Source organism: Gossypium arboreum, chromosome 7 (genome assembly GCF_025698485.1).
Source record: "Gossypium arboreum isolate Shixiya-1 chromosome 7, ASM2569848v2, whole genome shotgun sequence".
Taxonomy (NCBI): domain Eukaryota; kingdom Viridiplantae; phylum Streptophyta; class Magnoliopsida; order Malvales; family Malvaceae; genus Gossypium; species Gossypium arboreum.
In genome coordinates, this window is record NC_069076.1 from 17,606,480 (window position 1) to 17,678,568 (window position 72,089).

Below are 72,089 nucleotides of genomic sequence, written 5' to 3' on the forward strand. Positions count from 1 at the left end.
AAGCATTTACTCCTCATTATTTCTCAAGTTTGAACTATGCCAAACACCTTTCTATTTCCATTTTTTTTCTAATTTTGACAAGATGGGCTAATTTCTCCAAAATCTGAAATTGATCTCTGTTCCACCGTTCTTCTCATCAATTTTGCGTAATGCCATCAAATCTCGTCCTAACATTGCTAAGAATTGGTAACAAAATTTCAATTCTGATGTTTAAATCTCAAAATACTTGTAGAATTTTTGTTAATGTTAATTGCAAGATCGATTAAATGATCTTGTAGAATCTTGTTGATATCTCTCGAGATATTGACTATTCTTGAAACCCATTATAAATTCTTGCGTAGTTTTCAGTTGAAAGACTCGATGTAAGTATCCTGGATTAGATTTGGAGGTGAGCATCATCGCTTGAGACCCTACTGACAGGTGTGTGTTCTTTTACGAGTAAATCGAAGCAAATACAAGCCTAGAATAGGGCCACACGGGTGTGTGGACCACCCGTGTAGACCACACGAGCCCCTCACATGACCATGTCCACTGGAAACCCTAGGAATTTGAATCATACACAGCTTATCACACGTTCGTGTCTCCCCTGTAGGTTGATTTTACGAATACCACATGATTACAATCTATTACACGGCCTAGCCATATGGTCATGTACCCTATCTACACAGTCCAGGGCTTCTCACATGGTCTGTTCACACAACCGTGTGTCCTGTCCTCTATAACTCAGAATTTATAGTTTTGACCTAGATTTTTAAGATTTGTTTATATTAATCCCTGATTGAAACCCAAACTATTTTAATGTTTAATTTTGTGTAATTAAGTCCCTAAAAATATGAAACCTATTAGCATACATACCTTACTAGATAAAATTGATATCATATTTATATATCACTACATGAATTATAAATAACATACATGACTATTGTATCTATACATTTTCTAGCGTATGAACGACATGCCCTATATTACTCTTAATCCAAATACATGAGAAGCATGATTTTTGCTATTGATTTTCCACGTGTTAGTAATTAAATGCTATCATATGTGATCTATATTAAATATGCCTTATTGCATTGCATGGGTTGAGACAATGTGATTAGAGAAAGTCTGGCAGTTTATTTGCGTTTATTTATTTTGTTGTGTACCCACAACCAAAGAAAGATTCCATCTGCAAGTACTGTTGTGTATCCACAACCAAAGGAAGATTCCAACTACGGGTTATGATGTAAAATCTACAGTCAAAAGCATGTTTCATCTGTAGGACTTTTTGCTGTGAATCCACAGCCAAAGGCAGATTCCATCCGCAGGAACTTGTTGTGTGTTCATAGCCAAATAGTAGTTATTATCTATGAACTAGTAGTGAATTATCCATATCTCGGTGTGTTGGAGAAGGGAGTTCAGGGGAATTCCCATTATGGTATGTAATAGTGAGGTAGGATCTAATTTTCTAAAAACTGAGACTGTATGGTATCTTATAAACCATGCGTAAAGAAATCTAAAAATTTTGTTATGATATATATATGTGTTTATATATATATTGTGGACAAATCTGAAAATTGGTTATTCTGAAAACCATTATTGATAGTTTCTATTTATTTATGATAGTTGCATTGAAAAACTATTATATCGAGTTGTTTTCAGATTATGATTGTTTTATGGAACATTATTTAATGTATCTTACCAACTGTTTGCACTGGTTTCCTGGTAAATGGGCTCAAATTGAGTGTCATAGCTCACTCCCCCTTAAATTTTCATCCTTATAGATAACTCACCAGGTGAGGACATGGACATGGCATTCAGAGGGTCTCGGCTCAATCTATTTTACTTTTGATTTATTAAGGCTTATTATTTTATTTTTTTCTATTCGAGAACTATAATACTTTATTTTGAATCATGGCACGAGAATTAGGTTTTAGGTTTGCTTTGTTTTACATGACATTTAATTTAAGTTTTCAAATTATGATTATTAATTAATTATGCATGAATCCCAATTCTTATTAAAAACAAATTGTTATCACTTTTTCATTGCTAAAATGTAATTAAGATTTAAAGCAATAAACTATTTGAAAATTAACTAAGTTTTCTACTAAATCAAACAAATATTTTAAAGACAACTGTTTTCAAAAACTTTGGTAACCTTGCTAGGCTGTCTCAGTGGCTGATGTAATCTCCTGAATTCAGGTCTAATGTACAGGCCTGTTTGGAAAGGTTAAATTTGGTCGTATCAGAGCCTAAGTTTTCAAAACTTGGATCGTAGAAATTTGAATAAACGTCTATACATGCATCAAAGGGGTATTTTGGGAAAAAATAATGCCATAAATTTTTGGAAAATTGATTTTCTTCAGGAAATTAAAATCCGAGACTCCAGTGTGAGTCTTATTTTAACTATTGTTAAAACTTTAGATATACAATAAACTTTATGTTATGAATAAATTGAACTCTTGTGTGAAATTGTAGATATACCTTAGAACTTAAATTTCCGAAAACACTATAAACACTCAAGGTAGACATGGCAGAGGTAGGCCGCATAGGGTTGCACTTGTAAAGCCGCCCACCTTTCAAGGCGAAAACCCGATTTTTTAGGATGAAAATGTTGATAACTCTACCACTAATGGTGGAAAAGGATATGAGAACGATGACGAAGCTGTGATGCAGGAAATCTTGAGAGTGTTATAAAGGGTTACTAGAGCCCAAATTGGATTAGGGGGTAGCAAATATATTGCAGAGAGACTCCAATCGAATGGGACAAAAACATTCAAAGGTATTACTTGTATATAGCTGAGTATTAGATAGAGTCGACGGAGAGGATTCTAGAGGACTTAGACTGTACTTCGAAGCATAAGCTAAAGGGCACTGTGTCCTTACTTAGGGAGGAGGCCTATTATTGGCAGCAGTCTATGGTAAGGGGTACATAGGTTGAGCGGATCACCTGGGAGTGTATCCAAAAGGCTTTCCAAAAGAAGCATATGGGCATGAGGTATGTAGAAGCTCGTAGGCTCAACTTCATCGAGCTAAAACAAGGAGACAAATATGTGGCAAAATATGAGGCTAAATTCTTAAGGCTTAACCGATATGCTCAGGATATGGTTGCCACGGAATAAGACAAATGTGTATGATTTGAAAACGGGTTGTGATTTGACCTTAAGATACAAGTTGCTCCACATCAAGAATGGGTTTTTGAGACCCTAGTCGAGAAAGATAAAATCGTTGAAGAAATCAAACAAGTAAATCATGAGCAACGTGAGAAAAGTAGGGTCCTATCCAAAAGAGATTTTGGTTTCACTGATTTGAACTCTTCCACTGTAAAATGAACTAGAGAGGGTAGATCGCAGCAAAAGGTTACAGTGAATAACATTAGGGATTAGCCCAACTCTTGTAAGCATTGTGAGAAGTGACACTCGGGTGAATTTTAGAAGAAACTGGGTGCTTACTTTAAATGTGAGTTTAAATATGGGTTGATGAAGCATATGGAAAAGGAATTTCCTTGATGAATCTAGTAGACACAAGCTCCAGCCCAAAATCAGGCCCAAATTTAGGGAACGGGCCAATTACCTCCGAGGGTTGGTGGGCAGAACCAAGTCGCAAACATTGTAGCTACTAGTGTAAACTGAACTAAGGCTAGACCACCTGCCTTTGTTTATGTTGATAGGGGACATGAGGAGAAACATGTGTCCAATGTTATTGCAGGTATCTTTACCATTAATTTTTTCTCATACTTTGCCCTAATTGATATAGGATCCACCCACTCTTATGTTTCTTGTAAAATGTCTAAAAAATTGGGTGGTGGGGTATAGGGAACCATTACTTATGTAACTGTAGTAAGCCCTTTAGGAAAATCCATTATTGTAAATAAAATCTATAAAAGATGTTCGTTGGAGGTTCAAGGGGTAGTATTTCTCGTAGATCTTATGGAGTTACCTTTTGGGGAGTTCGATTTGATTCTGGGTATGGATTGGTTAGTAGAACACCAAGTTAGCCTAGATTGTGTCTCTAAAAGGGTAACCTTGAAAACAACCGAAAGGAGAGAAATTTTTATGGTTGGGGATCATTAGAACTATCTATCTAATGTAATTTCTACTATGATCACTAAGAAGTTAGTTTGCAAAGGGTGTGAAACATATCTAGCTTATGTGATATATGAGAATGACGATAGTACCACCTTAGATAGTATCCAAACCGTTAGGGAATTCCCGGATATGTTTCCCGAGGAGTTGTCAGGTTTACCTCCAAATCGTGAGGTGGAATTAGAGATTGAATTATTGCCAGAAACTGTTCCTATGTCCATTGCTCCCTACTATATTGCACTAAATAAGTTACAAGAGTTCAAAATCAAACTTCAAGAACTTTTTGATCGTGGGTTTATTAGACCCAACGTTTCCCCGTGGGGAGCTTCAGTCCTATTCAAAAAAAAAAGATGGTTCCCTAAGGCTTTGCATAGATTATAGGCAGCTAAACAAGTTGACTGTCAAAAATAAATATCCTTTACCTAAGATTGACAATCTATTCGACCAATTTAGAAGTGCAACTATGTTTTCCAAAATAGATCTAAGGTCGGGGTATTATCAACTTAAGGTGAAGGAGACATATGTACCCAAAATTACTTTTAGAACCCAAATGGCCACTATGAAATCCTTGTAATGCCATTTGGTTTAACCAATGCTCTTGTCGTCTTCATTGACTTAATGAACCGAGTGTTTCCACCCTTCTTTGATTAGTTTGTTTTGGTGTTCATTGATGATATCTTAGTTTACTCTAAAATCAAACTCAAACATGATGAACACCTTAGGAAGGTTCTACAAATCCTCAAAGAGAATAAGTTGTACACGAATTTAAGTAAATATGAATTTTGGCTTAAGGAGGTTATCATTTTGGATAATATGGTATTCACAGAGGGTATCTAAGTAGATCCAAAGAAGATAAAAGCAATTCTTGAATGGAAACAACCTAAAAATGTTTCTGAAATCCATAGTTTTCTAGGTTTGGCTAGGAATTACCGTAGATTTGTTAAAGGATTTTCCTTAATAGTCATACCCCTAACCAAGTTATTGAGAAAGGATGTTCCATTTAAGTTGACGAATGAGCAACAATCTAGCTTTGAAAAGCTTAAATCGATGTTAACCCAAGCTCCCGTGTTGATTCAGCTTGAATCAGTGAAAGACTATGTGGTGTACAATGATGCATCTTATACCAACCTTGGTTGTGTGTTGATGTAAGATAGTCAAGTACTTGCTTATGTGTCAAGGCAATTGAAGCAGTATGAGTGCAACTACCTAACTCATGACTTAGAATTGGTTGTAGTAGTTTTTGCACTGAAAATTTGGAGACACTACTTGTACGGAGAGAAGTGTAACATTTATACTGATCATAAGAGCCTTATTCTCACCAAAAAATAATTGAACCTTAGGCAACGGAGGTGGTTAAAACTGTTAAAAGATTATGACTGTGTAATTGAATACCATCCCCAAAAATCCAATGTAGTAGCAGACGCCCTAAGCAGAAAATAGATGACTAATTTGAGGGTGATGTTTGCTAGGTTGAATTTAGTAAATGATAGGAGCTTGTTAGCTAAACTACAAGTGACAAAACCTTTAAGCATCCTTGTTACCTTGAATTAGACAAGTGGATGAGGAAAAAAATAAAGATTTTAGGTTTAGCGTTAATGCCATCTTGTGCTTTCGATGGAGGTTTTGTATGCCAAATGACAATGAATTAAGATAAACTATACTTCAGGAAACAAATTCTAGCCCTTATGCCATGTATCCTAGAGGAAACAAGATATATCGGGATGTGAATGAGCTATATTGGTGGCCTGGGTTAAAACGAGATGTAATTGAATTTGTGACCAAATGCTTAACATGTCAGCAAGTGAAAGCTGAACACCAATTCCCTTATGGATTACTTCAACCCATCAAAATACCGTAGTGGAAATGCGAAAGAATAACGATGGACTTTGTTAGTGGGTTACCCTTAACACCCACTAAGAAAGATTCAATTTGGGTAATAGTAGACTGATTAAAAAAGTCAACACACTTCTTCCTTATCCACAAGGATTATTCATTACAGAAGCTAGCTAAGTTATATATTTCGGAGATTGTGAAGTTGCATAGGGTGCCCATATCGATTATTTCAGATCAAGATCCTTGATTTACATCTTGATTCTAGAAGAAGTTGTAAGAGTCATTAGGTACTCATTTGGATTTTAGCACTACCTTCCATGAACAATTTGACAGGTAGTCTGAATGAGTTATCCAACTATTGGAAGACATGTTAAGAAGTTGTATTATCAAATTTTGAGACAGTTGGGAAGAACATTTATCCTTAGCTGAATTTGCCTACAACAATAACTTCCAATCAAGCATCCAAATGGCACCTTGTGAGGCCCTATATGGATGTAAATATCAAACACCTTTGTGTTGGACCAAACTAGGTGAAAGAAAAGTTATGTCCTGAGTTGGTACAAGAATTTGAGGGGAAAATAAAGTTGATTCAGGATATAATGAAAGCGGCTTTAGGCAGAAAAAAGTTGTATGCACACTTGAGGAGGTAGGGCATTGAATACAGTGTCGATGGTCAAGCCTTCCTGAAAGTGTCGTCATGGCAAAAGGTGTTAAAGTTCAGTCGAAAGGGTAAGTTAACTCTGAGATTCATAGGACCCTACCGAATCCTTAGGAGAGTCAGCCCAGTTTCTTATCAATTAGAATTACCTCCCAAACTGGATTAAATCCATGACATTTTTCATGCCTACATGTTGAAATAGTACCGATCTGTTCCTTCCTATATTGTTGCAATTGAGGAGATCAATGTTAGACCGGATTTTTCGTATGCAGGCCCGTTCAAATTCTAGATCGTAATGTAAAGGTTCTGAGAAGGAAACAGATCTTTCTTGTGAAAGTATTGTGGCAGAACCATAGCACGGAGAAGGCTATATGGGAACCAGAAGACATATGACATCAATAGTATCCTCATTTATTCGAACTAGGTAAATTTCGAGGATGAAATTTATATAAGGAGGGGAGAACTGTAACACCCCAAAATATATAGTGTTAGAAGTAATAATCAACCAAGAAATGAGTCTTAATCTTAATGGTTAAAATCTTAGCACACTCCCTAGAGATCCTAGTTTAATCCACTCATTTCCTATTTCTTTGTTTTAATTTTTCAGTAAACTAGAATGAAAACCCCCTAGAATATATTTATATGGAGTAAAAACATGTCAAGAGTGGGTAGCAGCTTAAATGGTTAAGCATTTACTCCTCCTTATTTCCCAAGTTCAAGCCACTCCAAACACTTCTTTATTTCCATTTATCTTTTCTAGTTTCGGCAAGATGGGCTAATTACCCAAGCAGCCCCTCAAATTTAAAAAAAAAACTAGGTATTTAACCTCTTCTCCAAATCAAAATAGAACTCTAGTCTTTTTTCTAATTGAACTAAAATGTTACTTTTTTTCCTATTTCTCCCCTTTTCTTTTTCATCTTCTCATTTGAAAATATTTTCCTTTCATTGTTGAAAATTTTATTTTGATCCGCAATCCGAAAACAATCTTTGTTCAACCATTCTTCTTATCGGTTTAGCGTAACGCCATCAAATTTCGTCTCTAATGTTGTCAAGAATCAATAGAACATTCCAATTCTGATTAAAACCTGAGTTTTTAAGATTTTTTTAGATTAGCCCACTGATTAAAATCTAAACTATTTTAATGTTTAATTTTGTGCAATTAACTCCCTAAAAATATAAAACCTATTAGTATATATGCCTTATTGGATAAAATTGATATCATATTTATATATCACTGCATGAATTATGAATAACATACATGACTATTGTATCTATATATTTACTATCGTATGAATGACATGCCCTATGTTACTATTAATCCGAATACATGAAAAACATGATTTTTGCTACTGATTTTCCATGTGTTAGTACATTAAATGCTATCATATGTGATTTGTATTAAATATGTCGCATTGCATTGCATAAGTTGGAACGATGTAATCGGAGGAAGTTTGGCAATTTATCTGTTTTGTTGTATACCCACAGCCAAAGGCAGATTCCATTTGCGGGTATTGTTGTATATCCACAGCCAAAGGCAAATTCCAACTGTGGGTTATGTTGTAAAATCTATAGCCAAAAGCAAGTTTCATCTGTAAAACTTTTGGCTGTAAATCCATAGCTAAATGTAGATTTCATCCGCGGGGACTTTTTTTGTATTCACAGCCAAATAATAGTTATTATCTACAAACCAGTAGTGGTTTATCCACATCTCGGTGTGTTGGAGAAGGGAGTTCAAGGGAACTCTCATTGTGATGTGTAGCGATGGGGTAGGATATAATCTGCTAAAAATCGAGACTGTATGGCATCTTATAACCATGTGCAAAGAAATTTAGAAATTTTGTTATGATATATATATGTATATATATATTTATATTGTGGGAAAATCTGAAAATTGGTTATTCTGAAAACTATTATTGATAGTTTCTATTTATTTATGATGGTTGCATTGAAAAACCAATATATCGAATTGTTTTCGAATTACGATTATTTTATGGTACATTACTTAATGTGTCTTACCAACTGTTTGTATTGATTTCCTAGTAAATGGACTCACACTGAGTGACATAGATCACTTCTTCTTAAATTTTCATCCTTATAGATAACCCACCAGGTTAGGACATGAACGTCGCATCCGGAAGGTCTTGGCTCAACCTATTTTATTTTCAATTTATTAAGGCTTATTATATTAATTTATTTTACTGTTCAAGGACTATAATACTTTATTTTGAACTGTGGCATGTGAATTACGTTTTAAGTTTGCTTTATTTTACATGACATTTAATTTAAGTTTTTGAATTATGCTTATTAATTAATTATGCATGAACCCCAGTTTTTATTAAAAACAAATAGTAATCACTTTTCCGCTGTTAAAATGTAATTAAGATTTCAAGTAATAAATTACTTGGAAATTAACTAAGTTTTTCATTAAATCAAACAAATGTTTTAAAGATGACCATTTTCAAAAACTCTAATAACCCTGTTAGCCATCTCGGTGGCTAATGTAATCTCCCGAATTCGAGTCTAACGTCTAGGCTAGGTTGGGGAGGTTACAATTTACCCAAATTTGGAACAAAAGGGCAGCAATTAAAGCTAGGATTAAGGGCTTGTTGAAAAATTAGAAATAATGAAAGGGAAGGGATTCAAACCTTAGACCTCTAGGAAAAGGCACTAACATTTAACCATTGAGCATATAGCTTATTTCTTACTTGTTTTAGGCACTTAATCATATATATATATTGGGGCGTTTTTCCCAAAAATTTATGAATTAAAAAGAAAATGAGGGATCAAACTTGGATCTTGTGGGAAGGTTACAATTTACCCAAATTTGGAACAAAAGGGTGGCAATTAAGGGCTTGTTAAAAAATTAGAAATAATGAAAGGGGAGGGATTCAAACCTTAGACCTCTAGGAAAAGGCACTAACGTTTAACCATTGAGCGTATAGCTTATTTCTTGCTTATTTCAGGCACTTAATCGTATATATATTGGGGCGTTTTTGCCAAAAATTTATGAATTAAAAAGAAAATGAGGGATCAAACTTGGGTCTTGTGGGAAGGTTAAATTTTACCCAAATTTGGAACAAAAGGGTGGCAATTAAGGGTTTTCCAAAAAATTAGAAATAATGAAAAGAGAGAGATTTGAACCATGTACCTTTAAGAAGAAGGCACTAACATTTAACCATTGAGCCTATAGCTCATTTATTATTTATTTTTGGCACTTAATCGTGTATATATATATATATATATATTGGGGCATTTTTGCCAAAAATTTACAAAATTAAAAAAAAAAAAGAAGGGCTAAAACTTGGGTCTTGTGGGAAGGGCTCTAACGCTTTAACCATTAAGCCTATTGCTCATTTCTTATTTAATTCCGACACCTATCCACATATAAATTTCTAGGAGGCAATTCCAACATTTAAACAAGCCTTTGTCAAAAAAAAAATGAGAGGAAGTGACTTTACTGTATATATTATTTCTTTTAAGGAGGATACGGCCAACCATTCAGTTTATGTATTATTTCTTGCTTATTTTATTTTTTAATCGTATATATTTATTTTGAAGTGTGACTTTACTCTAGTTTGTCAAAAATAATAAAATGAGAGAAAGTAAGCTCAAACTTAGGATCTCTAGAGATAGCTATATTACTTAACCACTAGGCCAAATACTCAATTTTATTTAAATTCTTATAACATTTCTTCTTAAAATAAAGCGTGACCCTTGCTAGGGTTTAGACCAAAATTGCACAAAATAAAATTGATGCAATGGAAGAAATTTGAACTTAGATTTCAATGATAAATTTACTAACACTTAACCATTAGATCAATAACTTTCTTATTTAACAAATGCACAATGATAACCTTATAAATCGGGACGTGACCCCTCTCGATTTTATAAACTCTAATTCTACTAACCTTTCTTTTTGGGATGTAACCATTTTATTATTTTAAAATTTGTTACCATATTTTTAAAATTGTTTATAAATTCTATTTTTATTTTTTCATTTTTAATAGTATTTAAATTGATTTTAAAATATTTAAATCCATTTTCAAAAATATTAGATTTTAATATTTTAAATAAATAAAGAATTTTAATATATATATTGAATTTAACATCTATCATTTCGTTTAAGTAATTACATTTTTGTGATCGTGATTAATACTTCTTCGAAAAAGTTAATAATTTGTTAATTTGCGTATAATATTTTAATTACAAAAATATTTAATTTTTAACATAAATTTAGAATATTTTTAAAGTGATTTGAAAGAAAATAAAATTCAAAAAGTAGATAAAAATATTATAATTAAAATAAATTACTTTTAATTTTAAAAATAAGTTACCATTTTTCATACGGCTAAAGCATTAATTTAACAATCCTTCGATAATTAATTTTAAAGTCATCAAAAAATGTTTTAAAATAAAATTGTAAAGTCCATCTTATCTACTAATAAAAATAAGAAATTAAAAGAAAAAAAAATGAGAGAGATTGCCACTTAAAGCAAAAATAATCTACATACATTGTTATATTATATATATAAAATACGATATGATATATGATGTAATTTTTTGGACCAATTTGACATTTAACCTTTAATTTTGAATTAAATTGCTGTTTTTTTAAAAAATAAATCATTAATTTTTTAATAGACTTATATGGTAGACGGTGTGGTATTTTTCCTTATTTTATTATTGATATAGTATTATTTTATTTTATATGTCATGGTAGTAAATAATTTAATAATTAAAATTAAAATTAAAAGGAAATACATAAAATTTTAAAAAATTAAATACTTGCATAATAAAAACAAAATTAATAGAAGTCTAGATTTTGTTTGATCTAAATTTTTTTTATTTTCATTTTAAAAATAATAATTTTCATTTTAAAATTTTGATGAAAATTGAACAATAAATAAAAATATGTTTTCAATAATGAAAACTTGAAAAACATGTAAACATATTTGATATACATTTAATTATAGTACGAATATTGAGTATCTTGATAGTGTATTTTTATTTCACAAGTAACCTTTAAAAATTAGAATATTTTTTTACTATACCTCTATAGGACACTTGTCAACCTCTTAATCGTGCTCGTGGAGTTTAAAAACTCTAATAGCAATGTACTAAATAATTTCCTTAATTATAATAGAAACATGAAGAAAAAAATTACTTTTTATGAACTTGAACTAGGGTAATAGATTTGAAATTTTAAAATTGTTAAAAAAAAAATCTATGTATGAATGGTTGAATCAGGGTTTTAACTTTATCAATATTTTTAACGAAACACGTTTTATCAATATTTAATATTTTCTATTTTCAAGAAAATGAAGAACTAAAAGAAAAATTATTTTCTAAAACTATAAAGACCCTAATTTCTTTTTTAAGAGATTTTTAAAAATTATTATGAATGCAATACAATCAAAATACAAATATAAATACATGTCTAATTAATCACAAGTATTAAATGATTATAACACAAACGAATTATTTAAATAATCAAAAAGTAAAATCAAAGTATTAAAATACAAATAAACTAAATTAAAACACATATATAACAACTATACATAACATACTCAAAAATTTATGCATATAATTACACATAATTTAAGAAATAATTCTTAATTTCTCAATCTTAATATCTGAACTAAAGCTTAGCATAATATCATTCAACTTATCAACTCATAATATCATATTATATATCAATGTCAAGCAATAATGTTATCTGTATCAAATCTATTAAACCGAAAATTGATACAATTAAATTAAAAGCTTGATTGAATTAATTTTAATATATTTAATTACTGAATGATTTTTTTCATAAATTCCTATAATTGTGAGGGTGAGAATGTCGAGCGATGATAAGATAAAAATGAGGAACACATATTGGATTTTTATCCCGCCCACATAAAAAATCCAACAAGATAATGACAACCTTCATTTAATAACTACTCGAACTTTCTTTGCACCCGTGATCTTCAAATACGTTACTTGAATTGTCTTTATTATATGTCTATTATGAAGTATATAGTAATATGTTATATTTCACTTATTAAAACTAAAATAATTATACCCACCAACATATTGATTCTTTTGGATGGTAAAATGTCATATCACCCTACCATTAATTTATAATTTCTCTATTTATATAAATTTTTCTGAATTATTTTTTTATTTCAGTATTTTATTAAGATTTTTCACTTTTTAGTGTAATTTTTTAAGAAAAGTGTGACAATCGATTTTATAACTTTAGTCCATTTATAAAATTATGAAAATTTATAGACAAAAGTTAACTTGAATGATATTAAAACTTAAAGGAAAGTCTTTACTTGTTACTATAATTTATATGTAATATGGAGATAGAGAGATAAGAGATATTTTAATGCATCTTTTTTGACTGAAAATATTATGTTGGTGCATACTAAAAAGATTGTATAAGCTCGTTTAAGAAAAAATTAATTAATAAAACTGACCCTATTAAAGCTTCATTGTATATCCTCATTAGTTAATTTATTTATAAAGCTTAAAGTTTAATTATTACAATATTTTTTATTCTTTTGTAAGAGATTAATTGCATCATTCATCTAAAAGATTTAACCGCTTTGTCGGCCAGTTCCAAGAACTTAGTTTCGTACGTAAATGAATTAATGATTATCTCATCGAAAATTGAACTCAAAGTAATGTTTTTTCCTTCTCCTCCTCAGAGGATGTCTCTGATTGCACCGCAAAGTTGTGAACTTATTCGATAACTTTAGATATAATTTATGACATGGAAATAATACACGATTTACCGAGATAGATTATGAAAGTAAGAGCTACACGGCCTACAACAGCATAGCATGTTGGCGGTTCTGTTGGAATTTGAAGAGCAAAATCACAATATCCTTTTCAAGTTGACAGAAATGGCATTTGGGGAGAGACACATGGACTTATATTGTGGCTACTCTAAGAGGTCTCGTGAACCAAAAGGGGGACCAAATTACAAAAAAGTTGAAAAAAAGTTTTACTACTACCACTGCAACAACGTAACAAAATCAACTGTGTTAAAAGGAATGTTACTTTTGTTTTGGTTCTAGGAGAGCTTTCAATTCACACATCTGCAAATTACCCTTTTGAGCTGTTTGATTGTGGGAAATAAACCTATATTCACGGCTTCAATTTAATGCAGTTGGCTGGTTTTTGCATGAACCACATAAAGGTTAAACAACAACAGTATATAAAGTTATAAACAACATATCCTTATTGAGAGCTGTTCCAGTAAGGATAACAGAGTTTGAAATAATGTCTGGGTTTTTCTTTACATTGCTGCTTTGTTTCATCATTTTTAATTGTTACTCAGAGGGTAGCCATGGATATCAGCAACAGCAATCTGCTGTTGTTGTTGGAACTGTGTACTGTGATACATGTTTCCAGTCTGACATCTCAAGGCCAACCCATTTCATTTCAGGTTTTAAATTGAATCCCAAACTCCATCTTCTCTTTTCTCAGTTGATGCAAGTTTTCCTTTTTTTTCTGCAGGTGCAACTGTTGCAGTGGAATGCAAAGATGGGAAGAGCTCAAGGGCAAGCTTTAGGCAACAAGTGAAAACCAACAGGCATGGGGAATTCAAGGTTCATTTGCCTTTTTCAGTGAGCAAACATGTGAAGAAAATCGAGGGATGTGAAGTTAAACTGATTAAAAGCAGTGAGCCATATTGTGCAGTGGCCTCATCTGCTACTTCCTCTTCACTCCATCTCAAGTCAATGAAGCAAGGAACCCATGTTTTCTCAGCTGGGTTTTTCACCTTCAAGCCATTCAAACAACCAACCTTATGCAGCCAAAAACCAAGTGTTCATCCCAACCAGCTTCTTCCGCCGCCCATTCTTCCTCCAAACCCACTTCTGCCGCCGCCCATTCTTCCTCCAAACCCGCTTCTGCCACCCCCAGCGCTCCCTCCAAACCCATTTCAGCCGCCACCAGCTCCACTAGTTCCAAACCCATTGCAGCCTCCACCAGCTCCACTAGTTCCAGACCCATTGCAGCCTCCTCCAGCACCTGCAGCACCATCCTTGCCGCCTGTTCCAGGACTAACTCCCCCACCATCGTCCCCGTCTCCACCACCAGACTTCCCATTTCCTCTTCCACCATTCCCTTTCCTTCCTGTACCCCCCTTCCCAGGTGTGCCCCCATCGAAATCTTCTCCTTGATTAAATACATATAGTAGCATTCCTCCATGTATAATTCTCCAATAATATAGTAATGTAATTTGTTTTTAGCGCCAATTCCCAATAACAATCCCTGTGACACAATGATTGTAGTATAATAAATTCAATCCTGGAGTATTCGATTCCAGGATTTACGTTACAATTTTGGACGTGCTTTTATATATAATCTTTTTTTCATCCTAAGAAACAATATTTTTGTTTACAGCTTAGCTCATAGTATCTTAAACCATTGTTATATGGGGATTTGACAATTATATAGCCATTAAAGGATCTGTAATGGTGATACTCAGATTGCAGACTTTGTTGTAATAGAAAGAACATCAACTGTTTGAGCATTAAGAAGGTGAAAAGGTGTAGTTTCAGCGTTTGATGTGTCAAACGGTTTAGCCAATGTATCTTTGTAGTAAAGTGCATTTGCAAGAACCAAACCTGTGCCTTGAGTTGCAGAATCCAATGCCTGAGGTTGAAATTTAATGTAATTCTAATTTTAAATAAAAAGTTAAATTCCATCGTTCCGAATCTAGTTATGCAGGGATGAAGTTTAGGAGTGCAGCTAGGTGTTGTACCCAAAAATGTATTTATAATTTGGATGTCTCCAAAATTTATGACTTCAGTTTTTTCTACAATACTATATATATATATATATATATATATATATATATATATTACTTCGCCTAAGTGAAATTGATTGCAACCAAAATTATGTTCTTTAAAAAAATCCATAGCCTAAGAATGAAGCTACTTTGTCAGGGTCGGGTTTCTCTATTTCTTTTTACTTTTTCCGTTTGTTTCAATGCCAACCCTAAAATATTTTCAGCATTTTCAGACATTTGTTTCATATAAAATAAAATTGTCAACATAGAAGATTTTCCGGTTAAGATAAAATTACCCTCATACTCAATCTGAACATCAAGTTAAAGTATTAGGATATTACATTCTTTATTACATTCTTCACTTATCAAATATTTTCTTATAAATTTTTATAACTTTTAATTTAATCCTTTTTTGTCATAAATGTTCATTGTTCATTAATTAATCAAATTAGATCAATTTTTTTCTTGTTACACTTTAATCACATACTTTATCTTAATATCTTGTTTCACATATCAAATTTCTCTCTTCTATTATTTCATCCACATATTTCTCAAGTTTAACAATTTAGTCCTTGTCATCATAAAATTTTCATTTTTTTTCACAAATTCACTTTTACAATACTTTATGCATATTTCATCATCTCATAACACATTCATCAAACTTTAATCATAATTTTCTTATTCAAATATTAAATTGTTTCACACTTAAGCTTTTTCCATTTTTCAATTTAGTCCCTATTACCGTGTAATTTATTTTTCACCATATAAGAACTTTAATCAAATAACTCAGTATAATATCTTATTTCACATGACAAATTTTCGTGTATATCACTTGTTTTTATTATAAAATTCACAGTTTACAATTTAACCCTTAAAATCATGAAGATTTATTATTTACTATAATTTCACCTTAACATCATATTGTAATCAATTCACTACTTCTTTTAAACTCTTTATCATAAATCTCAAATGTATGTTTGTTTCATTGAAAACAACTTTTATGAAATATTTTCCAGAAATCTGTCAAACAACAGAAAATATTTTACCCAGATTCATCCAAACACCAGAAAATATTAGCTTTTACAGAAAAGTAAGTCATTTTACAGAAATCATTTTTCAAAATTCATTTTTAGTAAAACAAACTGATCCTTAATTTTTTTTGTCACAGTTGATACCTAAATTACTTGTTTTTCCCCAAAATTGGTACATCCGTTAGTTAAACCGTTAAAACTACTTTAAAAAGGCTTAACCTATAATTTGGTATCTAAACTATGCATTTCTTTTTTCATTTTAGCACCTAATAATTTTTCTGTCACATGTGCTACCTCAACCAAGGACAAAGTCAGAAAATTACTTTAGAGGACCAAAAATGAATAATAAATTTTTTGAGGAACAAAGTATAATTTTATCATTATACTAACTTATGATTTGGCAAAATTTAAAGGGTCTTTATAGCAAATTTACCATTTTAGTGGGGCCATGACCACTGCTTGCCCCCTGTCTTCTCCTCTAACCTAAAGTGTTTTTCTATTACTCAATTTACACAAAAATGTTATATTCATCCTAAAAAAAATTCTAACCAGAAATGATCTATCACTTCCTATAAACTTTTAAATATATACTTTTAATTATTTTATTTTCCTTTTTTATTTTATATTATGTCTCTCTCTTTATTTTTTCTATTTACTCTTTTTTCTTCTTCTTTTATAGTGTATGGCAATCCAGTAATAATCGAAATTCATCCTCCTGAGGTCAAGATGCTAGTAACTAATTCTATTTTTGAACTTCACCACTTGTTTGCTCGACCTGATGAGATCACATAAGTTATTTCACCAATCAAAATCGATGTTTTCATAACCGGACTGGTTGAATAGGGAACCAATCGGGTTACTAGCCTAGAGATAGGGATTGAATTGATTGACCCGCAAACTAATATAAAATTTTATCCAATTTTCTCTTTTCTCTTTTTTTTTTTATTTTTTTATTTTTATTAATTTTAATAAATTATTTGAGAGAACTAATCAAATCGAGAACTAGTAGGCTGACTGGTTAGGCTATCAGTCCAATTCTAAAGAAAGAATATATATAAGAGAAAATAATATTTTTTTATCTTTTTCGCCACATGTCTATTTTTAATTGGCTTTTTAAAAAATAGACTTACTGACTTAATTAACAATTGAACTAACAAAGGTACCAACTTGGGAAAAATAAGTAGTTTAGGTACCACTTGTAACTAAAAAAAATGATTAGGCACCAAAATGGGAAAAAATGCATAGTTTTGGCACCAATTTATGGGTTAAGTTTGTTTTTTTCTTAATAGACTTAATGGTTTGACTAACCAAAGTATCAACTTGGGGAAAAGGTAGTTTAGGTACCACTTGTGACAAAAAAAAAATTAGGTATCAATTTGTGAGTTAAGCCTTTTTAATTTTATTGATGGCGAAAATATTTTATATTATAAAATTTATTTATAAAATTATTTCATCAAATGATTATTGATTGAGTAATAAGAGATTTCTATATGAATTTGCTAGTCTTGTGTTTGATTCCCAAATAAATTTTTAGTTGTTTTATTTAAAAACTATATAAAATATGAAAAGATAAAAGTATTCTTATAATAATATTAATTACCATTTAAAATAAAGTCATTGTTATATAATATTGATAAGATTTTATAAATATATTTAATTTAATTTTATAAAAATTAACATAAAATAAAATGTTTTGTACAATTTTATATTGGGATAGGTGAAATGGAAGAAATCATTTTGAAGTCGAGCGTAAACATATTAAATAAAGTTTAAGAAGATTATTAGGTAGACCCTTCCTATCATATAATACCGTCAATATTATTTTTACATGTCATTGTTGATTAAAAATTAAAAAAATTGCTTTCTCCTCTCTTCAACCATTCTACGCCAAGAACCATTTAGATTTTATAAATATATTTTAAAAATTATTAGGAGAAATAATTTTTTTCTTTATTTTCTTCTATAGATTAGATTTTAAATTTTGAGTATTTTTAGTTTTTTTTTTCCTTTACTTCATTCATGTAAGATTTCTGGATTAAGAATTTGGTTCTTGAAAAACTCATTCTGATGAATTTGTGCTTTCACTTATTCCATAGACTTTCTCTCATGAATTAGATTAGATCCAACCCCTATTCTAATACATTAACCCCTTGTTGTTGACTTTTGAAAATCTATTAATTCTTATTAAATATTTTCCTAGATTTAAAGAATGAAGCAAAAGATGCTGACAATGTCCACACCGTGTTAAGTATTTTGTTTGGTATGTTATTGTTGGTTCTTGATTTTTAGGAAGTCAATTAGTCAAAAATAGTTTATTCAATCTTTTGTAGGATTATTCTGTTTTTCAATATGGTCAGTTAGTGGGTTTTATGTCCACATTTTCCCTTTTATATAGGAATGTATAAAGGCTCAGGTGCTGAAGTTATTTTTTGAATGAATTCCTCAAGTTTATCTCCATCTTCTTTGTGTTAAGAATTCTCTTCTAGCTAACAGTGGTATAAGAGCTAGGTTGAGAAGGCATCTTGTGCAGTTTGTTTTGGATTCAATGTCACAACATCAGAATGATTCTGATAGATTCGTCTAGCCATCTATTCCTCGCTTTGATTGTCATTATGATCATTGAAGCATGCTAATGGAAAATTTCTTAGGGTCAAAAGAATATTGGCCAATTGTTGAGGGTGGAATTCAGGAGCCAGAAGTTGGAACCTATTTGTCGGATGCATAACAGGCGGAGATGGAAACACAGAAGCTGAAAAGCTTAAAGGTTAAGAGCTATTTATTCCAAGCAATTAATCGTTTAATCTTTGAGATGATTCTTTACAAGGATATGAAAAAGCATATTTGGGATTCCATGAAGAAGAAGTATCAAGGAAATGCAAGGGAAAAGCGTGCACTGCTTCAGACACTACAAGGTGGTTTTAAGACCTTGCGTATGAAGCCAAAAGAGACCGTCTAATATTATTTCTCCAGGATGATGGTAATCGTAAATAGGATGCGAACTCATATGGACAAGCTTAAAGCTATTGCTATCATTGAGAAGATTTTGCGATCCTTGTTGCCGAAATATAATTTTGTTTTATGCTTAATTGAAGAAGCAAGAGACCTAGATACAGTTTCCTTTGATGAGCTAGAGAACTCGTTGATGATTCATGAGTCAAAATTTGCTATGCAGGAGGAGGACCAAGCTTTGCAGGCAATATCGACTCCAAAAGATTTTGGGTGTGGTAACAACAAGTGGAAAGGAATAAACTCAAATGGGGTTGAAGAGAAAAATGTAAGAAAGAATGGTTGGGATCATTACGTATCTGATGGGAAGCCGAAAGCTATAGACAAATCCTAGATTGAATCTTTCAATGCCATAGGTATGTTCATTATCGTAGTGAATGTTATACCAATATGAATAGAGGTCGTGGTAGAGAAAGGATAAATTTTACAGAAGCAACTGAGGAAGAAGAGGAAGTTACTCTCTTGATAGTATGTGACCCGAAGGAGGAAATCCAGAAAAATGTATGGTATCAAGATACGGGCTGTAGCAATCATATGTGTGGAAACTGATCAACATTCTCTAAGCTAGAGAAGACATTCTGAACAACAGTAAAGTTTGGTGACAACCTCTTGTTTCTGTCTAGAGACGAGGGAAGGTTAAGATCCAAGCAAAGTTCACATTTGTCCAAAGTATTTTTGATGTTTTCTATGTTCTAGATCTGAAGTCAAATTTACTTAGTGTGGGTCAATTCCAAGATAAGGGTTATAAGGTGATTATTAAGGAGGAAGTGTGCAAGATCCAAGAATGCAATCTTTGGTTGATCGCTAAATTTGCCATGAAAACTAATAAGCTCTTTCCACTACATATTTAGCATAGTGAACATTGTCACTCTTGTTTTTCAACACAAAAGACTAGTTCAACATGGCTTTAACATTACAGGTATAGGCACCTGAGTTTTGTAAGATTTCAAACATTACAACAAAAGAATATGGTTTCTGATCTCCCTACATTTGATACACTTTCATAAGTATATGAAGATTGTGTTGTTGGAAAGATGTCCCGGGATAGTTTTCTAAAAGGACAAGCTTGGAAAGCCTCGCAATAGCTTGAATTAGTTCACTCTGACATTTGTGGACCACTAAATCCAACTTCAAATGAAGGTAAACATTATTTTACAATGTTTACAAATGAATTTAGACGAAAAAGTTGGATTTATTTTCTGTACAAAAAATCTAAAGCCTTTGCAGCTTTTAAGAGCTTTAAGGCGCTGGTTGAAAAAAAAGGATGGGACATTAATTAAAGCTCTTCGTAGTGATTAAGGAGGAGAATATCTTTCTTAAGAATTTATAAGCTTTGTGAATCTAATGGGATATAAAGGTAGCTTACTGTAACCTATTATCCTCAAAAAAATTGGGGTGAGGGAGAGGAAGAATCAGACAATCTTAAATATTGTTCGAAGTCTCTTACGAAGAAGCAATGTTTCAAAAATATTTTGGCCAGAGGCGGTGAGCTGGAGTGTTCATGTTTTTAATAGAAGCCTTACACATGTTGTTCGACATATGAAACCAGAAGAAACTTGGTGTTGTCAGCAAACGGATGTGCGTCACTTTAGGGTATTCAAGTGTGTTGCTTATTCTCATGTGTCAGACCAAAAGAGGAAAAAGCTCGATGACAAGGCTGAGAAGTGTGTTTTTCTTGGTATTACTAATGAGTCAAAAACTTACAAGCTATATAATATTGTTTCCAAGAAGGTTGTTATCAACCGAGACGTAGTTTTGACTAGAAAACATTATGGCCGTGGGAAGAAAAAAGGAACAACTAGTAGATGAAGCAAATTCCATCAGATTTTAGTGATGAGATCGAGGAAACAGCATGAGAACAACCTACAATTGAAGCAGATCAATAGAATAGGTATGGTAAAAGAATCAAAAGAATACCGACATGGATGGAAGATTATGTGGTCAGTGGGGATCAATTTGAAGATGAAGATCCTTAGACATATTTTGCTTTATTTGTGGATTGTGACCTTGTAAGCTTCGAAAATGCTGGCAAAGATTTGAAGTGGCAAAAAGCAATGGTTGATGAGATTGTTGTTTTTGTGGTATTATTTTATTTTTCATTGGTTAGTCGATGGGTCTTATGTCCATGTTTTCCCTTCTATGTAAGCCTCTATAAAGGCTCAAGTGTTGAATTTATTTTTTGAATAAATTCCTCAAGTTTATCTCCATCTTCTTTATGTTAAGAATTCTTTTCTAGCTTCTATCAAAAGAACTCGCTTTCTTCATAGTTCTCCAAATGCAGAATGGTTAAAGGAGAAAACATAATATTTTTTTTTTAAATCCACAAATCTAGCATGAATAATGCAATGAAAAAAATAAAAACTAAAAGTTTTAAAATTTAAAATCAAATCTGTAGATGAATAATGAAAAGAAGGATGAAATAAAATAAAATAAAAACATTGTGATGGTTAAAGGAAGGAGAAAATAATTTTTTAATTTCTTAATCAGCAATAATATGTAAAAATAATCTTCATTATAGTATTGGATGAAACCATGATTTATGTGGTAGAAAGAGTTTACCTAATAATTTCTTAGGATCAAGACAAATAAATGTAGGTATTTATAAGTAAAGGTTGATAGATACTAGAATGGGCAAAAAATTACCTCTTGAACAAAAATCTCATGCTCCCCACCAATGTGCCTTTAACAAAATTATGCAATTTTTTAAATTGCAATTCATTTTCCTTTTATAAAATAAATAAAATTTTCCTTTATTAAAAAGGTTGTAACTTTTTTAATTATATATTAAATGCAAAAGATTAAAAATCATGCCACATTTTTTTCAGTTGCAACTTTTTTTTATATAAAATATTTTTTATATCTTAGTTTGAATTGTGACTATTTTTTAAATGGTATATTAACAATTATTTTTAATATATAGAATAGAAGAAATGCATATAGTAAGAGATTAAATATTGAATTTAATCAATAAATAAATGAGATTCTTAAGTTAGATTTTCTTTCAGTGGAAATAACAAACAATTTAGGGGCCATGTTTCACTAGAGTTTAAATGAAAATTAAAAAAAATAAGAAAAATGAAAAATTAGAGACCTACCAACGAAAATCACACCAAAAGCACAGACAAGAAAGAAAATAATTGCACCAACAATGGTAGCAATGGTAAAGTGCTAAAGACTGAAGAAACTATAAAACTAAAGAAAGAAATTATGAGAAAAACTACAAACCCTTATCCCTATTTATAAGTTAAAACAAAACCGATCAACTCCTTCGAAACTTAATAAGTTATCATGCGCTCGCATGCGCACTATTTCCTATATACAAAATGTAATGACCTGATTTTTAGTGATATAAAAAATGCATTTTCGGAACCCCATATCTATAATTGAGTCCAAGATTGGTCTAGTAATTTTTTTGAATTAATAGTTAATTAAGGCTCAGGGACTAAATTGTAAAGTTCAACCGTTATAGGGTTGTGATTAACCAAAGGTTTAAGGATCTAAAGAGCAATTAGCCAAAAGTCCAAAATGGTTATTAAACCATTTGTAATTGAATATTAGGGGATGATGATGTAAGAAACCATTAGCATTAATTAACATTAAGATTAGTGGAATTAAACTTGATTAAGTTTAATTAAACCAAATTAATTAAATTTTAATCAAGTATGTAAGTTAAATAAGTGGAGAGAATAGTGTCATCTTCTCCATTTCATGTGTGTATCGTCCAAAGTGAAAGAAAAATAAAAGAAAAGCTTCCAAAACGTTGAAACATCCGACCATTGAAAAGCTTCCAAAACGTTGAAACATCCGACCATTAATTGGAAGGTAAATCTAAATCATTTTCTTATAATTTTTATAGATTTGAAGTTATGAGAGCTTGATTTAGCTAGTCCATGTACCAATTTGTAAAACTGTTAAAGTTTTCAAAAGTTTCCATTGTTGATTTCTTGAAAAATTAAGGTTGTAATTGATAGATTTTAAGCTTAGAATATGAAAGGACTAGATTGTAAAGTTAATTTAGCTTATTATTGACTTTGTGGCATTAGGGACCAAATTAAATAAATGTAAAACTTGTCATGAAAATATGTTAGAGATATAAATTAAGGTCCCTAATGAGAATATATGAAATTGGATTTTAATCTAAAGCTAGGAATAAAAAGCTATGCTTATCTCGAGTTTAAAGACTAAATTGAATAAAATAAAAATTTTGAGGGAAATCAAAAAGTAAATTGTTATTGATTGGTTTTATAAAATAATTGTTTAGGTCAAGAAATGGATCGAAGTGGATTTAATCGAAGAAAAACTAAAATCTTTGATTAGTCCCTAAAGAATCAACTTGTTTTCATGTTTCTAATAGGTAAGTTCATATGGAACTTAATAGCTTATTTTATGATGTGTGTGATTTTGTGTTTCAAATCGTGTGTGTGTGTGTGTGATAGTACAGGGTACAAATGTGAAAGTTGATTGATTACAAGATATGTAAATGAATTATGTGATCATGTACAGGGATTGGTAATGACATATATATGGAAATGATTCCCATGTGAAAATGGTAAAATGTTAGGATATGTTTGGCATTCCAATAGGGTTATACACGAGCTTGATTGGGGACATTTCATGTTTTAACAATGTCTAGCATTTGTTGTAGATTCTCGAGGTATATGTAATTTAGGTTTAGCCCGGACGGGTAACCTAATATAAGTTAGCTTGTCTGAGCAACCTTGATACGATTTCAGCTTGTGTGAGTAACCCTTATATAATGTCAGCTTGTGTGAGCAACTTACTCACTAGAGTATTCGAGTCTATTTTACTAAAGTTCCATCAGGCGATATTCAATTTAATTGAAATGGAAAACTTGAAAGTGAATTATGTTGGAAAAAATATGATTCGAAAATGGTTTTCTTACATAGCCAAAAATTTAAAATTTGAAAACTGAGCCGATTTATGATATTTATATACCAATAAACCCTTTACCAAAATCGCACCTGTGTTTTTGGCTAGACGGATCCTTGCTGTTTCTAACTTTCAATCGAACGACCTTCTTCGCTATTCTCATACCACGGCTGCTTCGAATGTGAGCTTGAACGAATTCAAATCAAACACAAAACCAAAAATTGTTTACTTTACTTTAAATGAGAAAGTAAATTCTCTCTTTAATAGAAACCGATATAATTGTTATTCCAAAAAATAGAATTTATACTTAGAAAATAAATTCTAATGTTGTGTGTGCTTAGCCCTACCGATTCTATCTATTTATAGAGAGAAGAAGTGAAATCCTTGTTGAATTAGTGGAAATCTATTTCAATAAAAAAAATCCTAGTCCAATAGGATAGAAAGGGGCGACAACCCTAGTTAAATATATTAGGGTTTGTCATCGCATGTAATAGCATCAGAGTCTTTTGGGCCTCTCCCGTATTGGGTCCAATAAGTACTTCTTAGACTTTTAACCCAATATTTTATAATTCAACCCAACTCAATACATGTTTTTCTATTCTCCAAAATAATCATTATAAATTGATTTTAATTAATTAATTAATTTTCCAATTAAATAATTTTCTTAACCCAATTCTAATTGTATTAAAATAATGATGACTTTAGTAAAAAATTTATGATAAAATATATTTAATCTTTCTACATTTAATAGTTTCATTATAACCAATTAATTTAATTCCATTTTCAAACTTCAATTAATTAATTAATTAATCAATAATTGAAAAATCATAAATTAATTTTTCAGGTTATTTCCATTTATAGAAGAAACCACATTCATTTCCAAATGTTTCTCATTTCTCAAACTTTATCACTTCTATCCATTTTTATTCATTTAATTCAACCTGCAATTCATTTTTGGAACCAATGAGCTAGAGGAGGGACCGATTGGACATATGTGATTAGGGCTCAAATGATTTATAATTTAAATTCCAACTTTTTGCCTATTAATTATATATTCATTTAGTCACGAAGCCATAACACTATAGTATCGTGACTAAGCTCTCCCTAATGACATACTATTACAAAAGTAATTTGATTAGTCCTCATCCAATAAATTTTTCATAAATGTGTTACACTCATAGGATATCCTTAATCTCTTTGGGATAAATCCGCTCTCTCAATATGATCATATTTTATCTCATGGTAACTATTACATCTTCCTTCTTGAAAAGTCAATTACTATCAAATAGTAATCAAGTCATTTATCACAAAGACAAACGACCCATGACAAAGTTTTCTTTTCACCCTTCATGTAATGCCAATGAGGGGATATCATTTACTCGTGTCTTAAGCTATGAATTCCACTATTGTGAATGATGCTACACATTGTAGAAGTCGTATACTCAACGCAGCAGCTTTCGGTTCCTTATCTATTTGAATTCAGGCTTTTACTTATCAATGATTAGTTTAACATAAACATAAAAAAGGGAGTTAACATTCATTTTCTCCACTTTCATTCATTGATTCACTCATTATTATGACGAAACAAGCATGTTTCTATCTCACACTAAACCGATAAATTAACAAAAAGTAAGTTGGGAATTTTTGGAAGAGGCAACAAGAAGTTATCAAAAATTATACGTGTGTTTTTCTAAAAATTAGGTTCAGTGGACAAAGAAAATCCTTTCATCACATGTTTCAATAAAATAGATTGGATCTATGTCAAATTCCTAAGATACATGTATTAATCAAATAAATGAATTTTGTCCCGTTCTGATAAGCCAATTATGATTGGCCTTGAAATAATTCATTGCATTGATATATATCAAACCCAATATCAATAAAACCATTTTACCCTCTACATATAAAGGAATTAGAATTCTCATTCCTAAGAGCTACTAGCCACTATGAGTCTACTGCATATACTTTTATATATAAATAGATCTTATCCATCTACTAATTCATTCAGTAATTGAATCGAACGACCCTTTTAACTCAGTGCTAGAGTAACGCCATGTTAAGGCATAAGTCATCGGTTCAAATCCAATAATGGGATTTTGACTTTTTTTTTTTCATGAAACTCCTGTAAAATGGTAGTATTCATATTGAAACAAAGAAGAATAGGGATGTTAAATCCGAAACCCAAAATCTCATACTACAATCCCTAAAATGATAAAAAATTAAAAATAAGAAAAAATTTCAATAAAAATTATATATTTGGTTACATTTAACAAATAGTATTAGATACATAATTTAGTATTAGTTGTATTATCTCCTTTCTTAACTGTATTTATTATTTTTGTAAGTATGTCTGCGTAGCTATATTTGGTTACATGTAACAAATAGCGATAAATATTCAGCAAGTTTTTTACTTAAACTTTGAAAAAGTTCTATTTACACCCATTAAACTCCCAATCTATTGTGAGGTATTTTTGGAATCTTATCCTCAATTTAAACCAAAATAAGCAAGTGATAATAAATAGAAAGTTTTGAGATCTAATTGATATTTTTTTAGGCATAAGGAATCTAAACGAAAAAATTATAAAAATTAAAGGATCTAATTGATATTAACCCAATAAAAATATCATGTTCAATCACACATGAACCCCAACATCTCTTTTTGGAGTTCTGACACAAACCGTTCATCAAGCTTTCACACTTTCTAGCACCACAACTTACCAAAACTAGCAGTTTATAAGAGTGGCATCTTAAACCTCCAAAATTACTACATAATTTAAGTCCAACAAGTATAAACCAATCATGCATAACAGAACAAATGAAAGACCATTCAAGCTATAAACAAAGTTTTCTTTAGGCCAGATACATGGAAACACAAAAATATATAGACTTTTTCATGCATTTTTTAACTCAAATTCATGCAGTTTCGGTGTAATTCTTGTCGAAAAATATAATATAATTATAACATAATTAAATTGTACTTAAATTATTAACATATTTAATTTTAATTAATTTTATAATAAATTTTCATAAATTTTTATTTATTTTTGATGATTTGCACAAAATGTGAAAATTGGCTCGACAGACACTACTAGAAGCTCAAATTGGGAAGCGATTTCTGAAGTATCAAGGTGAATTAATTTTTCAGCCTAAAATGGTCCAAATGATGAATATTAATATATAATATAATTAATTTTAATTATATCCAATTTATTTTGGGTTAAAAAATTATTATTAATTATATTATGAAAGGAGGCCCAATTGTGCTAAACTGAAAGACTAATCTAACCAAGCAAATGGGCTACCCAAAACCGTCCAACATGCTAACTCAATCAGCTCAAATTAGCTGATTATTTGACTTGCAAATCATCCCTTGAATTCTCCTTGAAATTTCATTCAAACCCCTCCACTTATCGTGCTTTTGTAGACTTGCCCCTAGTTAAATTTAGCAAGTTGAAATCTTCAACTTGTGCACATGTAGTGGTCGGCCATCGGGGGAGTTAATGGCTGCTAGTTTTTTTATATTTTTAGCAGTCACTTACACCTATAAATTCCCCCTTCACCTATTCATTTCAACACACCTTTCATTTTACACATCTCTCCCCCTTTCACTCACTTTCTCTCTTCCAAACCTCCCTTTGTTTCCCATTTTTCCCTTCTACTTCCATTGCCGATTTCCCTCTTGAAAAAGAGCCCTTCAACAACCTTGGGTAGCAGCATTCAAGTGCTTATATAAGTCTTGGTTCAACAAGAATAAGGGGAGAAGGAAGAGCGAAGCAAACTAGTCAAGCTTCGAAGAAACACCAGATTTGATTCTAGTTTCCTATCATTTAACTTTTATTGTTGCTTTTATGAACATGTCTATGAATATTTGTTATTTTTTTATTCTAAATTTAATTAACATGGATTAATTTAATTCGTATTAGGTTGATTGCATTTCGTGTACTTAAGTTATTAAAATTATGTTTGTGTTGTTATAGGTCTTGGTAAATTGTTTGATTAAGTAAAATCATGATTATGTTATACTTGCATTATAATTCTAAGGTAACTAATGAATTAATTAGTAATCGTGTTGAAATTGTAATTAATTGACACAATACTTAATCAGTGCATGTTTAATCTTCTAAGGTAGCTAAGGGTTAAATTAACGACGGTATTAAACGGTACATTAGCCTTGCATAACTTGCAAGATTATTGTGATTAAATTGTTTTAATGTACAAATATATTGTTACCTCACTTAACCTTTTACTTGATTATTTAAATTGATTAATTGCTTGAATTGACATAGTGATATGTTCAAGAGATTAGTTAATTTAGTAAATCTGTACATGCTATAGTTAACAAATTACCAAGTTGTTGTGAATTTATTCGTAACAACATGAACATTGTTTTGGTAATATTAAGTTAAGAAATGTAATTAATCTAACACAATTATGTCATCTTGATTAAAACCATCTTTTGAAATCGTGCATTAGAACTTTTATTTTTATTTTTTTATTTTACTTAGTTAAATTTTAGTTTCTAATCACTTCCTCAAAATCAAAATATTTTTAATAACCAAAGTGTTTGAATTTCATTTCACAAATATTTTTCTTTCACAGCCCTTGTGGGTACAATAACTCAACATTTACTTGTCACTTTATTACTTGTTGCTATTGTGTACACTTGCACATTTCCATCATTCCAATACAATAGTAATTCATTAAGACAAACAGAAGTCTAGACCAAGGGCATATTCAGGGAATTTTTATGGCAATAGGATAATACAAGCACACTACATTTCTTCTTTTTGCTTTTCACCAGTAATAAGTCAAATTAGCCAAGTATTTTACTTTGCAGGCTACAAAATCCTTAGGAAAAACTTAACAAAAGAACAGACCAAAATCTACCACTATAAACCTCATCTTGAATAAGTTTCACTAACTAGTTCATTTCATTACAACAACATTCCTTGAACTCCCTCAAATAAATTGAAGATTATCTAGCATATATATGAGACTAAAACTTTGGAACAAAAACACACTATGATAGCTTGTTTGCTGAGAGTAACAACATAAAGTGTAGTTACTATGATTACATCATCAATAAGGGTAGGCTTACGTTAATATGAATTTACATGCATGAGCTATATATAATCTTGAAAAATGTGAAATCAGAGGAATCCAAACAATTGGAACGGGTTGTAGATATAAAAAAACAGTATTTTTGTCTTTTTTATTTGAGTATTTTTCTATTTTTTTGTGTATTTTGAATCATCCCTTTTTTAGATGACCTTTTGTATGTGTTGGATGCAACAAATACTGATGTTTTTATATCTGCAACTCATTCCAATTGTTTGGATTCCCCTGATTTCACATTTAATCCACCAAGCCAAACTCTTCGAAACATCCCATGAGTGAAGACAACCCAAGAACCTTGCCATATTCTGGGGTTATTTCCACTTCTTCTACTTCGGTGAAGAAGTACCATGTGAAACATCTTTTTCAGAACATTTCTTGAAATGTATGGCGATGGTTGTTCTTGGATGAGAGTTGTTTTTGAATAATGATTATTTTCACTTGTTCCAAATGTGAGTTATTCTCGACATACTTGTTTTCAATGTAGAAATTCTTTCAAATAAGAGTTGTTTCGTAGTGATGTTTTTCTAGATAAAGGTTGTTTTAAATTATGGCTCTTCTAGAAAAACACTTTTTTTTAATACTTGTTCCAAGCAACCATTATTCCAAACATAGTTATTTTTAAAACACCATTATTCTAAACAAGAGTTGTTTCTAATTTTAGTTGTTCTCAATAGGAGTTGTTCTTAAATAACAACTACAGTGAATGATAGTTGTTCTAACTAAAGACCTATTTTGAACATAACTATTCTGATCATAGTTATTCTCAAAAAATATTTTTTCTGAACAACAATATTCTAAACAATAGTTGTTACTCCGGAAGAGATACGCTTGGTAGCACAATTTTCTGAAATATAATATTATTTATTTCAAGAAAGAGATAAACTGTTAGTAGAAAAAATTAATTTTTAGAATAGGAGTTACAAAGTTGGAAATTAATATGAACAATGTAATTAATTTTCAATTACAATTACATTAATGATTAAAAAAGGACAATGAAAGGTTTTGTTAGTGATAATGAATAGTGAAGAAGAATTCACTCTGTTTTTGAAAAGAGGGAATAGCACTCAGCGTTATAGGAAAAGATTAAGAGGAGAACTCTTAACTACCTCCATATTTGATCCACCAAGCCAAGCTCTCTGGAACATCCCAAGAGTGAAGACAACTCAGGAACCCTGCCATATTCTGGGGTTATTTTCACTTCTTCTACTTTGGTGAAGTGGTACCATGTGAAACATTTTTCGTAGAACATCTTCTGAAATGTAAGACGATGGTTGTTCTTGGACGAGAGTTGTTCTCGAATAATGATTATTTTGACTTGTTCTAACATGAGTTATTTTCGACATAGTTGTTCTTAATGTAAAGATAGTTCCAAATAAGAGTTTTTCCATGGTGATGCTTTTCTTGGTAAAGCTTGTTTTGAATAATGGTTCTTCCTAAAAAACACAATTTTTCAAAGTTCAAGTTGTTCCCAACTATTATTTTAAACATAGTTATTCCTAAAATGTCATTATTCTAAATAAGAGTTGTTCCAAACTTTAGCTATTCTTAATAGGAGTTCTCAAATAACAATTACACTGAATGACTGTTGTTCTAACTAAAGCCCTATTTTGCATATAGCTATTTTGGACATAATTATTCTCGAACAACAGTTGTTTTGAACATAAACTATTCCAAACAAGATTTGTTGCTTCGGAAGAGATACACTTGGTAGCACAATTTCCTGAAATATAATATTCTTTATTTCAAGGAAGAGATAAAATGTTAGTAGCCAAAATTGAGTGTCTACATTTACTTTGTTATGAACAATTTAAGATAAAATTGATTACATTTGTATATCATTTCAAAGGTTTGTTTTTTTCTAAATTATGCCTTGGCAAATATGGGAGAACATTCGATTTTTCGATTGGTTTGGTTAGTTTTTTTATTAAACCATCTTAACCAGCCATAATCTACAAAAATCAATCTGGCCGAATTAAAGTCCAGGAACCGACATAATCGAAAGTTAGTTGGTTAACCGACATAAGTTATTGGGCTTGAACAATATATTTATTTTATAAATTATAAATAAAAAATATATATTAAATTAAGTTAGTTTTTTCTATCAGATCAATTTGAAAATATAATAATTGATAATCAGTCAAAATAATTGCCCAAATTGAACCCATAATTGAAAATGTAACAGCCCAAAGTATAGGGGGTTAATTGTAAAAAATAACCAAGAAGTGACTTAGTCTTGATGGATAAATAGTTAATGCACTTCCTAGAGATCCTAGGTTCTATCTACTCCATTCTCATTTCTTTTCTTTTTTATTTCAACAAACTAGGTTGTAAAACACTCCTAAAATATATTAAATGGGTTAAAGACATAACAAGAATGGGCAACAACTTAAATAGTTTAGTAGATACTCCTTATTTACATCCTAGGTTTAAGTCACACCAAACTCCCCCATTTTTCCTTTTAATTTCGACAACAAGGTTAAATTATCCTACAACCCCTTAAAAGTTCAAAAACCTAGCTATTTAGTCCCCTTTTCTTAATTACATTAAGTTTTTGTTTTATTTTCCATTCCAAATTAGAATTCCTCCCTTCTCTATATCCTCATCTTTTCTCTAAGATTAAGCACGCCTCAATCCTGATGTTTAAATCTCGAATCTTTAAAGAATTCCTATCTAGCGATAATCTTGCGATCGAATAAAGATCTCTCTCGATTTTTCATCGAAGCTTTCAACCATCTTGTTTTATCTTGAAACCAACCATTAATCCTTGTGTAATTGTTGGTTGAAGAACCCATGCCTAGGATAAGGCCACATGGACGTGTGGACCACACGGGTGGACCACACAGTCGTGTCCCTCTACAAACCCTTGGATAGTTCGCTTCTCACACGGACACGATCCTTCCACACGGTCTGCCACACGGGTATGTGGACCATATGGCCTACCACACGCCATGAATATTGGAAACCCTAGAGTAGTTCGTAAACCACACGACCTTAGTCTGTTACACGGCCTAGCCAAACGGTTGTGTAACCCTTCCACACAACCTGAGGCATCTCACATAGCCTGGCCACATGGCTACGTGCCCCTATTTTTTAAACTTTATAGTTTTGCCTAAAATTTTATGATTTATTCAATTTAGTCCCTAATTAATTCTCGAACTATTTTTAGTATTTTATTTTGTTCAATTAAGTCCCTAATATAATGATTTAGGCTAGAATTCATTATTAATATTATGTAAAAGTATGATATGTTCAGTTTACTCCTTGACATTCCTTGAATTATTTTTAGAGTTTATCCTTACTCAATTAAGTCCCTGATATTGGGTGAATTCTGAAATTTGTGTTTAATGCCTTAACTACCCTTATTACATAGCATGATACGCTATGTGTTTTCTGATAAAGTAAAACTGTTAAATTAAAAGTGATAATATTGTTACCGCCATGCGAAGAACATGATCAACATGTTAAGTGTTAACAATGAATTGAGTACATGTTACATGTCTAATACTAATGTTGATTTGTTACATAGCATGACATAATGCATTGCATGGGGCAAGACATTGTATGGAGAAAGAGTGATAGTTTATTAAATCTGTAAACAAGTGGTGACTCATCCACAAAACCCAATGGCAGTTTGTTTAATCTGTGAATATGTTGTGCACTCACAACAAGTAGCAATAATTGAAAATATGTGGCTCGTCCACAAACCTAATGGCAGTTTTTCTAATCTGCAACCATGTTGTGCACTCACAACAAGTGGCAGTAACTGAAAATGTTTTTATCAGTGGTTTACCCACGTGTTTCTTTACAAAATGGCAGTTTATCTACAAATTAGTGGTGGCTCGTCCACAATTCGAAGTGATATGGTAGATAAGTTCTAGGGAACTCATAAGTGAGGTGTATAGTGAAGTTGGTTAGGACTTTTCTGTTAATTTGAAACTGCATTGCATTCATTAGCATGTGTATATAAAACTGTGATTTCTGAAATAGTGCAGTGAAGTGATGACATGAAAAACCATTAATCTGATGTACTTTATGATTGTGACTATTCTTAGAATTGTTAACTTATGTGCTTAGTCTACTATTTTGTTCCATTTTTTTGTGACCGAACTCACACTAAGCTTCATTGCTCACTCCCTTTTAAATTTTCATCCTTTCAGATAACTCGTCAGATTAGGACGCAGACACAACATTCAGTGAGACTCGGCTCAACTTTGTTATTAAAATATTCTCATATTTATTATTTGAAATTTTCTTTTATTCAGATATTGTAATATTTTATCTAAACTGTGGCATGAGACTTAAGTTTAAGTGTTAGGTTAATATAGCATGCATGACATCTAAATTATTTTTTCTAGAAGTTGAAATATGGATTTTAGTTTCTTATGCATTAAATCTGTTTTTCATTAAATTATTATTAAGTTGAATATCACTTTTTCGCTATCAAGTTATAATTAAATATTGACTAATAAGTAAACTAAAATTAACTAAGTTTTCAATGGTAATCACCTTTTACAAGAAAAATATTAAATTAATCATATTTTTTTCAACTCATGAGTTTTTCTAAAAATAGACTTAAGTTTTCTTCCAAAATAAATAAACGTTTAAAATTAATTGTTTATAAACCCCGATTGCTACTAGGCCATCTCAGTGACCGATGTAATCTCCCAAATTTAGGTCTCATATCTAGGTCGGGTTGGGGAGGTTATAGAAAAAACTGCACAAACTGCACAAACTACCCAAACCGAATTTAGCTAAATCAATTGAGTCAGTTTAGTTGATTTTCTTGATTTTAACTGAGGATTGCTCTCCCCTACTAACAAACAAAATGTAACTTCTCATTATTTATATTTTTATTAATTTTTGGGTTAAAATATTAAAAGACTTCTCAACTTTATCATATTATTTAGACTTTGCTTACACTTGAATAAAATTATATAATTTGATTTGTACTTAAATAAATGGACTTACTTAGGTATAAATTAAAATTGTGGATATTATGGTATAAATGAAAATTTTGAATATTTATATTGTATTGAATTAAATTCATGAAGCTTTGTCACTATTTCCAGAACCGGACTAGATAGGCTAATAAGACTCATTGGATCGGAAGCTGATCGAAGTACTAGTCCTGAATAAGGGGTCAGACCAGTTAACCCGTGAACTAGTTGAATTGACCATATCAGTCCGTTGAACCGACGATCGAACTAGTTGAACTGGTTTTCTTTATTTTTAATCTTTTTATTTTTTAATAATTTATTCAATCGACCTGAGAACTGATGGTCTGATCGATTCATCCACCGATTCGATTTTGAAAATCTTGAGCTTGATGATATTTTAGAAGTAAAGTTGATTATTTATCATTTGGGTTTTTGAAGTGGACGTGAAATGAGAGAGAAAAAAAAGTTCTCATATTTTTTTAATCAATTTTAGATTTTAAAAATTTTAAGATTTAATTTTAACTCTTATGAAATAAGATTTGGAGTTGCCCAAATTTAGATCCAATTTTTTTATTTGTTCTTCAAAGGAATTGAATTTTCAAATCCAAACCCAAATTTTTTTTTTGCCCAAATCGTAGTTTCGAAACAGGCCATCAAGAAATTTGAGAAGTTAGTTACTCAATTTTAATTTACCAAAATTTGATTCCCTGGTTGAAGTGAGTAACTTTGTTATACCTTATCGTTATATGGTTGGTTTGAAATTCAACGGTTAACAGTATCAAAGCTAGGGGCAGGGGCCTTGGTCGCCTTGACTAATGAGAAAATTTCCTTTTAGCCCTTCCCAAATCATGAATAATTTAATTTAAACCTCTTAGCTCTTAGATAAATTAAAATAATGCATTTTTTATCCTCCAAAAAAATAATAATTTTTAAAACTAAAATTTTAACTTTAACTACATCAAAATTTTATAATTTTATTTCGCACCTCTTAAATAACATTTGTGGCTTTTCCCTAGTAGTTTTGCAATTTATATGCAAGGAATTAACAAAAATAAACCATTCAACAATTTCTATGTAACAAATTGGCAAAATCAACTATTTAAGTTCATTTGTTTATCAACAATTGGACATTTTATAAAATATAAAGACTAAATTCTAACAAATTAAAGTAAATGGCCTAACTTAATTTTCATAAAGTAGAGAGATGATATTCATAATTAAACCTAATATTAATTAGTCAAAGCTAAAAGTTCTAACTTCTTAATTTCCAGAACTGAATTCTAACAAATTAAAATAGATATATATTAACTTTTCAATTTTCATAAAATAAATAGAATATTTTCATAATTAAACCTAACATATTAATTTGTAAAAGTTAAGGCTTAATTTTATTTCAGTAAACAAAAGCCATTTTTGTTTCATTTTCTTGAAAAATGGAAAACATTAAAGAAAATTAACGTTGAAATGTTTAAATTTTTAAAAATAAAATTATGTGAAAATTAGAAACCAATAAGAATTTGTTTTCATTATTTTCACTAAAATACTTACCAAATATGTTTTAATATTCTATTATTAAAATTTTATTTTATTTTATTTACCAAAGGGTTTTTAATTTTAAAATAAAAATAAAAATATTTTAAAAACCAAACAAAACCTAAATTTCTAAATTTCTTAAAACTGATTTTAGAATTAGATTGAGTCATTTTAATAGGAATTGGCTTACATAATAAAAAATGATATTTTTGGAAACTAAATTACTTATAAAGAAAGAAAATCAAAGAAGAAAACATGGTCTGTTTTGTTTTCGAAAAAGAAAACACAGCCTTATCTTGTTTCTTGGAGCCAAAGAAAACAATCTAAAAAGAAGTCAAAGTGTTGACAAACTAGGACTAAATCTGTTTTCTTTTTTTAATCTTCCTTTCATTTAAAAATATTTAAAACTCATTTTTTTAAAAACAATAAATAAATATTTTAAAATACTTTTAATTTTAAAGTTTTTATATAATACATTTAAATAAAATAGCTTAAACCACCCTTTATAACATATATATATATATATATATATATATATATATACTTCATTTAAAACTATGAACTCAAACAAAGCTACCATTACTTTCTTCTAAAATAATCTAAAATCTTTAAGAAGAAACTATAATAATTCCCATTTCCCACAATAGATATTGATAAAGTCTGCAATATAGCAAAAACATTTATTTAAACCCGAGGAGTACTCATAAGTTCATCACAGCATAAGAGTTTATGAACATCTAACCATGTTCTATACTGTAAAACTAAAACACAAAAAGTTCTTCAACACTCCATTAATTAAAACCAAAATAAGAGTACTCCTTATAAGATAGCCTGCATGCAGCTTAGTTTGCCGGTGCCATAGGCTCACCGCCATCCCTATCTGGGTTCCATGGATCTTCACCTTTCGCCACTTGCTGTGCGCAACCCTCCTGCTGCTTGCGGCTGTGAAGTCGATATTTCTGCAACCAAACACAACCCCCATTAAAAACTACTGATATAAAAATATAATTTTTAAATGTATGGTGTATTAAAGAGTCAAATATAATAGTGAATAGCAAGAATAAAAACACACATATTATATATATATATATATATTCAACATCCATCCAAATCCTGAATACCAAAAAATGATTTATCAATTTTAAGGAACCTTAGTGTATATATAAAATAGGTTTGGAAATCAACCTGAAGGTGGCTCTTCACTTGATCATTAGTGAGGCCATCAACGTTCATCATCTCTCTGATTTGCTTAGGAGTCGCCTCTGCCCAAAAACATTATCAGTGTTACAAAATTAATCAATAATAACATGTTTTTTTTTTTTTCCAAATACATATTTAAAGGGGTTTTAAGCAGATATATATATACCTAGTTTAAAATTTATATCCATGAACCAAAGATTAATAACCCACTTTAAAGATCAATTTGGTGATAAAATACTCGATAAAAGTTGGAAAAAGGTAATGATTTAGAGGGTTGTACGTACCATACATGCCTCCAAGGATATGCAAGGTCTCCACAAACCTTGCATGAAGCTGGGGCGACCAAGATCGCCTGTTGTTCTTCCAAATTGGTTGAGTCAGTGGCTTGTGCTTATAATTTAGAAGGGTTCGATTATCAGCCCTCAGGTTCAACCCACCTCCACCATTGCTGCTCGGATTCTGATTTGAGGCCTGTATACGATTTAAACGATATATATCTTTTTAATATAAGATCTCCATAAATATATATGAGATTTATCTCAGTTGGTTCATGCGGATGCGGCGATCTTTAGAAGGTGACATCTAAGATTAACAATATAAGTTGAATATGTTAGGGGTTGACTCAACCCTAGAACTGCTTTTTGGTTTTTTTTTTTTATTTATTGAAAGTTTGATGAATGGTTTACATACAACTTAGCAAGCGCTTCTGCTTTATGTTCGCGAGAAAATGCATACCAAAATTTCGTATTATATCAATACGAAATTTTGATATGTACATATTGTTTTGGAGTGCAGTGTATAAAATTTTTTCAATTTCGTCAACTTAAATTAGCACATCGGTTTTTCTTTTTCTTTTATTATTGAAAATGGCGGTTACATTATTCTCTTAGAAGTGTTCGGATTTGGTTTTAAATAAAATTTCACTATTTTGAGTTAAAATTAGTTTTAAAGTAACGCTTCTAATATATTTTAGTTTTACCTCGATTTTATCACCTGGTTGAGTTAATGGATTTTTGGAAATGAAGGTTTAGAAGTCAAATGATTTGGGGTCGGTGGTGCAGGCGAAGTCAGAAAATATTTTTTTAGGAGGCGAAAATGAAATTTTAAAGGGTCAAAATGTAATTTTATATTTACTAATTTAAAATTTTAAAAATTTTTAAAAGGTCTAAGTAATAATTTTTCATTTTAAGGAGGGACTCGAAGCCCCTATCAGCACCCTAGATTCGCCTCCAGTTAGTGGAAATTTTTCATTTTGGGGTCTTGTACGAGTTTGAGTTCGGATTCGAATTCAGATACTTAGTAGCGAAAATAAATCTAGATTTAAGGTTTTTTTTTTCTAAATAGATATAGGGTTAAGGTTAAAAACAAGTCCTCCGTCCATCGCGATTCCTACTGACATCACAGGAATCCGAGACTAAAAAAACTTAAAATCCGTAATATCTTTAAAAAAAAAATCCAAAAAAGAGAAGTAAAAAAAATTAAAGTGGTCGTGGTATGGTATGGTATGGTATGGTATGGTATGGTATGGTATGGTAAGAGGTAAATTACCTGAACAAAGTCTCTGAATGTTTTGGGGTGCTTATGGTGGGATGGGTGATGAGGAGGAGATGAGTTCATCATCACACCCTTGCCTTTGAAATCACACTTTGAGTTTGGAACTCGTTCAGCTTCTAGCATTTTTTCACAACGTTTCCTCTTCATTCCAGAATTCTCCTTCAAAACCATATCAGTATCACCTTCTTTACTAGCTACCATCCCATTTTTTATCTTCAGAAACTCCTGTCTCAGGGTTACCAGTGCTTCAACCAAATCAAAAAAGAGTTGTCAATCAATCATAACATTCTCATAAAAAAAAAATGAAAACAAAACTTAAAAAAGAAGAAAAAAGGGTGTTAAGCAGTCTCACCCTCCATTAACAGCAGCATGCATTGAGGAAGATGACCTCTCAAAGCAGCAATGCTGTTGAGTTCTTCTTCATGTTGACTGATATAATCGCTCAACACTGCTAACTTATCAGTTTCATTCTCGATATTTGGGAGATCTTTCATGAGATCAGTGATGGTTTTGGGCACATAAGTTGGTTTAAGACTCAGTTTCAGCCCAAGAGAATTGCTTGATGAAGCCATTTTTTTCTTTTCTTTTCCTCTCTCACTTTTTCTTTTCTTTTCTTTTCTTTTGTGTTGTATTTTTTTTTGTTGCTCAAACTCTGAAATTTATAGAAGAAATTATGAAACCCAGAATCCAGTCTTATCCTAAAAGACAAAGTTGATTACATAACATGCATTAACTCTTTTTCACCTTGAAATGGAAAAAATGAGTGAATTCTACTAAAACTTCAATGACCTAATACCAGATTCTCATAAATTTTAACTTTTGGGTCCATTTGTTGAGCACCACTATCCATGTTTGACAACTCAACTATCTACATTACATCTTATATTAGAATCTGTCTCTTAAATGGTTGATAGTTTTTTTTAGTATTTTTTATTTATTTTTGGATTGTCAATCTTAAGTATGTGAGAAAAATATGTAAATAAAATATTATAAAAAGCGAATAAGAAAATTGAGAAATTAAGGGTAGATTTGAATGGGAGATTAGGTGCAGTGCGGTGCGTATAATTTATTTTTTGTCTCAGATTATAATATCATATTATTATAGTATTTAATCTCACCACTACCATTATTTTTACTTAACCGTAAATAAACACATCGCCTATCTAAACCCACCCTAAGAAAATAGATATATATTCATGGTATTTACACCATTTTGGATTTCACGCCCATAAGTTGTTTGTGTGTATTGATATTATAATATTTTTAAAATTTTGGTTTTTAATTAATTAATAATTTGAAAATTGTAATGAAATTTGAAAAACAAGTAAATTTACTTTAATCAATATTATTAAAATGAGTCTTTATTTAAAATTATATTATATAATTATATATGTTTAATCTTGTATTCATATAAAAATTATTAGTTAGTTTTATGGAGAAGGGATTATGGGTAGATTTAAATATTGTATAAAAATTATTAATTTTATTCAACAGAAGTTTATCGTATAAAATATATTGCAAATAAAATAAGTCTAAATGCATCGATATTATAAAAATAAATATAATATTTTTAAAATTAATTAATAAATTAAATATAGCAACAGGTATGTTTTTAAAGTAAGCAACATGTATTGTTTATATTGTGTTATCTTGTATTATTATAATTATTAAAAATTATATAGTTTTTAATTTGTTTTATTATTATTATACAATGAGGATGATGGAGATATTAACAAAATATATGAATTTTTTAATTCCAAATTTGTCGTTATATTCTTATAAAAATTACCTTGAATTAATTTTTTAAAATATATTCAATAGTTACACGTGACACGTAATCATATTTATTAATAATACATAAAATTCTATACTACCAATACATCAAATATTAACATATATTCATCTTTTTTTATAAAAATTAAAAGTGAAAAAGAAAAATTTTTTACCCATTAATTGTAGAATTGAAAATAATTAAGGGGTTTCCAAAAAAATAAAAATAATTAAGAGGAAATTTATTATTTTAACCTATTTGTTGATAATAAAATTTATTATTTTACTCTTATACCATTTATAAGTTAAAATAATAAATGATATCTTAAAGATAATAAATAATCTTCCAAAATGTATTTTTGAGTCACATTTTCTCATTTTTCCTATCATATTATTGTTTTTGAAATGATTCTTTTACTAGTTTATATAATACTAGTTTTCTTTATCCATGCAATGCATGATTAATTGTATGTATTAATTAAATTATATTTAATTATTTCTTAATAATTTTATAAATTTTATAACATTTTGTAAATAATATTCTTTCCAAATTAAAATATAATTTGTAAAAATAGTGATAAACTTCAAAATGATTTTTTAAAATGATTTTAAAATATGCAATGGCTTATTATGTAAAATTGTAAGTTGAATTATTTTAAAACAATTTTTAAAAAATTATTTTTAATATTATTGATAAAGTTATATTTCAATTTTATTTTTAAAATTATTTGCTAAAATTTTAGATTTAAAAAGTATCATCTGTTTGCAAACATTATTTTTTTAATTAAAAGTAAACATCCTATAAATTTATTTTAAAAAACTTCAAATTTTTGAAAATTTATTTACATATTTTTCGAAAAATATTTTTAAAATTTATTGGAAAATTATGATTAAAAAACATATTTATTTTTCATCAGTTTTATGTTATTTTAAAAGTTCTAGTTTTGATACTTTTCTAATATAATTTAGTTTAGATTATAAAATAGTAAAAGCATTTTTAATTAGTAATATCAAAAATACTAGGAAAGTTAAATTACCTTATTAAATGGTTTTAGAAGTATAATTTTTTAACTCGTGTATCATGTTAATTAACTTTTAAACAAAAATATAGTTTAATTTTTAAAGGTTGTAAAAAATTATAAAGCAATTTTAATTTTTACAAATTTTAAATTTTAAATTTTAAACTGAAGTATTTTTTTATTTTTGGTTATAAAATTTAAATATATTTTAAATTTCAAATTTTATTCAATAATCAATTTTATATCAAATATAGTCTAATACCTTTTTTTTATACAATAAGGATGATGGAGATATTAACAAAAGTATATGAAAAGAAACTTGTTCCAAATATGTTACTATATTTTCATAAGGAATTACCTTGAATTGATTTTTAAATATATTCAACAGATACACATGGTAGATTATTATCGTAATAAATGACAATTTATAAGATATGTAACATAAGAATTCTTTCTTTTTTATAACCTATTGTTATAATATATATATATATATATATATATATATATATATATGATTTGATGCACTGATAATGTATCATTTTAAAATCATTAATACATAAGATAATCATACATCATTAAAAAAATTTAAAACTAACTTTACTTGAACTTCATTTTTAATGATGTATTGTCATCATATTCACTGACAATAAATAAAATTATATACTATCATTATATTAAATATTAATATATATTCATCTCTTTTGATAAAAAAAAGTTAAAAGCAAAAAGGAAAAATAAAATTACCCATGAATTGTAGAATAGAAAATAATTAAGAGAGTTTCAAAAAGGAAAAGAAAAATAATTAAGAGGAGACAGAATAGAAATTTATTATTGTAAGCTAATTTTTATAATGGAATTTATTATTTTATACCTTTTATAAGTTAAAATAATAAATGATATCTTAAATATAATAAATAATTTTCCAAATATGTATTTTTAGTCACATTTTCTCATTTTTCTATCATATTATTGTTTTTTGAAATGATTTACTTTTACTGGTTTATATAATACTAGTTTTCTTTATTCGTGCGATGCTACTAGACCATTGCTTCAGAAGTCTAGCTCTAACAATGTTTTCTGTAAAAACTATTGTCAAAATGGTCATTAATTCTCCTCCTGTCCTAAGGTGGAATGTCATTACTATTATAAACACGACCACCTTATTCGAGATTGTTGACTCATCCCCTTTGGATTGGTGAAACTACTCAGGCTGGTGGATCTCCTAACTCCAAAGGAGTTTTTTCTCTTCTTAGTTCATCAGTTGCTACTGCTTCCTCCACAGATTCTGCTTCCCTCTCATTGAGTGACATTGTACCTCTCCTGAAACAGGTTATATCTTTCAATTCCTCTTCTTATTTTGTTTTTATCCGTTACTCCGGGTAATTCTACTTAGCTTTTTTTTATTATGCTTGTTATAATCATATAACACCTAATTTACAAAAGTTCTCCATACATGTCTTTATCTCCTTTCTTCCACCTGTTTATAAAACTAATGATGCACAAATGCCTATCACACATGTAGGTCATGCATCCACCTCCAACCTTAGTCGTCCAGAAAACTATTCTGCTCCTACCTTAGCTTTTAATCTTATTTCTATTGGACAACTTTGTAATCTTAGTCTTAAAATTATTTTTTCTTCCTCTGGTTGATAGGTGCAGGATCCAACTACGAGGATGATTTTGGAATAGGCTGGAAAGTGGGAAGATATTTAAGCTCGTTGTACTACATCTACCTGAGAAAACTATCTCTATTGTCACTTTGCAACTTCTTTACTTCAGTGGCATCTTCGACTTAGTCATGCCTCTGAAAGTAAAGTTCATCAATTAGTGTCTCATGGATTATTAGGATCCATCAAATTTGAGTCATTTAAATGTCTTGAGTGTCAACTTGCTAAACAACCAGCTTTGTCTTTTACTAGTAGCACTTCTATTACTACATCTCATTTCAAACTTATCCACTCTGTCATTTGGGGTCCTTCCTATAACACCCTTAACCTGTATCCGTTACCGGATTATGGTTATGAGGCATGACTGTATAAAACACAATTCAGCACAATCATTCCTCACCTTTCATACACCAAAGATTTAATAAACATTTAAAACTTATCAAATTCAAATATCCACAATTCACTTAATAATATAAATTTGAATACATGAGTCATAATTCCAATTCAGAAATAATCATACCTTACTGAACATGTATCGCAAATAAGCACATTTCAAATATATCTCAAAACCCAACTAATCATGTTCCATAATTACTAAATTCAAACCAAACTTGTATATATCAAAACATATTTACATATTTAATACTTCCAATATTCAATTCACTATGTCCATCATATTAATGCCATTTTCATAATTCAATCATATTCCAATATAAATCATTACACTTCATATTGCGAATATATGCCAATTTCTATCTCATTAATCATATATCAAACATATAATTTGATAACTTCTGCACAAGCTCATAATAAAACCAATTGAATCAGTATTACATAAATTATTATGCAATCACATATGAAACTTAAATACATTATAACATGGCCGAACATACTAATGATGTATATATACAAGTGCACAATTCATCCTAAAAATAATAGCCCTACTTAACACTTGAACACAAATAACACTCCAGTGTGCATCTAATTCATATCTATATTAATATACCTAAACTTCATATTTTATCCTATTAACTAATCTTTATTTCGATCTCACCATTATCAATATCATAAGCATACCAAATTAAATTAAATATCATATTCGGATTTAGAACCTATATTGATATTAGCAACAACTTGACATATTTAACTATCCATTAAAATTAACCCAAAACATACTTAATCATTAACATTATTTACCATTTGAACCCATACCAAAGCAACCAACCAAAACAATCATAAAACATATTCATTACTTACCACTTAGCAACCGAACCTGTTAAGTTAATATACCACATTTCATATTTCCAAAATGAGCTAACTATTAAAATGACTACCAAAACCAAACTCATTAAACATTTTAATTAAGAACATGTAAAACCAAACTTAAGCATAATAAGCAAGCCATTTTTGCATGGCTTTAAATACATACTCATTCAAAATAATTAACTCCAAGACTAATCTATACATGCCACATAACCGAGTCTTAAAACACTATTTACTGAAATGATAACCGGATAGTGTGATGTCGTATCTATCGACTTCCAACCTGAGCAGATCTCTGAAAATCTATAAACATAGGAAAAACACACAAAATAAGCTTTGAGAGCTTAGTAAGTTATAAGCAAATAAATAACTCAATGACAATAACGATTCAATTTCCAAACCAATTTATACTATCATAATCACGTTTAATTTCAAACTTATAATTTCTTATAATGCATATACTTTCATTTTACCAAATATCCATAAATTTAAGATTAATATATCATTCAAATTTCCAAAGCCACAATATCAATAGCTAACCGAATATACATAAACTCATATACATATATTCATAGATCATTTCATAACTATTCTTACTTTATATCATTAAGGCCGTACATACTCATTTATATAAGTTTGCACACAGGTCACAATATGATATCAGTATACTTAACCTTTGGATGAATGTATTGTATCTATTATCAAGGTGACATTCAATTTCAAAACCATAGTACCATTATAAGATCGAATATATTCACTCCCATAAGCATATATTCTTGAATCAAACTTTAATATCTCATACTTATACTTATCATGTAGTCGAATATACATATGTCTACACCAAAGTATCATACACTATTAAAATCATATTATCAATGCATAAAGCCCAATCTTTAAACATTTGTTTACATATACTCATGTATTAAACCTTAATACCACATAATTACACTTAACTTATGGCCGAATATACTTCACAATTACTCACAAATTCAAACTAACATCATACATATGTTTGTATCACATATCAAATAATTAGCTTACCTTATTTTCAAGGAAACAATAAGCTAACTCATACCTGATCATTTAGCTCGTTTAATGTATTCGATTACCACATCAGCATAAAGTCTTTTAGGCATAAACTTATAATAATTCACCAGCATAAAGCCTATAGGCCTAAGCCTGAATTTCATACCGGCACAAGGCCTTCTAGACTCAAAGTCTGATTTTATACACCAGTAATAAGTCTGCTAGGCATAAGCCTGATTTAATTCACTAGCACAAGGCTTGCTAGGCTCAAAGCCCGAATATCACTATTATAAAATGTTAGGATTTCGACCCGATTAAGCAGCGAACAAGTAAAATAGCGGAATAAATTGAGAAATTGAACACACAAATTTAACGTGGAAAAACCCCTCCAAAGAGGATAAAAAACCACGGGAAAAGATAATTTTACTATAATGGCAAAAGAACGAAGAGTACAAAAGATGGAGATAAAAACTAAACCCCGAAAACCCGAAAACAAAGAACCCACAAAACGTAAACACAAAATTATCTAAATGTGTTATGAGTTCTAATCTCTAATGGGAGTGTTTTTCTAATGTTGTAAAAGAGCCTATTTATAGGCTAAATTCATAGGCCAAATAATAATAAAATAATCTAAACTAATCAGTGTTTGATTGAAACAAGTAAACAGAGTTTAACTAAAAGATTATTTCAAAAATTTGACTGAAAATAGGAGTCATATTTAACAAATCTCCACCTTGACTCATATTTTCACAACGCCATCTTTGCCAAAGCCCGCCACGAGCCTATCTTGAACTATGCGGAATTAATCGAGTCAATTTGTGCTTAGAACCGGAAGACTTCTAGCCTTCGATGGTACCTTCGCCAAATCAAAACTAACCAGGTCCGATTTTCACGAACACGGTGCCCTAACTTTTCAAAACCTACATCTAAAGAGAACCTCTCTTCAACAAAGCAGTCATACATTTTTCCCTCCTATGACCAAGTTGCCTCCGCTCCAAACAAGTTGACTTCAACCGTAGCAGACGAGGACGTCCGATTTCACCGGCCCTTTGTATAACCTTCCGAATATAAAGACTGCTGATTCTTTTACCTTTTAACAAAACGAGAGCTCCACGAGATACTTTAATGCCGCTCGACTCGATGTTGATTTTGCATCCTTTCAAGTCTAAAATACTTAAGGAGATGAGATTCTTTCGTAAATCAGGTACATACCTGACATCTGAGAGTGTCCTAATCGTCCCATCGTGCATTTTAATTTTAACAGTACCAATACCAATTACCTTACTAGATGAATCGTTTCCCATGCTCGCAACTCCACCTTCAATCGAACTATATGTGGAGAACCATTCTTTATTGGGACACATGTGGAAAGAACATCCTGAATCTAGGATCCACTCAGACGTGAGCTTAGTGTTATCGCTTGTTGACACTAACAAGAAATCATCACCATTTTCATCGGCCAAATTAGCACCAGCTACATCTTCCTTGTTACTCTCAGCAGCTTTTTTATTTCACAGTTTATAACAATCTGCTTTGACGTGACCTAACTTTTTACAATAGCGACACCTTTTATCTCGTTTCTTTGATGCTACCAAAACGGAAGCTTGCCTATCTGTCTTGCTATCCAAATGAAGCTCATTATCGAGTTTGTCTCTACTCAACAAATGACCCTTCATATCTTTGAACGAGAGTTTGTCTCTGCCATAAATCAGGGTCTCCCTGAAAGACTTGTATGAAGGGGGTAAAGAGCATAATAATAGCATAGCCTGATCTTCATCGTCAATATGAACCTCAACATTCTTTAAATCATTTAAAAGAGTAATAAATTGACTGATGTAATCTCTAAGAAGCTAACCTTCATTCATGCAAAACGTAAATAGACGTTGTTTCAACACTAAACGATTAGCCAGAGACTTAGTCGCATAAATAGTTTTTAACCTTTTCCACAAGGCGGATGAGGTTTTCTCCATCAATACCTCCTGCAATACCGTATTCGCGAGGCACAACTGGATTGCAGACAAAGCCTTTTCATCAAGCTCTTCCCATTCTGTTTTATTTAGATTCTCAAGCTTTTTCCCGGTAACAACCTTTTTCAAGCCTGATTGAACTAGAATTACCATTATCCGAACTTGCCACAGATTGAAATTTGTCTCACTATCGATCTTCTCAATTTCAAACCTTGTTGTTTCCATCTCTGAACGGGCTGATCTATGAAAATTGAACTAGCTCTGATACCACTTGTTAGGATTTTGACCCGATTAAGCAGCAATAAGTAAAATAGAGGAATAAATTGAGAAATTGAACACACAAATTTAACGTGCAAAAACCCTTCCAAAGAGATAAAAAACCACAGGGAAAGATAATTTTACTATAATGGCAAAAGAACGAAGAGTACAAAAGATGGAGATAAAAACTAAACCCCGAAAACCCGAAAACAAAGAACCTACAAAACGTAAATACAAAATTATCTAAATGTGTTATGAGTTCTAATCTCTAATGGGAGTGTTTTTCTAATATTGTAAAAGAGCCTATTTATAGGCTAAATTCGTAGGTCAAATAATAATAAAATAATCTAAACTAATCAGTGTTTGATTGAAACAAGTAAACAGAGTTTAACTGAAAGATTATTTCTCAAATTTGACTGAAAATAGGAGTCATATTTAACATAAAATTTTCACATAAACAATTTATATATAAAAAATTCCAGATACTCCATATAGTTCATACGGACTTTCAAATGTTATAACTCAGTCGAAACGAATGCATGAACATAGTTACCATGCTTAAACACATTCGGCATTAGCATATAGTAATTCATATATTTCATTTCAGCATATATATTAAGTACGTCTATTTGCTTATAAACTTACCTCGGACAAAGATAATTGAGACAGGATAACTAATCGACAACTTTGGTTTTTCCCTAATCCAAATTTGATTTCTACATTTCTTGATCGAATTCAATACAAATTCAACTTATTTAATCACATATTCAATCCAATTCATCCAAAAACATATAAATAGGCTAATTACAATTTTACCCCTAACATTTTACATTTTTTGCAATTTAGTCCCTATTTCAAAACAACACAAAATACTCAAAATTTCACTATGCCCATATTAGGCCGAATATACCTTAGGTCCTTAGAAGCCCATTAATTTCATTTATTTCACATTTTGACCCCTCAATTTACAAATTTCTCAATTTAGTCCTTAATAAGCATTTTTATCAAAAATCACTTAATAAAACATGATAATCTAGCATTAAATATTTATTTTTCATCATTAAACAACAAAAACAACAAGCTCTCATCAATGGAAAATCACAAAATACACAACCAATTCAAAAATTCAAGCATGGGCTAGCTAGAACACAAAACAACGATCTCAAAAAAGTAAATTATTAAAAACGGATAAGAAAATACTCACATGCATGAGAAATGAGTATAGGCAAATGCTCAAGCTTCCATGGCTGTTCTAAATATGAATTTTCGGTGGTGGAAGGTGATAATGAACCAAATTTTTCTTTTGTTTTATTTAATATTAACTTATTTACTAAATACCAACTTTAACCTTGAAAAAATAAAATAAATTTCAACAATGCCAAATCAAATCTTCCACTAACCAAAATAGTGGCCTAATTATCCAATAAGGATTCCCACTTTAATATTCCATAGCTATTAGACACATTTGACTTATAGAACACAACTTTTACACTTTACGCGATTTAGTCATTTTTGCTTAATTAACTATCGAAACGATAAAATTTTTCAACGAAGCTTTAATATCGTCTTATTGCCATTCTGAAAATATTTATAAAAATATTTATGACTTGATTTATAGAAACGAGGTCCCAATACCTCATTTTCTAAACCACTTGAACTTAATAAATTGCTTATAAAGCCAAAAAAAATCACAACATCAAAAACCTTTTTTTTAAATCACAATTGACTCGTAAATATTAAAATAATAATGAAATAATTTTTTTTTGATGTCGGATTGTGCCCTGAAACCACTGTTCCGATTAACCCTAAAAATGGGCTGTTACACTTCCCTTGTTTCTACTATTAGTGGTTCTCAGTATTTTGTTATTTTTATTAATGATTACTCTCGTTTCACCTGGATTTACTTTATGAAGAATCGTTCTGAAGTACCTGTTATTTCCATTAAATTTTTTAATATGATTAAAACTCAATTTTCTTCTACTATAAAAACTTTTCGTACTGATAATGCTACATAATACAAAGAATCATCTCTTCTCCAATTCTTTTATCAACAAGGCACTCAAGTTCAATGTTCTTGTCCCTATACTTCCCAACAAAATGGTCGAGCCGAGTGTAAACATAGACACATCCTGGACTCCACTATGGCTCTTTTTCTTTTAGCCAAATGTCCTGAAAAAATCTGGGGGGAAGCTATTTTAACCACTGTCCATACAATCAATCGTACACCCACTAAAGTTCTTAATTATCTCTCTCCGTATGAACGCATTTTTCACAACTCTCTAGATTATTCAGTTCTCAACACATTTGCATGTGTTTGTTTTGTACTCCTCCAACTTCATGAATATAATAAACTTGAACCTCATGCTCGTCTTTGTTCTTTTCTTAGGTATGACATTGAGTATAAAGGCTATCGTTGTTGGGCTCCAATATCCAATAAATTGCATATCTTTCAGCATGTTACCTTTTGGGAAGATGTTAAGTTTTCCTTTTTTTCCACATTTCATTCTTTATTGTCCTATTATCTATCTTTTTTCATAGATGCTTCTGTTGAATTGTTCCCCTGTTCTGATGCATTCGATGAGTCCGATTCTCTTCTATCTTTCACTTCTACATCCATTGTAACACCCTCAACCCGAACCGATTCTCCCGGTGCGAATCTTGGGTGTTATTTCACAAATATTTAGCAAAAATTTTCAAAATAGTCGACTTGTACTCTTGACTTAAATTTCTTTTAGTGTTTCAAATTAAAGGAACAAATAAAAGTATTTAAAAATGAAATAACATAATACATAAAACTAGTTATAACTTATTACAACACCAAAAATTTGCTAAGGACAGACACATAAGGCTTAAACCTATAATACGCCACTATCAAAAGACGTCTACTATATGCATAATGACACAGATCGCCACTTCCTTGGCATTCTCCTAACGAAGTCCCTCCTGGCAAACCCTGTAACACCCCTAACCTGTATCCGTCGCCGAACAGGGTTAAAGGCATTATCAGACAAATCAAAACATTTTACGAAAGTTTCATATACATCATCTACAATCAAATTCAAACATTACCATAGAGTCCCTTATATAGGTTATCGAGACCTTAAGCATGCATTAGAAAGGGGTCGGGACTAAACCGAGCTCATGCAATATTTTTTAAAACTTAAACATTTTTCACGGTTGTACAGGTCACACGCCCGTGTGAACAAGCCGTGTGCCTCACACGGATTTAGACATGCTCATGTGTCTAGGCCATGTCAAAACAGGGCATACATACTGACTTGTCCACACGGCCATAGGACACGTCCGTGTGCCAGGCCGTGTGAAAATTAGGGAGGCTACTGACTTAGCCACACGGCTGACCACACGTCCGTGTGTCTAGCCCATCGTCGAAATTGACTTGGTCACATGGTCTAGAACACACCCATGTGTGCGACCGTATGGTCTGCCCAGGCTCATTTCGAAATGGCTGTAACAGCCTGATTTTAGGCTTAGTCGGAACAGTGGTTTCGGGACCACAAATCCGAATTTAGAGAAATTATTTTATTATTATTTTGGTGTTATAGCATGATGATATTAGTGCATGAAAAAATTGGTGAAGTAATTTTAGCGTTTGTGAGCTTAATTACAAAAAAGGACTAAATCGCATAAAAGGTAAAAGTTCTATTTTACTTAATAGATATACCAAATGAATAGATAACCATAATTGGAGGTCTTTAAAGATAAATTAGACCCCTTAAAGAGGCAAGGCCGACCATAGGGACAAAAAAAATCAATTGGTCAAATGGTTAGGTGAGTTGATGACCTAATATTGTCTAAAAATAAAATAAAGAGAAAAATGTTGTCATTTTTTTTTTCTCTTCTTTCTTCCACTGATTTTTCCTCCAATAAATAGCCATGGGAGCTTGAAACTTTCAGCCATTTATTCCTCTCTCAAGTAAGTGATTTAGATGGGGTTTTTTTTTTTTTTGATGATTTTGATACTTTTGGAACCCTTGTAGCATGAGCTATTTATTGAGGGGACTATTTTGCAAAATAGTTGAGAGTCTAGGGTTTTTCCATGAAATAATATATGTTTTTAACTTAAATTTTATGGAAGAATATGAGTTATGGTTGTGAAATAAACAACGGTTGTGAAATAAACAACTTTTGTGAAAGAACTTCTCATGAAAACCCTAATAGGACCATTTTGAAAAGATTGCAAAATAGATAGTAATGTTGAGAAATAATGGGAATTTTGGGTTGCTATAAGAGTAAGAAGGGTTCGGCTAGGCTTAATACGTGAAGAAATTTGATAAAAATCGATTTTTGAGCCTAGAGGTAAAATGGTCATTTTGCCAAAAATGTGAATTTTTTATTGTATAAATTTATCTAGTGATTAAATGGATGAATTTTTATTATTTTAGTTCAAGAAATACAAAATCCAAACCTAGACCGGAGGAAAGCCAAGCAAGTAGACTAAAACTGACTAGTCGCCTACATTTTGTAATCCGAGGTAAGTTGTATGTTAATAATGCAACTATATTGTTATGGTGTGTGATTGAATTGATATTGCATGAATTGTTTTGATTGTGAAATGAGAATGCATGCTAAGAAATTAATGTAATAAAGTCTTCCAGTTCAACATTTGGAATAGACTTGGATATTCATACCATGACATTAGGTGGTATGTGTGCCAGTGTAAGACATGTCTGGGACATGCATCGGCCACATTATGAGAGCCAGTGTAAGACATGTCTGGGACATGCATCGGCATTGAGACGAGAGTTAGTGTAAGACATGTTTGGGACATGCATCAGCCTCGAGTTATACGAGCTAGTGTAAAACCTGTCTGGGACATGGCGTCAACTTGTTGTGTGTCAGTGTAAGACCTGTCTAAGACATGGCATCGACACCGATAGATAAGAGCCAATGTAAGAGCTGTCTGGGACATGGCATCAGCCTCGATATATGAAAGTCAGTGTAAGACCTATTTGGTGACATCGACTTTGACGTATTAGCCAGTGTAAGACCATGTCTGGGACATGGTGTCGGCGTCTTATCCCATGTTTGGGGTTATTGATATCCTATAATATTCTAAATTAGTTCAATGGAAGATTCCTCAATTATATCAAAAATGAGAAAAGTTATGACCATGTGGTGAGTGGTACAGGTACCTACTTGAAATGTATGAGAAGTGGGCTTAATATATGCCATAGGAATTGTGTTGGATGGTGATGAGTAAGTTGTACTTATAACTATTTATTGTATTCATGGACAAGCTATGAAATGTTATGAGCATATTGTTGTATGACAAATAGTTGATGTTTATTTACATACAACTTACTAAGCTTTATGCTTACCCCTTCTTCCTTTCCATTTTCTTATAGTGCCTCCAAAGTAGCTCGTGGATCATCGCCTTACGTCGGAGAAGACAGTCACACTATCATTTGAAGCACATGGTATAGTTAGTTCCTTTATTCTGATTATGGCATGTATAGGAACTAGTCTTTTTGCAATGGTCACATTGTTTTAGGCTAAATGAGTGGTTTGTCATAGCTCTTTAGTCATTTTGTATAATGCCATAGATGGTGGTTAATATTAGTTATTGATGAATGCAAATGATGATGATTTCATAGATGAGTAAATCGCATGACTAATGAAGTTCTTGTTAGATTGTTAAAATGTAAGGTGGTTGTATCAGATATCTTACTGTGGTTGAATTGGCTTTGTGTTGCCATGTGAATTGGTGGTAGGTGTTTTGTAGGTAGTTGTAAGTAAGGGTGGCAAAAAGGCTTGGTAGATAGCCTATTTTTATCCACACGGCTAGGCACACGGGCATGTGCCTAGGCCGTGTGTGACATACAGTCAGCCCCATGGGCATGTTGTCCGGCCGTATGTCCCCTGCACCTCGAGTTTACAAGTCAGTATGCATGGTAGTAAACACACAGGCAGAGACACGACCGTGTGTCTTAGCCGTGTGGAGGACACGGCCTCTGGCCACCGGCGTGTGCCTTGGCTGTGTGCCTCTATTTGGTTGTTGACGTCAGAAGCAGAATGTCAAGGTTTTTAGACACGGGCTAAGACACGGGTGTGTCATGGTCATGTGAAGGACACGAGCCATGGACACGAGCGTGTGCCAGGCTGCGTGAAAACCCCTATAGGTTCGAAATTAGAATAAAATTCACACGGGTTTGGGGCACAGGCGTGTTTCCTTGTGCCTAGGCCATGTGAGCCAAACGGGCCTTCAGCACAGCCAAGTCAAAAGGTCTACACAGACGTGTTGCCTTTCCACAAGGGCATGTGCCCCTATTTCAAGTAACATTTTCTTAAAGTTTTCAAAGGTGTTCGAATTAATTCTAGATTGTTTCAAAAGTTTGATTTGTGCATTGTAGGCCCATATTAAGAATTTCTAGAGTTACAGTGAAAAGTTTTAAATTCGATCGAGTTTTTATGACCCAAAATGACTGTATGCATGTGTTTAAGTCAGGTAATGCCTCGTGCCCAGTCCCGGCCTTGGACTCGGGTGAGGGGTATTACAATGACCCTCAGGCAACACGGTTGAGACACACGCCCATGTCTCTTCCCGTGTGGGCAAAAATAGGCCATTTACAAGGCCAATTTGCCACCCATTGAAGGTCCACCCTTCAAACATCAAAATCGTATCATTTTATACCAAATTCTTAATCAATTCACAACCAAAACATACACCATTTGTGCCATTTCATTATCAATAAATTCCATGCTTAACATCCGTACCCAAACATGCCATAATATGAGCCATAACCAATCCAAAACATATGGTTTATAACCTTAATATACTCATTCAATCTCATACGACATTCTTACTAATTCCACAATTAAGCACATACCAAAAACTTACCAAATCTCTTGGCCATTCATAAACACATCATATTGATCATATTGTATCACATTTCATATACCAAAATCAAACCATAGTCACAACAAAAACCAAGCTATATTACATGGCTAAATATATACATCACAAAACGTAATCAAAGTACTTCTAGCCTATACATGCCATACTTTAATATTCACATTTTCAAAAGGTACCAAAAAGAAGTTCGATAGTGTGGTAATGATCCTCGACGATCCCCGAGCTTTTGATAGCTTCGATATCTATAAAACAGATGATAAACACACAAAGTAAGCTTTCCAAAGCTTAGTAAGCCATATACAAATAAACTTAACTTTATAAGTATATAAACATCATCAAATTACCTATTCTATATCCAAATACTATTATCAACGACATGGTTCATATGCACTACATATTTCCCAATTCATTTGTACATATAGCATATTTTCTCATACTTATATCATATGTTCACAAAGGTACATGTACTTACCTTTCATTCTCAAACATAGTATACAATTCAAACGTACTTGAATCGGATACACATTCACATAATCATTCATTTTCTTGGAATGCTCGTTGAACTGTTCAAAATCATAAGGATACACGGATAGCTCAGAAAGCTCGTACAATGCCAACGTCCCAGATGTGGTCTTACATGTAACCATATATCGATGCCACTGTCCTAGACAAGATCTTACACGAAATCAAATACGATGCTGATGTCCCAGACATGGTCTTACACGTAAATCATAAGTCGATACCGATGTCCCAGACATGGTCTTACACGAAAACACATATCGGATCTTATGTCATGACATATGTATCCTAACTATTCCTATGGTTCGTACGGGGCTTTTCGGACGTCAAAACTCTGTCGATACTTTCTCGGATATCTCATGCTCAACTCATATAATCATTTATCATTGTTAAATAGCATATAAACATTAACAATTCAATTCAACACACATTTATTTGTATATTGACTTACCTCGTACGGATTCGAACTGACGAAATCAGCTACTCGACAAATTTCGACTTTCCCCGATCTAAATCCGCTTTCTTTGGTTCTTGATCTAAATCAATTCAATTTTAACTTTTTCAAACTCACATTCATTCAAATCAATCCAAACACACATATTTAGGGCATTTTACAAATTAGCCCTCATATTTTCACATTTTAACAATTTAGTCCCTAGTTCACAAAATCACAAAATACACAAAATTTCTTTGCACACTTGCCTAGACTAATATTCATAGTGTTCAAATAGGCCCCCACATTTCATTTATTTCAATTTTTAGTCCCTCAAAATATCATTTTTACAATTTAGCCCAAATTACTCAAATTCATAAAAAATTCAAAGACAAAACATATTAACCCAATACATATCTTCCATTTACTAACATCAAACTTCATAAAACTCATAGTTTCACAATGGCTCAACACAAAATCATCAATAAAATCAAAAATTGAGGCATTGGCTTAGTAAAACACAAAGAACGATCACAAAAACGTAGAAATTATCAAAAACGAATCAAAAACCATACCTAAATCAAAGGAAACAATAGCCAAAACTCTAAGATTGAATTTATTTCTTTTTCTTTTGATGATTTTGGGAATATGGATGAGTTAATCATCTAATTTCATGTTTTATTTAATTATAACACAAATTAATAAACCTTTTACCATTTTACCCGTAGTAATTAAACATTAATAAACCATTACATTAAGGCCATTAATGTCCACTCATAGGTTCAATGGTCAAATAACAACATGAGGACCTCTCAATTATAAAAACATATCAAATAGGCACTTTAGCAAATAGAACACATCTTTTACATTTTACGCAATTAGGCTCTTTTTGAAAATTAACCACACAAATGATCAAATTTTCATCCGAATCTTTCACATATGTCAATTCACATGTAATAAACACAGAAAATAACATTAAAATATTTTTTTCACTAGGATTTGTGGTCCCGAAACCACTATTCCGACTAAGGTCTAAGCTGGGCTGTTACAAACCCATTTATCTAATCATACCTGAAACATAAACGTAACACTTATAAGTTACATGAACTTAGTGACTTTTAACACAAATTACCTTTAAACCTTTCATATTGAAATATCCATCTTGATTAAATGGTTGACTCCAAATCTTACCAGATGATACTATATTTTTTCTTCTCTTCAGACAACTACCCTTACATATTACAGAACGGTTAATCACAGGTACTGTTCACTAGCGGATACTTTACATTTGGCAGATTTCCATGCTAAATCAAATACTATTAGTTTACTAATCAATTCATATCTCAATTCAATACCCAAAACAAGCTTATATTGATAATGAACTAACCAGATCATTTAGAAGAATTCTTCATAACTCTTTCTAGAAAACACGATAATATCCAAATTAACAAACAGCACAAATACCATTTAATTCCAGAATTGACACAAGATGCTAATCAGATATGGCAGATAACCTCTTAGAACATACAAATTCATACATTCTTTCAAGAAATTTCCCTTAAGCCCCATTTGATTTCAGCACAGAACTATTCAACCAACATAACCTCGGATAAATCATATCTTTATCATAGACTTATCAATCAGAGAACCCTTCAAAACTTACCCAAAACTTACCACAAGGGCTAATAACCATATTCTACCATACAGATATCATCGAAACGCCAATAAAATGATACAGAACTTGTCACCATGGCCATACAGAAATATGTTATAAAGGCTTAACAGATCACTCCACATATGCAAACATACAGAATCATGTATTTATTGTCCCGACAGACTTTCACAGAAGGTATCATGGGCTTCTCTCTCATGGTCTTATACATAAATTCATGTAGTGATCTACTAGTTCAGTTATATATTATCGAAGGCTTCACCATGAATATTTATATCATACATTGCCATGAGTCTCAACCACATGGTCTTACACTTATTTTTGTATCGTGATTTGTCGGTCTGATTAGCATTATATTTTCCCTACCAGAGGTGTAACACCCCTAACCCATCTCTATTGCTAGATTAGGGTTACGGAGCATTACCGAGCAAAGTAGAACATTTAACTTCACAACAGAAATAATTTTATAAATTAAAAGTTAACGTTTAATAATTGAATCTAATCATGGTAAAAATACACTTACAAGCCTTAAATCGAGTCTATGGTCCCCTAAAAATAGCTTGGGAAAGTTCCGGGATCAATTTGGAACAAAACAGAAAATTTTGGAAACTTAGGTCAGACAGCCGTGTGGCTAAGCCTTGTGACATAGCCCAAATCGTGTGGATATTTAAAGTCTAGACACACAGCCATGTCCCGACCCCTGCGTCCACCCGTGTGGGTATTAGAAATAAGGTCACACGGTATGTGCCGCACCGTATGTTCATTCAATGTTGGGTCACATGACCGTGTCATAAGTCATATGTCAGACCGTGTTACATACTGACTTGAAACATACGACCGTGTCTTAGACCATGTGAAACCTGCACCTAAAATAAGAATGTCACAGGACCATATGCTACATAAGTTGCCTCAAAACAAGCCAAATCATGCATCAAATTTGGCACACCAAAACACACCAATCCCACATGCATTCATACATCCAAAACACCATTAAACACACTTCAAAACATACCAAATCAACTATCCTATCAACCTAAACAATATGCCATCAAAAGACACCACAATTCATACATCAAAATCAATCCAACCAACATCTTAAGTTCATTAATTAACCACATATCAAACATACCAAAACTGTTTCAAATATACATATCATTCAATCATGGTTTACTTATCATTACAAGGCATGCAAAAGGATTTAACAACCTATCAATTTACACTATTAACTATAAACATTGATGCATACATAAGTTTGGCACCACTCAAACATACCAAATTGCTAAACTAAAATTATGCCCTATTACATGCCATTTATAACCTTAAACCAAAATAACCAAAATCTACTAAAATGATAATTGGATAGTGTGATCATACTTCGACGCAATTCTAACTGATTGAGCTTTTAATGATCTGCAAAATAATGAAAAAACAACTATATAAACAACTAAGGCTTAGTAAGCTCGTATAAAGGAAACTTAAACTTACCGAACACAAAAAGATTAAACCATTCAAACATTGCTCATTAGATCACAAGGATACTCTCATTTCCTATCCACAACACTTCACATAGTTAGCAAATACATTTAAGAACATATCAACCAATGAAACATGGCACATCTCTTGAAAAGGATTTCAATATATAAATCATCTATCACATAATCCATTTATTACCTTTTCAATCCAATTACACATATTACATTTTCCATTCCTTATTCTCAATAACATAGCTCATTTCATAGACGTACATTTTCGTTTTAAACTTTAATTGCCCATTGAACCAAATAGAATAACATCGAATACTCGGGAAATGCTCACATAAAGTGTTCATTTACATATAACTATAATCTTCTCTATAATGCTCACACAAGCTGTGAAATGAACCTGCTCACATGAGTTGTAGGTCTGGATGTTAGTTACACGATACTGCTCACACGAACTGTAGAGAATCCGCAACAAATGCAGGACCTCAACCATCGGTAGGACATCCAGGACTAGCACCTGAAATCGTATAATCCCAAATGACATGTCATTTGTATCCTAAGAATTCTTAAGGCTCAAACGGGACACTTTTATATATCAAACCTTTAACTTCTTCCCTTTTATATCATTTCAATTAGAGGTGTGCACGGGCCGGGGCCTGCCCAAAATGTAGGAGGGTTTGGGCAAAAATATAAGCCCGAAAAATAGGCTTGGGCAAAAAAATAAGGCCCGTTTAAAAAATGGGTTGGGCCTCGGGTAAGGCATTTTTGGCCTGAGCCGGGCCGAATTCACTAAATGAAAAAAATCTATTTTTTAATATTATTTTCTTATTATTTTCTCTATTTTGCTACTATTTTATTTTTATTATTTGGATATTATATAAAACTTATTTTATTGTTAATTTTTTATTATTTTAAAGACATTTGCTAATTTTGTTATTATTTTAGAGGCATTTGCTTGCTAAATTGCATCTATTTTAGTGTTATTTAAGTATACATATTTTTAAAATTTATTTTTAATTTGTTGAGAAATATTTATTTTTATTTTTAGTATTTTTATGGTTTACATATATTTTAAAATTATATAAAAATAATATAAAAATTAATATAAATGCTAGAATTGCCTCGGGTTTTAACATTTTTATTCTGGCTGAGCTTGGGCAAAATTTTAGGCCCATTTTTCAAGCCAGGCCGGGCCTGGGCCTAGCAAAGGGCCTAAATTTTTAGTTGGGCCCGGCCAGGCCCATGCACACCTCTAATTTCAATTATATATTCATACAACTCACATTTTTCACAAATATCCGTCAATTGAATAAACATTACAAATTAATCCAAATCACTAATTAACATGTATATATTCAATAATAATAAAACAAATTATATCATTAACTAATCATTCATTCAAATTATAAATTAACCATTTTACCATTATACAAACTTACCTCGACAATAACAGTTGTAAAAACGATGACTAATCGGACGTTAGCTTTTTTTCTGTCTAGATTCGTTTGGTTCATTTCTTTGATCTAAATAATAATTCTTATTCAATTAAACCATTCAAATAACTTCATATAATTAATTCAAATTTTAACCTTTATCAATGGGAAATTTTCAAAATTACCCCAAATGTTTTACCTTTTATGCAATTTAGTCCCTAAATCCAAAACTTGTAATTTAACCACTTTAATTAAAATTCATGCTAGCCAATTTTTCCTTAGTCTTATAAAAACCCATATTTTTCCTCATTTCACATAATTTACATTGAATTTTACTATTTCAACAATTTAATCCCTAAATATTAAAATCATCAAAAATCACTTAACAAAATACTTATATTTAACTACCAACTTTAATAATCTATCAATAAAAATAAAAAACACCTCAAACTCGTTCATGACAAGTCCCTAGGCTTTTAACAATTTTACAAATTAACCCCAGACTAGTTAGACTTAGTTGCAACGATCTCAAAAACATAAAAATTACTAAAAACGGTTTAAAATACATACCATGCAAGAGAGAATAGCTTGATCAGAAGCTTTGGTTTCTTTTTCATGGACGAATCGAGTTTAGGGAAGAAAGTTTAAGAAGATGACCATGTTTTCTTTTCTTTTTTTCTTTTGTTTATTATAACATTTAATTATTATAAAAAAGTAAACATATTTTAACAGATAAAAAGCCTATTTCTATCAAATAACTGGCCACTAGAAACATTTAATGTTTAATTGCATTATAAAACCTTCATTTCATACTTATCTAACCATTTAATACAAATAAACCTATAGTAATTAACTTTTGTAACTTTTTACAATTTAGTCATTTTACTAAATTAACTATCTAAATATTAAAATTTCTTAATCAAATTTTAATATGACCCTAATAACACTCCATAAATATTTAATAAAATATTTACGGGCTTGGTTTATAGAAACGATTTCTAAAACCACTTGATTTAAAATTCACCACTTGAACTTAACTATACTACCAATTAATAAAATTTATTACATAAAATTTCAATAATATTATACTTGACTAATAAATATTAATTAATAATATTTTTGAAATCACTCGTTGGATTTGTGGTCCCAAAACCATTATTTTTGACACCCCTAAAAAAAGTATTGTTACAAGAGGCATCACAAGGAACATTTTTCCCAAAATTTACTTACTCAGATTTGTTCATGCATAACTGTATATTCCTATATCAAAATTTACCTAATACTCACCAATCAACATTCTATTCAAATAGAACTTCATACATATCATCATAGCACATATATCATCTCTACTTTGCTTCATACTCTTACCAATTATCAAAAATGTCATTATCATTTTTATCTATACTTTTATTTGAATAGTTTACATGCAAGAGTCAAGATAGAGACTCACCTGAAACTCACCTACTGTAGCTCGAAGCTCCAAACTCAAACATCCTTCATGAACTAACGACTACAACTTCCTAAAGAATATATTCAAATTTCTAACATCTCAATCGTAGGTAACCCCCATGCAAGGCCTTGTACTTATAACTTACTATTCTTATAACTCTTACAGACTTACTCTTTCAAAACTTAACATGCAGAGCTGAATAACTTACCAGGAGATGGAATGACCATTGATTAAGCTAAGAACCTTAGCTTCCAACTTAATGAGGAAGAGATACAATTAGATTTAAGGAAAAGAATTAAAGAGTAGTATTCAAGGAAAAAGAACCTCTCTCAAAACCCTTCTCACACATAAATATAACTCATTCCCACTTAGTGGAACTTAACAAGTGTCACTTAATTTAGAATCTGTCCTTCTTAATGACCTACATATTCCGAGGGAAAATTAAATGAAAATCCTACATAATAGATATTAGACCAGTTAATCTAGTTTATTCCCAAACAGGTTACTTTACAACCCAACTAGTATAGTATTTAGAAAAACAAGGTGTATTATACGTTTGACAGTAACTCATACTATAATTCCATTTTTGCTTACACATTTTTCCTTTTCTTTTTAACTAGCAGAGTAACTTGAAATAGGATCTTCACCTACTTACATAGCGGTTACTATACGCCCATACTTATTTTTTCGAAAGAAGCAAATGAGCAAATGACACTTTGCCAAATAGATAATTTCACTACTATATGCCTTAATATTAGATCTGCCAGACATATGATGTGAAAACTCTCATTCCTTTAACAAAATTTTGTCCCCGAAATTTTCTGACTTGGAAGAATTCCACACAACACTGAAAACTAACAGTTTGTGTTAAGCGCATACCTTTAATTGGTGAACTATCCTTCTTACTCATAGAAACTTCTTTCCAAAGGCATAAACTTTAGAAATCACATGCTAGCAAGAATACTAAAAGTTTGTTTCAAATGGGTGGATTCAAGACTTAGTGGTTACTTGTGTAATTTCAAACATTATATAACTTACCCTTTGACAGATGTCGAATTTATTTTAGAGAACTTGAATAGTTACCACGAATTAAACTTCTCACACACGTTTGTTTCTCCATAAAACATATACTTAAACACCCTTTCAAACACTTTGTTGAATCAATTGGAACATAATTTCTTTTCTGCTAAATCTTTCTACTCTCTTCGTCTTCAGTACTCATCATACTTAGAGGTAACATTTGTTTTCCTTTCTTTTTCCTTTCCTTTTATTTTCTTTCACACAAAATGGTTAGAATAACCACCAGAGGGAAGGGTGAGGCTCGTGTAAATAAGAAAACATTCCCATAAGTCCTATCAAATTCAGACCCCAAGGTCTTGATAAACCCCACCATGTGCAGTGGCTCTGATGTACGACCATAGTACGACCGTAGTACGACTCAAGACGAAATGCACCAATGCTTAGGAGTCCAAAGTATCCACTACCAAAACTTCGCTTATGACTTTCAGTGATCCCGAGGATGTCGTCTAAGTGATAATTTCATAGGTTTCATCTCACCCTTGATTTTGTTGGAGGTCGTCTACCACTTAACCCTTTCTTTTGTGTGGTGCTTAATGAATATGACATTTCACTAGGGTAGATATCAACCCTATCCTGGTGGATACCAGTGGCATTCTTTATTGATTGTTGCATGCACAATGAGCCAAGATAGTTAGGAGTTTTTCAGAAATTTTACCAACTAAAGGCAAAAAGGCAAGAAACTTCTGCTGGCAGTGCCCATTTTAGTGTACACCCAGGCTATGAGCCCATAATCCAAAACAACATTTCAAATCTTCATCAAAGAAAAGACGAAGTACATAAGAGATCTGCAAACTTGAATATGGGTTCGATTTTCCTATACAATGGTCCCTTCCTCTAAATAGTATTTGTGCATAGTATCAGCTAGTAGATTCTCAAATTGCCTTGAAATAGTACAAACGACTAAGAAGTGGGCCTGTACTTGATTTGGTGGAATTTGTTTTAATTAAAAACGTATTCCAATATTGTCTACAAGATTTAAACCCAAATGGTTGTCAGCAAAATAATTCTATAGCTTAGTTGGACGATTTCTGCCTTCTGCTTCTGTGGCTTGGCCTTATAACGCAGATGTGAATTAGCACACATATTAGTAGAGCGTATAAGAGAACATTCTTTCTACTTTTATAGCATGTGTGGTCTTCGCCCATGCAGTTGGAATATTTTAACTAACCTTGATACAGCTTATACTTCCTCTTCAAATTAGGCTAATTCTCACGTTGATGGTGCAGGATCTTCCTCGCATTCTCATATTGCGCCCTTCTTAGTTCAAAACATAGACATTACAACCATTCTTGGTGAGGCTCGAGGAAAGGATAAAGCTATTTATGTTTAAGCAAGGAAAATAGGAGCAAAGAAAACTAAAAAGAGGCTTACATTGGAGGAAAGTACTCAAGAGACCTGGAGTAATGAATGCCGTCCTTTGTCACGAAGTAGACCCGAATAAAAACCTACCACTACAGTCACTCACACTTCTCTAGTTCTTTTTTTTATCTGAAATTCTAGCACCATCAATGGAGCCCACCCATAAAGTAGACTCCCCAATTCATATTTCTGATCCTCTACTGACAGAGAATCCTACAGATACAATACCTCTAATTCAGTCAATAGTTCCTCCCAGCATTCTACCACACGATGCTCCTTCTGGTAAAGTAGAATGATTTTTCCCTTGGCGTGACCTATTGAAGACAGGTCTTCCTTCTGTTTCACCAAGTTTCATTTTTCAAAACCAACAAAATTTAGTGCCCTAGTAGTTAAAAGAGGCTCTTACCTCATACCTTTCTTCCAATCTTGATGTTATCTCCTCTTTCCCTCTTGGCAAAGGCTTTACAAGCCTTATCTGTAGAGCATGAACTTTGGAGTTGGGCTCTTGAAGATGCCAGTAATCAATACATTGCTAAAATTACAAATTTGGAAAAAGGTTGTGAAAACTGGCGAGAATTCTATGGCTGAACTACCCCGAGATCATCAAGAATCTATTGGCTTGATTGGAAAACTCGATGCTCGTGTCATGGCTTTAAAGGGAAAATATAAGGAAACACAGACATAGTTTGCACAATTAAAAGAGGAAGTCAAGCTGCTGAAGGAAAAAGAATCCACTTGAGAGGAAAAATTCAAAGTCCAAGAAGAACGCTACAAAACAGAGCTGGAAGGTTTACGACAATCCAACAAAGAAGCTTTCAAAAAATATCAAGAGGACACTAAAAAGAACCTTAACGAAGTAATGCCAAAAAAAAAAACTTATTTTTCAGTAGTTCTTCATATTCTTTGATATGTCAAGGGTATACTTTCTTATGGTCTTGATTTCTCTACTCACTCCTCCTTGGTTCTTTTTGGATATTTTGATGCTAATTGGATAGGAGATCCTACAGACCGACGCTCAACCATTGGCTATTGTTTCTTTTTAGGCGATTCCTTCATTTATTGGCGAAGTAAGAAACAAACCGTTGTTGCTCACTCTAGCACCAAATCCAAATATTGTGCTCTTACTAATCCCACTTCGGAGTTACTTTGGCTACGTTGACTATTTGAAGATATGGGACTCTCGTCTCCTACTGCTACTGTCTTGCATTGTGATAATCACAGTGCAATATAAATCACTCATAATAATGTTTTTCATTAACGTACAAAACACATAAAGATTTACTGTCATTTTGTATGACATCATGTTACTAAGGGCACTCTACACCTTGCTTATGTCTCCTCATTAGCTTAGATCGCAAACGTTTTCACAAAGATGCATCTTTCAATTAGATTTCACGACTTAGTTTCCAAACTCAAGCTACGGTCCACAACATCACCTTGAGTTTGAGGGAGAATCTTAATGTAAATATGATTCTAGCATGACTCTATCATGCAAATTAGGATTTTGTCTAATTTTGATTCCATGTATAGTTCCTAGATATTAGTATAAATACCTAGCACTTATACAACAATAGATATACAAAATTCATTATTTTCTCTTTTCCTAAGTTTCATAACAATATTCACTGACAATAAATAAAATTATATATTACCAATTCATCAAATATTAATATATATTCATCTCTTTTTACAACAAAAAAAGGAAAAGGAAAAAAATTTACCCATTAATTGTAGAATTGAAAAATAATTAATAGGATTTCCAAAAATAATAATAATTAAGAGGAGATAGAATAGAAAATTATTATTTTAATTTATTTTTGATAATGAAGTTTATTATTTTATTTTTATACATTTTATAAGTTAAAATAATAAATGATATCTTAAATATAATAAATAATCTTCCAAATATGTATTTTTGAGTCACATTTTCTACTTTTTCTACCATATTACTTTTAAAATGATTTACTTTTACTAATTTATATAATACTAGTATTATTTATCTGCCCAATGTATTACATTTAATTATTTCTTCAAATTTTCATAAATTCATAACATTTTATTAATAATAAGTTTAAAAATTAATACATAATTTGTAAAAAAATTATAAACTTAAAAGACTTTTTAAAATGATTTTAAAATTTACAATGACTTATTATATAAAATTGTAAGTCAAATTATTTTTTAAAAATTGAAAAATAATTTTAATATTATTGATACATATTTCAATTTCAATTTTTAAAAAACTATTTGCTAAAATTTTAGATTTAAAAGGTTCTATATGTTTGCAAACGTATTTTAACAAGAATAAACATTCATGTAAAATAATTAAAAAGAAACTTCAACATTTTTGAAATTTTTTTACATATTTTTCAAAAAAATGTTTTCAAAAAGCTCATTGGAAAATTATGATTAAATAAATATTTATTTTTTATAAATTTTATGTTATTTTAAAAGTTCATACTTTTTAATATAATTTAATTTAGAGTATAAAATAGGAAAGCATTTTTAATTAATAATATTAAAAATTCTAAGAGAGTTAAATTACATTATTAAATTGTTTTAGAAGTATGCTTTTTAACTCGTCTATAATGTTAATTAACTTTTAAAATTGAAAAATCATAAAACAATTTTAAGTCTTTATAAATTTTAAATTTTTAAATTGTTTTTGAACATAGTATTTAAATTTTAAATGGATTAACTTGAATATATAGATATTTATTAAACAAAAATTTATAAAATTCTTTAATTTTCTATTTAAAATATTATTTTATATATATTAAACACCGTTTTATAGAAATATATTTCAAAATTTCTGGATAAGGTAACACTTGTAAAATTATTCATGTTTCCATATATTTAGATATTTTAAGTTTTTGAAAATTATCATCGTATTTGCTTAATTATATGTTAAAATTCGTTTGAAAATTATCATTTACTTAGGGATTTCAAATGAAACCCAAATTTGAAATGGCCTTCATTAATCCAAATCCCAAATCTTCAAACAAAGTATGTTTAAAAATAAAGTATTTTGAATTGTGAATTTCATAACCTATCACGTATATTATAAAAATTATTTAAATGCGATCAATATTATTATCAAGATAGGAAGACATAAGTTTAAGTGTACAAAAGTACATTATTTTCTTATTTAAGAGTTAATGAGAAGTTATAGGTAATTTTAGACATTATATAAAAATACCGATATAATAAGAATATATCATGAGACCAAAGTAAAAAAAATTATTTAAATTTAGGCATAATTGTTAAAATATCACTTCAGTTGGAAGCCTAAATTTGTGGGATATTCCATGTAATTGTTGATATTTAATTATATCAATTCAAACCCTCAAGAAATTATTTTTATGGTAATTTGTTAAACTTATCATATATACTTTAATAACTGGAAATATATAAATTGTTAAACTTATTATTAATAGGTAAGGTTTACTTGAAAAGTGAGAGAGTTCGGACAAAAATATAAATTCGAAAAATGTATTTAGACAAAAAATAAGGTCCATTTAAAAACAGGCCGGGCCTCAAATAAGTTTATTTACTTGGACCCTGCCCAAATTTGCAAAAAAAAAAATCTTTTTTTTTGTTGCTATATTTCCACTGTTTTATTGTTGTTTAACTATTATGTTACTACTATTTTTATGTTATTATTTTTTTGTTCATTTTGCTACTATTTTAGAGGCATTTATTTGTTAAGTTGTACATACCTTAGTGTTATTTAAGTATAAGAACTTATTTTATTTTATTTTTAATTTGTTGGAAACAATTATTTTAATGTTTTTAGTGTTTTTGATGTATTATATATTTTTAATTTTTATATAAAAATAAAATAAAATTTTTATACGGGCCAGGTTGGGTCTAATCTTGCGTAAAAATTTAGGCTCGTTTTTCAGAAACTGAGCCTGAACCTATCAAATAAGCCCAAAATTTTGTTAGAACTTAGCCTAAACCCAACCCAACCCAACCCATGGAAAAATCTACTTATCATGTATATGCGTGATATTATTTTCTTTTTAGGGTGGCTTATCTTGTATGATTTTTAAAAATAATGGTTATATATAAAGGATAAACTCATTGTAAATTTGGTGGATTATATTCTATTAATTTAAAAACAAAATTGGTGATTATTATTTTAAATTATCTACTATTAATTAAAAATGTGGATTATAATTCTAAATTATTATTTTTTAATTTAAAACAAAAATTGTATATAAAAATTGTGTTGCCACATGTGAACAAATTGGTGTGCCACATGTTAGAATATTAAATTTTCATGTCTGCTGGAACTCTAAAATCCTGTAATATAATATGATTTATTATGTGAATGAAAAAATTTATTAAATAATACTAGATTATCTTTTATGTAGGTTACAAAAATTTTCTCCTATAATTATATATGCATGTCATGTTTGGCAACACTAGAAAATAATAGAGTCCACTAAGTTGAGTGTAATTGGAACACAATTGAGTAGAGAATTTGAGGAATTACACAACTAATTAACCATGACCACTTTTAAACAAATTTTACTATCAAACATGGCATAAGAAATTAAAATGTAATTATACTTTATCAACCAAACATGTTTAAGAAATTAGAATTTATTGTATATAATAGAGTATAATTACTATTTTAATAATTACATTTTCTTACAATTACTTTGTAACCTCTCTAACCCAGTATAGACATTACGATTGAATTTTGAAGGCTACATTAGCCACTAGAGTGGCCTAGTAAAACTATCAAAGTTAATAAAATAGTCTTTTTAAAACATTTGCTTACTTTAGTAGAAAAACTCAGTGTGTTTCCAAAAGGTATAATTTCTTTAAAAAACGGTTGATTTTAATGATTACTTTGCAAAAGTTTATTTCCGGTTTTATATATTTTTCAAATCTCATTCACATAATAATGTAGCAAAAAAGTGATATTAAACATATTTTTAATTAAAAACAAATTTCATGTATCATAAATTTATTATCCTAGTTTCAAAAATCTAAACAACTATAATGTCATGCATGCCAAAATAAACTCAAAATATTAGTACCATGCCACGGTTCAAATAAAACAATACAGTTTCCGAATAACAAAATAATATGTCTAAAATACTTTTATAAAAATAAATTATCCGAGTCGAGCCCTCCGAATGCCATGTTCGTGTCCTAACCTTAAGGTTATATGTAAAGATGAAAATTAAGTGGGGTGAGCTTAATAAGTTCAGTGTGAGTCTCTTCACAAGAAAATCAGTGTAAAACAATAGACAAAGCATACGAAATAATAATTATTAGAATAACCACAATCATATAACAATGCACAGTATCAATTTTTCAGATCAACACATCAGTATAATATTTCAAGATTCACTGTTTTGCATGAACATGGTTATGAATGGCAATGCAATTTCAGTTTATCAGAGAGGATCCTACCCAACTCCCCTACACACCACAGTAAGAATTCCTTAGATAAACCACCACTAGTTTGCAAATAAACTACCAGTAAAAGTTATGAGTAAACCACCAGTATTTTCAGATAAAAAGTTTACAGATAAATTGTCATTAAGTTATGGATGAACCACTATCGTTTGCATATTATTAAACTGACACTACTTCCTTCATTCATATTGTCCCACCCCATGCAATGCAATATGATATGCTTGTAACAGAAAAGTGCAGAAACAGTATACATGCTTAACACGTACTCAATAAGGCAGAAACATGAATAGTAATAACAGTTTATCAAAATTTCGATGGTAGTAGACATGTAATATTTACATATCATACAATATAAAAGTAGCAATTCAGTCATTAAATCATAGATCCAGAATAAACATAATATCAAAGACTCAAATGAGTGAATATAAACTCTAAAAACAATTCAAGGACTATATAAGGACTAAATTGAATAATTCACAAATTTATGGGTAAAACTATAAAATAGAGGTCACACGGCTACGTAACAGCCTGATGTCGTATGGAAAACGATAATTTACCCTACAAAAAGGACACATTCATATGGCAGGTCATGTAACAAGCTGAGGCCGTGTGGAAGACGAACTATCCTACAATTTATAGGGGTACATGGTTGTGTGGTCCACCCGTGTGGGAGTCGGTGTGGCCCTAAAGAAAGATACGATAACCACCAATTCACCTTTCACCACGGGTCTAGTTTATGCTTCCCACCATCAAATTTGATCCAATTCACCTAGATCCATCCTTCAACGGCAAATACACACAATTAACGATTTATATCAAGATTTTGACAAGATTATCAAAGATTTGGCAAGAAGAGTAAAAGATTGATTAATCAAACGAAAAATTAGCGTTGGATAGTAATATTATGGAAATACGAGATCTAATCATTGAAATAAGGTGTACTTATTGTTTCTTGGCAAATATACATATGCTATTGATAGCAATTTCAAAATCGATAAAAAATGATTGAATAAGGGATAATTTGATATAGGAAAGTAAAATAATCAATAGCAATAAGATGAAAATATGGCGTAAAGAAGACGAAAAGAAGAAAAAAGAAAGGAAATAGAAATGGTGTAACACCTCAAACCAAGCCTAGACATTATGGCCAAATCTGGCGATGTCACATGGAATGAGATTTGAAATCGAATTTATCAAATTAAAACCGTTTCCGTTTATTAGCTTCTATTTATCTTTCATCAATTTCAAAATTATTTCCAGGTTAATTTGATTCATTTAAAAACACATTCTGTAGCGGAAGATTTTAAAACATTGATATTTAAAGAAAACCGTTCACATTTAGGAAAAACGTTGTTTTTAATTTAATCGAGTTTTCATTGAGTTTTGTAGTTTTAAAAGTCCATGAAAATAGTTAAAATCCAAAATAAAGGCAAACAGTCCAAAAATCCCAAATTACATCGAAAATACCAAAAAAAAAAAGAAAGGAAATAAAAAAACCAGAAATGAAATTAAAGTAGTTCATTAGACATGTGGTCACCGTTGAGTCCTCCGCCGAACCGATCCATCTAAGTCTGGGGGTTACCTGTATACATAAAATAGAAAGGTGTGAGTTTACTTAAACTCTATGTGTAATCCCCACAGAAGACATGCATATACTCAAACAATAGTTATCAGTCAAATGCAGTCTGGGGCCTAAGCCCATTACAGATTCAGATATAGTTTAGGCCTTAGCCCATTCAGATATAGTTTCAGATATAAATTAGGGCCTTAGTCCATCTCAGATACAGTATGCATACAGTAATAGAATTCAATATCCTACCCACCAGCCTCTACACACTATCTCTGACCATCTCTACACACCATATGAGGTTTAAAACACCCATCCAGCCCTACACACCAAGTCATACTGAGTGCTGCATATATCAGTAATATTGCAGGTGAGCTGCCAGATAATAGCCATGAAAGCCTTTCAGTACACTTCCTCCAATAATAAATCATCCCACCCCAATCACATTAACAAACATGCATATAGATTTAACTAATAAATCATGCTTTTACAAATAGATAGCAGATAACAAATATAGGTATACACAAAGCAATACTACATTCTAACAGAACACTAAGGTTTAGGGTTTAATAAGCCTTTACCGACCCAACGGTAGGTCTATAGTCAATTAGGACGACCCGTGCAACCCTAAAAAAATTTAGTATAATGGGCCTACATGCCGATGTGGCCTGCCCGTGGGGGCCCACACGCCTAGATTGGCCTTACCCGTGTGGATCACACAGCCTGGCCCAATTATCACACGCCTGTGTGAACCCACACGCCCGATTTGGCATAGCCTATGTGGCCCACACGGCCACACCCTGACCATCATACGATCGTGTCCTACGTACGACCTGGCCTTCGTCGATCACACGGCCGTGTTGTCGCACACGGCCTACCACACGGTGACCACACGCCCGTGTGGCGTCTACAGTAGTTTTTTCGACTTTTATCGAAAGCTCAATTTTTGTGTTTCGGGTACACCCTTGATACGATTTCGTAGCAAACGTAATCCCAAGCACTCCGAACCTAACAATCGATAATCCACAACCTAAATTCAGATTTAACATGCAACTAAACCGTAACTACGAAGCCAAGCGAGATATATCGACCACTCATCACTTACCTCCAAATTTTAGGTAATCCCTAATTATGAATCAGTAAGAGGAGGGTCATGACTTCCACGATTCACCGCTTCCAAAATAAAAATTTGCCATTAAC

At 31.0% G+C, this 72,089-nt stretch overlaps 2 protein-coding genes and 1 long non-coding RNA gene across 3 annotated transcripts; 2 read left to right on the forward strand and 1 right to left on the reverse strand.

Moving 5' to 3' along the window:
* Positions 1 to 13,577: 13,577 nt before the first annotated feature.
* On the forward strand, positions 13,578 to 14,892 carry LOC108467106 (sulfated surface glycoprotein 185). The gene is made up of 2 exons (XM_017767620.2): positions 13,578 to 13,993; positions 14,065 to 14,892. The coding sequence occupies exons 1-2, from the start codon at positions 13,828 to 13,830 to the stop codon at positions 14,730 to 14,732; spliced, it is 834 nt and encodes a 277-aa protein (XP_017623109.1). The 5' UTR covers positions 13,578 to 13,827; the 3' UTR covers positions 14,733 to 14,892.
* A 21,600-nt stretch (positions 14,893 to 36,492) lies between these two features.
* Positions 36,493 to 39,351, reverse strand: LOC108486425 (transcription factor HHO5-like). Its single transcript, XM_017790481.2, has 5 exons — positions 38,965 to 39,351; positions 38,607 to 38,857; positions 37,343 to 37,529; positions 37,044 to 37,120; positions 36,493 to 36,817 (listed from the first exon to the last, which is right to left on the reverse strand). The coding sequence occupies exons 1-5, from the start codon at positions 39,182 to 39,184 to the stop codon at positions 36,701 to 36,703; spliced, it is 852 nt and encodes a 283-aa protein (XP_017645970.1). The 5' UTR covers positions 39,185 to 39,351; the 3' UTR covers positions 36,493 to 36,700.
* Positions 39,352 to 42,428: 3,077 nt separating this feature from the next.
* Positions 42,429 to 43,344, forward strand: LOC128295224 (uncharacterized). Its single transcript, XR_008285565.1, has 2 exons — positions 42,429 to 42,730; positions 43,055 to 43,344. It is a non-coding gene; the product is annotated as an uncharacterized LOC128295224 (long non-coding RNA).
* Positions 43,345 to 72,089: the final 28,745 nt, after the last annotated feature.

Excerpts from the sequence above, each read along its gene's own strand:
- LOC108467106 (XM_017767620.2), top strand. The coding sequence starts at position 13,828 with ATGTCTGGGTTTTTCTTTACATTGCTGCTTTGTTTCATCATTTTTAAT. Across the intron at positions 13,994-14,064 it reads GCCAACCCATTTCATTTCAG|GTGCAACTGTTGCAGTGGAA; the intron begins GTTTTAAATTGA and ends TTTTTTCTGCAG.
- LOC108486425 (XM_017790481.2), bottom strand. The coding sequence starts at position 39,184 with ATGGCTTCATCAAGCAATTCTCTTGGGCTGAAACTGAGTCTTAAACCA. Across the intron at positions 38,858-38,964 it reads CATGCTGCTGTTAATGGAGG|CACTGGTAACCCTGAGACAG; the intron begins GTGAGACTGCTT and ends ATTTGGTTGAAG. Across the intron at positions 37,121-37,342 it reads TATCCTTGGAGGCATGTATG|AGGCGACTCCTAAGCAAATC; the intron begins GTACGTACAACC and ends GTTTTTGGGCAG.